The 70,602-nt window shown below is 41.6% G+C and overlaps 5 protein-coding genes across 7 annotated transcripts; 3 read left to right on the top strand and 2 right to left on the bottom strand.

Moving 5' to 3' along the window:
- Window positions 1-28,411: 28,411 nt before the first annotated feature.
- LOC311002513 (uncharacterized protein) lies at window positions 28,412-29,525 on the top strand (the record flags this gene model as incomplete). The annotated part of the gene is made up of 6 exons (XM_083993904.1): window positions 28,412-28,525; window positions 28,731-28,830; window positions 28,928-28,957; window positions 29,084-29,137; window positions 29,287-29,358; window positions 29,491-29,525. 6 exons carry the CDS (start codon window positions 28,412-28,414, stop codon window positions 29,523-29,525), a joined length of 405 nt encoding a protein of 134 aa, XP_083850030.1.
- On the bottom strand, window positions 29,394-36,089 carry kat7b (K(lysine) acetyltransferase 7b). Of its 2 annotated transcripts, none has more exons than XM_083993865.1 (14): window positions 35,894-36,089; window positions 34,844-34,994; window positions 34,489-34,737; window positions 34,283-34,365; window positions 33,726-33,809; window positions 33,347-33,445; window positions 33,137-33,247; window positions 32,700-32,891; window positions 32,117-32,206; window positions 31,800-31,940; window positions 31,613-31,706; window positions 30,859-31,005; window positions 30,594-30,700; window positions 29,394-30,207 (listed from the first exon to the last, which is right to left on the bottom strand). In XM_083993865.1, exons 1-14 carry the CDS (start codon window positions 35,909-35,911, stop codon window positions 30,106-30,108), a joined length of 1,668 nt encoding a protein of 555 aa, XP_083849991.1. In that variant the 5' UTR covers window positions 35,912-36,089; the 3' UTR covers window positions 29,394-30,105. The 2 variants fall into 2 exon arrangements, with proteins under 2 accessions (XP_083849991.1, XP_083849992.1); XM_083993866.1 differs by having other exon boundaries at window positions 34,489-34,728.
- A 776-nt stretch (window positions 36,090-36,865) lies between these two features.
- Window positions 36,866-38,521, top strand: ptges3l (prostaglandin E synthase 3 like). The gene is made up of 7 exons (XM_083994644.1): window positions 36,866-37,100; window positions 37,242-37,355; window positions 37,559-37,625; window positions 37,712-37,810; window positions 37,934-38,023; window positions 38,161-38,223; window positions 38,353-38,521. The coding sequence occupies exons 1-7, from the start codon at window positions 37,066-37,068 to the stop codon at window positions 38,359-38,361; spliced, it is 477 nt and encodes a 158-aa protein (XP_083850770.1). The 5' UTR covers window positions 36,866-37,065; the 3' UTR covers window positions 38,362-38,521.
- Window positions 38,522-39,066: 545 nt separating this feature from the next.
- On the top strand, window positions 39,067-42,527 carry aarsd1 (alanyl-tRNA synthetase domain containing 1). The gene is made up of 12 exons (XM_083994528.1): window positions 39,067-39,181; window positions 39,611-39,739; window positions 39,871-40,030; window positions 40,133-40,190; window positions 40,281-40,437; window positions 40,574-40,690; window positions 41,250-41,380; window positions 41,466-41,532; window positions 41,721-41,812; window positions 41,927-41,981; window positions 42,062-42,156; window positions 42,245-42,527. The coding sequence occupies exons 1-12, from the start codon at window positions 39,143-39,145 to the stop codon at window positions 42,378-42,380; spliced, it is 1,236 nt and encodes a 411-aa protein (XP_083850654.1). The 5' UTR covers window positions 39,067-39,142; the 3' UTR covers window positions 42,381-42,527.
- Window positions 42,528-43,606: 1,079 nt separating this feature from the next.
- Window positions 43,607-69,883, bottom strand: LOC311002927 (myoferlin-like). 2 transcript variants are annotated; one of them, XM_083994524.1, is made up of 54 exons: window positions 69,631-69,883; window positions 68,778-68,833; window positions 68,261-68,352; window positions 63,538-63,646; window positions 63,357-63,450; window positions 63,084-63,250; window positions 62,283-62,411; window positions 62,077-62,139; window positions 61,934-61,984; window positions 61,790-61,820; window positions 61,492-61,607; window positions 61,256-61,382; window positions 60,696-60,799; window positions 60,512-60,580; window positions 60,374-60,417; window positions 59,675-59,757; window positions 59,436-59,474; window positions 58,991-59,115; window positions 58,756-58,869; window positions 58,362-58,539; window positions 58,142-58,266; window positions 57,892-58,001; window positions 57,611-57,803; window positions 56,400-56,555; window positions 56,066-56,197; window positions 55,729-55,892; window positions 54,649-54,763; window positions 53,754-53,856; window positions 53,487-53,629; window positions 53,224-53,394; window positions 52,908-53,001; window positions 52,690-52,767; window positions 52,359-52,540; window positions 50,913-51,071; window positions 50,614-50,715; window positions 50,367-50,528; window positions 50,103-50,268; window positions 49,276-49,352; window positions 48,097-48,108; window positions 47,904-48,002; window positions 47,688-47,816; window positions 47,410-47,565; window positions 47,232-47,323; window positions 46,979-47,149; window positions 46,739-46,887; window positions 45,981-46,120; window positions 45,785-45,873; window positions 45,604-45,699; window positions 45,209-45,350; window positions 45,012-45,111; window positions 44,711-44,904; window positions 44,228-44,337; window positions 43,978-44,125; window positions 43,607-43,864 (listed from the first exon to the last, which is right to left on the bottom strand). In XM_083994524.1, the coding sequence occupies exons 1-54, from the start codon at window positions 69,716-69,718 to the stop codon at window positions 43,826-43,828; spliced, it is 6,177 nt and encodes a 2,058-aa protein (XP_083850650.1). In that variant the 5' UTR covers window positions 69,719-69,883; the 3' UTR covers window positions 43,607-43,825. The 2 variants fall into 2 exon arrangements, with proteins under 2 accessions (XP_083850650.1, XP_083850651.1); XM_083994525.1 differs by lacking the exon at window positions 59,436-59,474.
- Between the last annotated feature and the right edge of the window lie 719 nt (window positions 69,884-70,602).

Here is a 70,602-nt window from a genome sequence, read left to right as displayed (position 1 = left end):
TTGATGGCAGTAGGATTTGTATGTATATACAGTATACTGTATATATATTCAATCAGTTCTGGCTTTCAGGCAGCTCACATACAAAAAAAATAATTCAGCTTGTAAAAAAGTTCAACTTCAAACATTTTAACTGTAGCACTGCAAAAGCTAAAGTGAACAGGTTCCTTGCAAATACAGGGATGCAACTAAGGATCCTCACACTCTACCATGAGACTGTGTTCTTCATCACCATGTTGTGTATTAGCATGCTAACATTTGCCAGCTAGAACAAACGCAAACAAATCTTCTAATTTGAATGAGCAAAACAGTTTTTCCCTTAACTCAGACGCGGGGTTAAGGCCACGGGATAATCACAGTTTGCGTAAGTTTAACAAATACTACCTTGTCACGGGGTCGTCACAGCTACAACAGCCAACATGGGGTTGAACCGGGTTGAACATACAATAATGTCTTTCTTCTTCCACTAGAGGTCTCAATTAAAAATGAGTTTACTGACATGGTGAAATAGCATGGGAGCTGTTGTCTTCACCACCTCTGTCGTCCTTGCAGTCACCTGTCAGTTGTTATGTAAGTTTTTACCAGGCACTGATTTATTCACAAAGGTCCAATCACCCGACCTGGAGGCGCTGTGAGCCGACCTGCCGCCAGTGTTTGTTCAGGCTTGTTTCTCTGATAATTTCAGATCCAGACATTTCGGGGGATTTCTATTGACAAAGCTTTCCTCGTCTCCAAAGTAAATGGACTCAGCTAGTAAGTGGTAGACACAAGACAGCTTGCAGGGGCCGGGAGCCAAGTGACCTCTAATGCTTGCTGAAAGAAACTGACCATTACCTTGATTAACTTTACAGATTGCTCTTGTTTTGAAAACTATTGGAAACATGATGTTTTGTAACGCCCTTACATCAGAAGAGATACGATTTGCAACAATGACTCAGTTCCTAATGAGACATAATTTGTGTGTAAAAGTCCATTCCAATCTTTTCTTAAAGCATGAGTTTCCTAGGGTGCCAAGTGGCGCAGTAGATTGAGCAGGCGACCCATACAGAGGCTACGGTCCTCACAAGAGTCTGCTCCAGTTCGAATCCTGCATCAGGCGGCCCTTTACTGCATGTCATTCCCCTCTCTCTGCCTCCCCATTTCCTGTCTCTCTCAACTTTACTGTCCAATAAAGGCATAAAAAGCCCAAAAATATACTTAAAAAGTAAAAAAAAAAAGTTTCTGATTACAGAAACTTTTGCACAAAATAAATCATAGGTTGTAATAAACTGCACGGCACAATTAGGGCTCAGTCTATGACAGGAGGACAGTGTAGTATATCTCAAGTCCCTAGAGGCAGCCACTAGCATGGCTAAAGAGCATGGTAAAAAAAAATGGTGGGCAGATCTTTACTGTGATCACATGTCAGAGTTACACAGGCCTCTGCATTGCATTATGGCAAAAACTCTGCTTGAATACCACATTTTAGTCTCATCTCTGGTGCTAAGTAGTTGCGGCATTTCTGTGCTGCAGTTCCCCAGTGATCAGTTGTTAATCAAAGGGTGTGGGCAGAACTGTGGTGTTAATGTTGTTTGTGTGTGTGTGTTTTTTTTCTTCTTTTCGACTGAGTACTTCAAATGTGGCAGATGTCGCTGCTCACGCTAACGCTCACAGTTCCTCTCTTTGCCCAAACCAAAGCAGTTTTGAAGAGACTTTCATGAGGTTTCTTTAAATGACTGTTGCATTCATATCAACTGTTGTAATGTGATGGTGAGAACTTCATGCGGAGAGGTTAAAAGGTATACGGTCCGGGGTCGCCCCCGAGCTAATGGGACGGGACGGAAAGAGGGCGTGCACCAGGGGCGGAGAAGGTTGAAAGAGGGTGGGATGGATGGAGGGCGGGGCACCCTGCTGATTCTCAGTCCAAGTGACAGGGTGACAGGTGGAGGGGTTGGCCCTGATGTGTGTGTTTGTGTGTGTGTGTGTGTGTTTGCGCTGGGCCTTGGGGACGGGGGGTTCACCTGTTCCACTCATGCCCTGACAGGTAGGATCCCTCCCCTTCTGCCATGCAGCGACCCCACCCCCCCAGCTTAACCACCGCTACACCCAGTCCCTACGCAGAGCCCAAAAAGTTTCTTTTATCCCATCTCAGGGTTCAATCTGGTCAGCGCAGCCCCCTTATGCTCCCGTCTGTGGGTGGATGTGTGGCAGCTTAAAGATTCCCATCTGCTGTCCTTGACTCGCTGCCAGAGGAGCTGGGAATGGCCGACTCTGCTGCAGGAAGTACAGAGAATTGTTGAGGCTTTGCTTCCTGGTTGAGTTCCATGCTCAGGGTTAGAGAGCATTACATGATATTTATGTTGGAAGCAGCGGGAAGTATTGATACTTACTATTACTGTTGAAACAACAAATTCTTTGTCTTTGCTTTTCACAGACACAGATGTTAATGAAACTGCGTGGGATCATTTCTCCAATGTGTTTGCGTTCAGTGTAACATATGTCCTTTAAGAACTCTGGTGATGTCAATATGATTTTTTTTTTTTAATTAGTTGTCAGAGAGACAACCCTACTCTTCAGCTTTGATTTATTTACATCTCTGGGGTGGAAGTTGTTTTGGGATGTTGATTAAGGTTATGGTGAGGTTTGGCTCTTTATTTCATTTTCTTGAAATGCCACCCAGGTTACGCCCACAGAGGCTGTTTCCTTTTTATGTATCAAGCAAAAAAAAAAAACAAGACCTTTGTTTCTACACCATAAATTCTCCTTACGCAGAAGCGAGCTTATTATTTCTTATGGGGAAAAAAACAAGGAGAGACTTTTTCAGTCATAATTTTAACAAATACAGGCACACAGACACAGACAATCAAACATAATCAGTTTTATCTCAGTATCCTGCTGTAGTCACTCCATCATGTTGTCGTGTGTGTTTCAGTGTGTGTGTGTGTGTGTGTGTGTGTCTGCAGGAGACAGGGAAGTGGTGGCCTGGTGCCAGTAAACACAGAGCTTTTGTTTGTGGGAATCGGCCTCAGGTGCAGTTGACCCCTGACCTGTGAGCCTGCAGGTTGAACAAAGGGCCATTAAGAGGAGCTGGGCATGTCTCCACTCCAGAACGACTGAGACAGAGAGGTTTACAGAAAGTGTGCAAAGGGTCAGGACTTGAGACGGACAGAGACAAATGGACACATGGAATTGAATATTTTAGTTTTTTTTTTAAAATGAATGCATATTGTCTGAATATATAACAAATAATAAATGGGCCGCTTCATAAGCCCATGCAACAAAATATACCCAATGCAAAGTATTTTCTCTGATTTCTAACAATTATCTGTCCCCTGGTCTTTATAGGGACACCCACCCATCAAACCAGCGCTGACAGCCGCTATCCACACTTGTGAATCCAGAGCAGATCACTTTATCATCATCTGATCACTGAAACAAGGTTCCCTTGGAAGTATCCTCTTGTCCCCCTGTCACTCCTATAACAAAGTAGAGACAGGGGCTTGTCCTCTGGGCTATAGCTGGTGACAGGTAGGTCTCCTAGATGCAGCAGCAGCAGCAGCACAATGCCCCCAGTCTCTCACGGCCCCTTAGGGAACAATGGGGTCACTCAGTCAGGAGAGGTTGGGGTGTGTGGGGCACCCTGTATCCTGGCTGCCTTTACACCTGAATCTGACAGGTGGGTGATGGTCAGGAAGTAATTATTGATCCTGGAAACATCTAAGAACAGAAATCTGTCTTATTTGCACTGTTTTGTTTACGTTTAGCATGCTGAGCCAATCTGCAGTGGACTCCCTGTACTGAATGTGCATAAAGCCAGACTTTAGTCCTCAATCGCTTCCATCCTCCTTTCTCCTCCTTTCTGGCTCAACACTGCCACCCAGTGATCTCCCCACTCAGTCATCAGGCTGCAGTTCTGAGGCCTGTGGTTAGGCAGACAGCATGACCTCACTGCAGGGGAAATACATAGGACACCCACCACCCCACCCACACCCCCCAGCTAATAAAAACAAGGGCTTGACATAGTCAGAAAGATCCGCAGGTGACACCTCTCAGTGTCTGACAATGTGATTTATGGTGCAGAGATACTCTGTGTATTGAAGCTGCTGAGATTTTCTTCTTCGGTTTTGTATTCATTCCTAAATACTGAGCGAGGGTTGTGTATCTGTGTCAACTGCGTCTATTGCATCTCTCTCTCTCTCTCTCTCTCTCTCTCTCTCTCTCTCTCTCTCTCTCTCTCTCTCTCTCATATCTATCTATCTATCTATCTATCTATCTATCTATCTATCTATCTATCTATCTATCTATCTATCTATCTATCTATCTATCTATCTATCTATCTATCTATCTATCTATCTATTACTTCTAAATTACTATTATTACTTATAAATATTATATATTATATTACTTCTAAATGACACACACACACACACACACACACACACACACACACACACACACACACACACACACACACACACACACACACACACACACACACACAGATGTGTGCATCATTTAGAAGTAATTTTAAAGGCAGGTAATGACAGTATTAGTGCCAACCTACACCTATAGCTGGAGAATCTGAGTAGGTTAGACGTGATAGTCATCAGGGAGGTATTAACAAACTGGTTCTTTGCCCAAAGTCTTTAAGTTCATGGTCTTCTGCTATTATCGTAAAAGACAGCACTTCATTAGTGGTTCTCCTGAGAAGATAGGTTGTCTGTCAAAATGCAGATGTAATTAGTTTTGAGGGAGGAAACAGGAGCTGAGTAGAGCCACCACACCTCCTGGAGATCAGAGATACTGTAGGTTAAGGTGCTTGAATAATTCAGAGTGGACGGCAATAATGCTGCTACTGCTCCCCCTCCAGCTGCCTATAGGATCTGAAATACATGGCTGTTTTTGTTTGGTTGTTTTTTTGACAGAGTAGGAGTAAGAGTACAATCACAATCACAGAACCTTAACATTACACGTGGCAAATTAAGGGTGGAATTAATATTTTGCTATGTATGGTAAAAGTTTAAGTTTATATTACATTAACTTTCAGACAGAAGTATCAGGGACTCTTATTGAGTTCATCCTGACAACAATTCTCTGAAGGCTGGAGTAAATAAAGGATCAGATGACTATGACTAATATGAATTGTGGTTGAGTCCTCTCAGCTCGTGTGGAGCTTTATAGCAGCTTATTAACTCATTATTCTCTTTCCTGTCCTCCAAAAACCCACTGAATCTCCCAAACAGTAGAATTTTACAGTTAGCAACTAGCTAGTAAACACAGAGGAACATTAAGAGCAGGTAAAAGAGTCAGTGGAGAGGAGCATAGTAGGCCTGGACCAGTGCCAGCTGAGGGGGGGGATTACACCCTGAACAGGTCGCTAATGTATCACAAGGCTGAGATATAGAGACGAACAACTTCACACGCTCACACTCACAAAATTAACCTAATAGACTGTGAGAGGAAGCCGGAGAACCTGGAGGAAACCACGGCAGAGCGTGCAAACTCCACACACAAAGACCTCAGGCCTGGGGTTTGAATCCAGCAGCCCCCTCCACTGTTTTATAAAGACCCTCTTCAGATTAGAAAGGAAATAAAAATAAATGACGAGTACATTGCCAGTGTAAAAGAAAATCATAGGGAAAATACTCTCCAATGTAAATATCAAATCTTTTTAAATTTTAGTTTTATTGCTTCCTATAGGTTTCAGTTAAATTAGTCTTATCGTGTTTATTTTTCTTTTTTTTCTTTTTCTTTTTACTGCATTTTAGTATGAATGTTTACATTTTATCTTTTGCAAAATAGGGATGGGGATCAAGTAAAAGATAAACACTGTATTTAAAGGGACTACGAGAGAGTTTCGGAAAGCAAAGTGTTTTCACACTACATTTCCCATGAGCCTCCGCACACATGGTGAAATTCTTTGACCAGCGCAAGACGGACGAAAGCGAAAGCATTTGCCAAGAATGTTTTCATTGATCAAGGACGAAAGTCGGAGTTTTGAAGACGATCAGATACCTTCATAGTTCTGACCGTGAACCGAAACTAGGAAACGCTGGGTGAGTTGACCACTAAATAATAATATAAAAATAACAATAAAGACAAAACAATATATTTATCGAAAGTTGACCCATTAACAAGTGTGGGTAATGTAGATTCATCCACATTAATATGAGACTCTTTTATAACCAAAAGCAAACTCCTCAGGGCCTCTTTAATACTTATTATATTTTATTACTTGGTGGTTATCAAACATCCTCGCGCAATCAGCCGTCAGCCACAGGCTCATGTCTTTGCACGTGATGGAACACACATCCCAAAACACGCTGGGGTCTCAGTAGTGTGCGATCCTCGGCTCTTCAACACCTTGTAGGGATTACAGGTGTTGGTTTTCTTTCCACTGTGCAAGAGGAGCCAGAGTCCTGCTTCCGTGTGCCTGAGCATTTGTACAAGAGCATGGGAAACTTGATCATGTTAAATAATTCACGGCAGCACTGAAACCCCTTCATCTCCGTCCATTAGTTCCTCTAAGACCTCTGGCCTTACACTACTTTGTAACTTCTTCAACACAAGAGAGCGTGACTCCCCGGTGCCGGCACTTACGCCCGTCGCCGGTCCCTCACAGTGACAGTGACTAATATCAGCTTTTACGCGGACTCCATCTTTGTCTGCCTGACTGCTGATCGGCTGTGTCCCCCATGCACTGGACATATACATGCTGAGATGAGTTTGATTGGATAGGCATAGGAGAGGAGGACAGCAGGATTAATTAGGTGTCAGTTTGTCTCCATTTCCTTAATTAATGTGTGCGTCTCTCTCCTGCCAGCTCCACCAAAGGTTTAAATCTTAGGTGGTGGAGGGGGTCTAGAAGTGACAAGGGAGCCTGCTGGTAAATAATGCACACGTTACACCTCAGAGTGTGACTAATCCAGACCTATTGACACGAGATGGCCGAGGCTTAGCCACAACATTAGCCTCGACACTTATGCTCTGGTGACTCTTGGCCTTGGAGGTTGCACCTTGTAAAGTGGGTTTGCACTTTTTTGTCTGGTTTTATATGTGCGTATGAACTGAGAAAGCATCTCTACATTGCCGTTATCACAGGACCGATCATATATTAAAATTTCTTTTTTTGCATAGGAGGTAAATATGAGAGATGATTTTGCGTAACAAGCTGGCAGCAGAACAAAGAGAAGAAACAGAAGACTAAATGGAAAATAGCCTCAAGCGTTTGCCTTGAACTTAATGACTCGGGTTCGTCCGAGGTGAATATTTGATTACATTGTGTCAATGTGCTGGTTGTGATCCAGTGTGCCACCCTGTCCTCTGCCAGTGCTGATGGCTGGGATCGCCACACCCACCACAATGTCGCCTAGTGATACCTAATTAGTGTTGTCTCTATTTGTCTAAGGTTGTAACCTATATAAACAGAAAATGGCTTTAATGAATATCACCACACAAACCTATCATTTCCACTCTCCTTTTCTTAACCCTGGCAAATGACAGGGTGAAATACAGCTGCAATTGTTTGTGTTGTTGTAATCGAATGAGCACTTAATGGTACAATTAATGTCATAACACTCATCGGATCATTGTTCACTCCACCACCTGCTGGAATGCAGGTTTCCCTTGATAATCGGGGCAATTAGAGATTTCCCTGCTTTACTACCCTTGGCCGTGGAGGAACCCTGTTATTACCATTACACAACTCGACCAGGAAAACTCACCTCAGGGTCTAAAACCAGCTTATCTTAATTGTCATATCAGCTTGCCTCACTTAGGCTTTTTGCCTGCAGTATGCAAGCACTGGAAATGCAGTGCTAATGTAAATTATTGACAAGAGAAAGTGAGATAATTGCAGCCCAGTGGAAGCTACCGGGATTCCAGTGGGCTATCTCGGTGCTAATTGGGATTGGATACACACATGAGGATGCAGCGCACATTAATGACTGCAAGCCAGGCACCCACAAATATGTGAGCATGCAAATACGTGCACATGCGGCTCATGAATGACAGAGAAAATGCCCTGGCACCTCTCCGTTGTCACTTGAGCTCACAAAGGCAAGAGTGACAAGCGAGATCAAACAAAGCAGAGTGTTTAGGTGTGGCAGCAAAGCAGCAGTAGGAGTTACTCTCTTCATCTGTCTTGAGTGAGCGTTTCATCTTTTGCCTCTTGACAGCTGATGGCATCTTTTCCCCTTGTTTATAATGCAGTGGCAGTCGTCACTTATAGACCCCCCCCCCCCCGCCACCCCCTCCTCTGTACTCTCACACGCAATGCTTTTCTTTTTTATCAGGAGGCCCATCCATTGTTTCCAGACTGACAGAGGGAGATTAATACCCCTCGCACACCTTTACCTCACAGTTTGGGCCACCTTGTGTTTGGGAACCACTTCTGAGAAAAAAGCCCGCATGGATTACATGGGAAAAAAAAGAAAAGAAAATACAAGTGGAATATTGTGAGTGATGGAGTATTATTTCAGCATGACCGAAACAGAAAACAAACATGAGATATGTAACAAAAAGCTCAGGTCTGGGTAGCAGCCCAGCCGTACCCCTTTGGATCCAGTGTCTCCACCAAAGCTCTTGTTTTCCAGTACACAGTGATGGAGACAGTAGACACAGTAGGTAAGTGTTTGTGTCGGGCCAGGCCTAAGCCCCTTAGACTCCCTTAGTCCCCTGACGTCTACTCAGGTTCCTCAGGTTCTCAGGGTTGGACCTGCGTCCTGTTCCCTGAGCGCTGGCATGACACCGGCCCTCATTGGCCACAGACACAAACAGTAATTCTGATAGAGTCACACAAACAGGTATAAAAGCGCGCACACGCACGCACACACACACACACGCACACACACACACGTAGTGTAACACCACCTCCCTCTGCATAAAGAGCATCCCAATGGAATGCAGTGGTGTGTGTGTCTGACGCCACGCTAAGCCACCTCAGTCCTGCTGAGGAGTCTACTTTTGCAAGCCCTATCGTCTGCGTCTCGCCATCACATTCATGAGAAAATCACTAGGTGCCTGCAGGGTACATCTCCCAGGTTACAGGTACTGCCTGTTGACACATGCTAAATCCCTCTCTTTCTCCCTGGTCGGTGGTGAACACGCTGGAACGCCCTGTCTAAACCGCAGACATCATATAGGCCACTGAGCACGGCAAGACATGTTGGGTCAGGCGATGGAACCGCTGGCTGCGTCGATGCCGCCTCGTAAACATGCATGAGCGCAGAACTACCTGCACTGCACACCAACAACACATGCACACTGGCATTAAAAAGAAGTGCATGCACGCTGGCTGAATTTAAGAAGCTGCTGCCCCGGGGGGCTCTGTGAGGCCCTACAGCAGGCCACTGTTATGCCTGCTCAAGTTGAGCCGCTGATGGATGGAAGTCTTGGCACATTCCACTGACAGGTGACAGGAACAGCTACTATTTGATCTGCCACTGAGTGCAGAGAGAGCAGGAAGAGCCAGAGAAAATCAAATGGCCTACATACGTACATCCCTGATGGTAACATGTGAGGTGCTAACATGTGGACCAACAGTAGCTACTGATACAACGGCTGTGAACTATTTGTGCTACATTTTAAAAACCAGGAAGTATATTAACCTAAATACTAGTGCAATTCTCATACTTTTATTAAATATTTTAACATTTGACCCTTAATTTTTTTTTAACAACTATAATTAAATCACAGATTAACACAAGTATGTATAGGGTCCATTGCTATATTTAAACCACCTACAGCATACCAATCTGTCATTTGAATAAACAAACCCTACATCAAATTACCTCTGGCAATGCATCATTGGTAACAGGACAAAAAAATAATTTAAGTGCAATATACTGTATAATAACATATACACTTTGATGCTAATAGTTCTGAGGCATTGTTGCATTGCATTTTTATTGTTATAATCATTTAGTAAATTGTATTATAATGTTTTAAATATAATACTGTCTTCAAAATGCAAGTTGGTATAATACAAATAAGGCTACTCTGTTTTGTGTTGTGAAAAATGTTTGCTGACAGCACGGTTACACAGAAGAGCGAAATCTGATCCTACAATCATATTTCCTTGAAAACATTTAGCCAGACGTGTGGGTATGGTTACAGGGAGCTCGGGTTACAGTAGGTCATTCATCCAGAGGCCTTTTAACATTTTACTCACTGTACCTGTGACATCACAAAATTCTCACATTTATTCCCAGTTATGCATGAAACCACAGTGTGTGTATGTTGCAATACGCGCCACTGAACACAATTGCAAATAATTCCACAATGCACTCACTACACCTCAATGTACCATTGTTGCCACTCTAAAGCCATGATATCCTTTAAATGTGGGTGGAAAACGCAGGATTGGTGATTGAAATGCGACGTTAGATGCTATTTGTTTTGCCGCCATGGCGACTAAATCCAGGCGTAGGAAGAAACAAGAACAAGCATGGAAACAGGAACAAGGAGATTGAGATGATCAGTTCAGCATTATTAGATACCACAAGGATGAAGTTGTTATCACTAGTTAACTGATGCACGGCGACGGCGCGGTAGCAGAGACAGAGCTGCATGACGGTACAGTACACCGTCACCGTCCCTGTCAGCACCGGCTCCGTGTGTTTGTTTTCCTCTTTCAGGTGTTTGTCATTCTAGCACAGAGACACAACAAGCCTGTTGTTGAGAATGTTCACACCCCCTATACAAGTGTTGCATTTCAAAGCCTCACTGGCTCCACAGAGGCAGGAGAGTCAAAGTCCAGTGGTGAGGAAGAATGAGAATAAAAGTGAGTATCCTCATCAGGGGAACTACCTATCTGGTTGACTGAAGACTGTTTTAAGAGGTGTCTAATTAATTCTGCTCTCATGTAGCACAAGTCTCTCTGGTGAGTGCGGCTGTTGAATCACGTTCTATCCTTGTAAACAAGGCCATCTTGTATTTCCTGTTCCCTGCCTGGCACGCCATCGTCCTGAAATGACAAACTTGAAAAGCAGAGGAGGTGAAGCCTGTGAGTTTGTGTGCGTGTGAACTTATATATGTGCTTATGTGAAAATGTGTGTTCACATGTACATGTGTGTTTGGGGAGTGGGGTGGATGTCGGCTTGTGGAGGGAAGGTGGTTCAGCCACCGCCCTGACTGACTTCCAGGCTCCCCGGCCGAACCGCAAACCCTGCCTGCCCCCCCTCTCACCCTCTCACCCCCCTCACCCCTCCGCCCCATCTCCACTCACCCCTGCAGAGGCCGACGCCAGATTCAACACAGCATCCACGAAACAAACACAAACTCCCACTGTTCTCCTCTACGTGGCCTGCCGCGGTTGTGCAAGACGTTTGCTAGAAAATCCTTGTTTATATCGCAACCATAATACAGTAGATCTACAAAGAGAAGCTCCTGCCCACGCCAGAACCACTCAAAACATTACTGACCACCTTCTAAACACTGAAATCGAGCCTCATTGCAATGTAAAGGTTTGGGGCTACAGAGGTTTGGCTCGGCCTGGAAAAATACTGTGCATACCTTCAAATGAATAAAATACTTCATTTAAATACATGAACAGGTCGACTTTTTGTGCTCTGTGACCTTTGTTGGTTTGTTTACTAGTTTAGGGCCTGTGCATTTGGCTGTTGGTGTTTCTGTAGGAGTTTAAATGTACAAATGCGTGGTGTTTCACTCTATAGGTCAGGTTGTGAGAGGCTCAGGAGGGCTGGTCCCCTCATGTCCCCGCTCCCTCATGTCCCCCTCCATAAACCTCCAGCACGCCTCCCAGTCTAAGCACTGCCACTCTGTAATTGTGGAGAAACCACAGCACACAGCCCCGTATATAAATACCCTATTCTCCCAGCCTTGTCAAAATAAAGGTTGTGTGGGGAGAAAGAAATAGGGCTTTTTTGGTGGCCCTCTCCCCCACTTTGGAGCTATTTCTGAGCAAACTATACTCACATGCATGGATTTGAGTATGATACATGAAGACAAAATTGAGGAGTTTCCTTCCATGTTACATTTTTTTTTTTAACGCACAGTTTGACATCAAAAGAGCTAAAAATAAGTCTACTGATGTTGTGAAACTTCCGCAGCTGAATGAGAGAGGTTACTACATGTATTGTATGTTGACATTGACGCTGTGGCGTATTTACATGGCACAGTCCTTACAACATACAGGTGAGCTGACGTGGCTGGTGTAAAAAAAAAAAAAAAAAAGAGGGGGGTTGAAATCCTTGGCTAATGCAGTGGAGAGAGAGAGATGCAGACATCTGTAGAGAGCTGCCTGAGCTATGTACAAACAGCCGCCTGTTGACAGCTTGCTTTGATCTGTGTTTTTGGTGCGCGGAGACTTCCTTGTTGTCTTTACAGCCTACTCACCTGTCTGCATCTGCAGCAGGTCTCGTCTCCTCTGAACACACACAAAAATGCTTTAAAAAAGCTTTTGTCACCTGGTGTGTGGCCTCTGACCGGATTGCATAAGAGTAAAATCCAGTCACTTGACTCCACTTAGTAACGATGACCCAGACTCATAAAATGATGATGCTTGTTTAGTCATAGAGAAGAAACCAGCCAGTCACTTACAAACATCACAGATCGCAGTTCACATTTAGTGAAGAACAAGTGGAAATACCTTGTGTTTTGCTCATGGACAGGTAACAGAGTGCATGCAAACAACAGCATTTAAACAACCTAGAGGCCTCCAAGTGGCACATTTGGCAAATAAATGATCATCAAGTAATTAGATACAATACAAATAGATTGTTTTACATGGCGTCCTCCATGTTCACTATGATCTTGAACCTACCAGGTTACATATTTCCTGCTAGTAAACTATTAAGGAAATAATTAGGCTACATCACAAAGTTTTACCAACACTGTCACTCAACCAGAACAACTAATCATGCCACGTTGTGTCAACGTATGGTTACAGAAAGCGTTTCTCCGTCAAATCCATTTGTTGAAAATGCTCCTTTAGAAGCTAAATACATGGTTGCCCATAAAGTTGGAATTATTGTCTTTTTTTGTTTACCTCATCTCATGAAATTATTGTGAGAATGTGGTTTATTCTTGATAGATTGTATATCTTCTCAAAACTTTATTGATCAATCTCTTCCAAACATATCACTGTGAAAATAAAACCACAATCAACCTTTATAGTAGGAATAAAAAGAGGAATGTGTCTGAAAACAAAATTATCCCAACTTTATGGGCAACAGTGTGTATGTTGATAAAAAAAAGACTCCAAGATGAATTCAGCTGTATTTGGTCTAATGTGAACCTCTGCATAAATTAGATTAAGCCTGAGTTGTCCAATATGTTATGTCATTTTAAAATAAACTTCCATAAGATGAAACTTGTTGATTATGAAAATATATCATTGTCACTTTCAGTATAAAATTGTGATTTCCTGTCAAGAGAGTTCAGCTTGGATTTCAGAAAATCCTTCTTGCCCTTAAAAAGTAATATTTTTTTTAATACTGTATAATGGTAGAAAATCGCATATTTTACGCAACTTTTCTGGCTCCTGCCTCCAGGACATTTGCTCTGTGACTGGGAAAACATATGAAACTGAGTCCTGCTCTGCTTTAAACATATCCACAAAACATTAGACTGGCTGTGCATGTCAAAATCATTCAAGAGCTCCTTATACAAGTGTGCCAAGGAAATCTGTCTATTTGGTGACAGCATTTTCATCAAGGACTTAGCCGCCCTTCTCACTCTCAGCTCAGATATAATAACAGCTGATGATCGGTTCTGCATCGATGCTGCTATGTTTTTTAACTTGGATACACAACCCACACTGTCCGGATGTGAAATGCACACACGTATTGTGCAGATGTCCTTATTTACATGCACACACATTGCATCTTTCACACATATTCTTCCCTTGCTCTCTGCCTCATACACGCACACACACAGGCAGGCAGCCATGGGAGGAGGGAATGCGAGGAATGCTCCAAACCCCGGGCTGGTGTTCTGACTCGTCCCAGACTTCATGCCGTCACCACCGGGGTCTGTGGCCAGACCTCCCTGTGCCAGACCCACTGGCTCCAACACCCGCCCAGGCCAGCCGAGCTGCAGCTCGCGACCCATAATTAACCAGCAAGCCGCACTGCAGTGCACATCCCCTCCCCCCCTCCCCATACTAGTACGGCAGGGGCCCCTTGAAAACTCAGAGGAAGAAAATATGGCCTCATACTGCAGCTTTTAGCTGAGGATGCTCTGGAAGACCCTGGAGGAGGAGGTTCATTGATGATCAACTGTATTAACAGTATTATCTGTCAGGTCTAACAGTCACTCACTGTCACAAATTCAACGGTTGCACGTTAGCATTTGATGTTTTACGCATAATTATAGCTGTAAGGCACTCTTGGCAAAGATCAAAGTCACAAGCTGGTTTGCGAAGAATATGCAAACTCGAAGCATAAGAAAAGACAAATATAGTGCCTTTTGATAAGGAAGAGGTAAGTGTGTGTATCTAAGTGTATTAGAAGTAATGCCAGGGTGCCTGTAATTCTCCCAGACTGGCATAATTATGGCTGAGACGTCTGCAGGGACTGTTGATGAGAAAGCAGTGATCATCTTCATTCTTCTAAAGGTTACTCTCTTGTTCAGGCAGGAAAGACCTTTATTCGGGGTGAGGTTTCTTCAGATCAGCCAGAGGGTCTTATACAGGAATCTTATACCAGCCAGGTTTGGTATGCATGAGCATTACTGCTAAGAGGTGACAGAAAATTGAATGTTTTATAACGTTGGTTTCTTTTGAAAGCAGAGCCAAAGTCAGACAACTTCTGATTACCTGCGCACAAAGTGTTGAAAAGTGGCGGCATAACTCCATCAAGTGCTAGACATAAAGTCATGCAACTCCATTCGTGGCTCCTGTTCCCTGTCAGAGAAGCCTCCTTCCCGCTGATGTGGGGTCATGGCTTATAAATTTAACAGGGCTTCCTCGAGGAATACCTCATCCTTTGAAAGAGCAACAGGAAAATTATACGGTGGACAGCCCACTTGGTTTTTCACCCCCTTTTTTGCACTGTAATTTGCTTCTGGAGCGGGTCGGCCTAAAATAACCTTAACCTAATATTCTCAACATAGGCAGACTTTGAGAGATGCTGGAGGTCTACCCTTGGGTGGCAGTGGACCATCCTCAGCCCGTGGCCGCTAAGAGACTGTTTACTTGCTTACCTCTCTTAGATACCTCAAGAGCACGTAGGCGAGGTAGCGGTTTGAGCTCCTGTTCATGAAACGTATCTTACCACAGTTTGTGATATGCATAAAAACGGGTTTATCTGGTCAGCTGATTTTCCTAATTCTGGGAGCAAGACATGTTGGGATGCAGTGGGCGTGATGCGGTTTATCACTGAACTGCTGCGAAAAAATACATATACAGATCCTCTGTGTCTTGGCGAACTGATCCGCAGTCCTGTTTCTGCATATCCCCCCAAGTCTACAGAGCTCAACTAGAAAACCACTAAACCCAATTGATGGGCATCAAAAGAGAAATGCCCATGATCTCACTTGAACCAAAGTTTCCAACAGGCAGGTTTCTCATTAATCTGAGGCTCCACTCTTCTCCGTATCCTCATCGTATTTCCATGATCAGCAACCATGACGCCCCATATGTTTATACAGGCAAGGTTAGAAAAGAATCACCTCAATCTGTAGATACAGTGTCCAGAAATCTGACAGTGATTTATGAATCGTGAGTCATGGAACAGGTTTTGAATCTAGAGCAGAGCAATGAATGAGGAATGTTAGGGATTCAGTGTATGTAAAGGTGCATTATTTACATTTGTCGGTAATTAGCTAATGCGTTTGTGATGATAAATCTCTTCTGATAATGGGACGTATTTGGTTTTAATAAAGCATTAAATACACGTGCGTTTGAATGCCAGGACACACCACCTCTGCCTGCAGCCATGAATGTAAAAACTGCATTTCCTCATTAAAAGCACATGTACTCACATACACACAGACACAAGTACACACAAACTTACCCCACTAACCCCATCCACCCCTCCAACCCCCCCCCCCCCCCCCCCCCCCATCCCCCAATACTCACACACACAGAGCACACCGCAGGCACCACACACACACTGTTTCTCATATGGAATATCGTGGGTGGCGCTGGACCGGTAGAGGGCTCTGTAAATAGCTCGGGAGCAACCCCTCCATTTGAGCGACCCAAATTTCCTTTTCTGAGGTCGGCTGACTGGGCTGGAAGTGCTGTGCAGCAAGCCTCTAGTCGCCACGGAAGACCACAGCGGCCATGCTGACAGCACTTCACAAGGACCACGGCATGGCAGGGGTGACCAGATGGCCCTCCGCACACACACATCACATGGGGACACCGAGGCCTCACACAAACACACACCTCATCCGTGCGTATACTGCATGCACTGGTGCATTAAGCCATGCATCCATGCACCTCCGTGTTTACATACAGGATATACAAATCTGTAAGTATGTACACATGCACTGCAACACACTCCTAATGTCCTAGGAGATCCATAAGACTCAATCTACAGACACCAATGCAACCGGGCTGTGACTTTATCAAAGAGAGACAGAGGATGGGAAAATGTGTGTGGTGCATGTTTGTGTGTTTGGTTTGTGGAAGGTGATTAGCTTTGCTTTACTGCTTGACTTTAAGTGTTTGTGACATTGGTTTGTATTATATATATGTGTGTTTGTGTGTGTGTTGGGAGGGAGGGCAAAACCTCCACGGACAAGAGATGGAAAAACACTGAAATAGAAGAGGTGCTTACCACCACCACCACCACTACCACATATCACTTCAATTTCACGGCTAGGCGTTTACACTGCAGGTAAACTGCGTGCTGTTTAACGGCCGTTTGCTGTTGCCGGGGAACGGATTTCAGGGGTTGGGATTTCTGGCACTTAAACCCTTAACTTTTTTTTTTTGTTCAGGAGATTCTGCACGAGTTGATAGTTTATATAATAATATATAATGTGCTGTTGAAATGAAGTTCTTACATGCGACAAATTAGTTTTCAACCACTGCAGTAATACAAAGTAGTAATTAAATAGAAACATATTAATTTCCTCGTTAACTGAGAAGATTGACACCACTCTCATGATGGCTGCAGTATAATTCTTCTCTTCTAATTCTTGGCAAGCAAGAGAGTCATTTCACAACATGATTTCTTTAAATAGGACCCCCCTACATAAATTCCTCCCCGCTCTAATGTTTTTTTAATCCATTAAATGTTTTCCAGCGATGCCAGGGAAAACCACAACTTCTTTCTGTTGCTGAGCCGAGCAGTTCCGCTGGAGGAGATAAACTTTTGCATCTTGCTCAAAGGCACATGTGAAATAAGTGAATCATCTCCTCTGATCTAAGATTTTCCTGCAGCTGCTTTGTAGATTTGAACCAAGGGAAGGTCCAATTCCACGTGCCTAATATCAGATCCGACTGTGGTAGCTGGAATAGTCAGTAACTAGAGTTATCAGCTGAGGAAATTGGACAAAATATGTCTTAACAGTTTGTCTTTTACATTTCCATTGTTAATCTGAATGTGCAGAATTTAAAAAAAAGCTTTATATGCTCCCATAATACTTATATATATTGTATCATCATTTGAAACCATTACTATGCCATGGCAGTGCCAGTAAACGGCAAAAGACGAAGGAAGAGAGCAAAAACATCAGCTACTACTCCATGTCTCTCCTTCAAAAGCCTTTTGTTTGTAATGGAGGGACTGAATGTTGCCATTCACGTCGGCCATTTCTTACCCGGGACAATATTTTATAAGCCCTTCAGAGAGGACCTTTCGCTTCCTTTTCCTGTGGTTTGGCCCGGGCTTAGCTGTCGGGAGAGGGGAACAGCCAAACCCAAATGTAGATGCACAACTTGGCAGGCTCTCGGCGGAGTGTCCTGACCAGACAAAAGCAGGGAGAGAAATACAGCCATTTATTTATATTCGCTGTGGTTTTGCGTGTTGCGTCCTAGACTTCCAGACCCCGGGTGGATATTCCGTCTGAGGATGAAGACAGATGGATGGCTTTCCATTGACATACTTAAAGCAACCGTCAGGATTAATGTCAGATCCATATGTGTTAATCGAGTGTGAGGTTTTGATGTGTGGTCCGCCCCCATCCCCCATCCCCCAACACCATCTTCTTTTCTTTTCTTAAACAAAATGCTGTAGGTCTATCTTTCAGAGCAGGTTCTGGTTTAGACAGACTATCCTCCTGTAAAGACTTGACATTTCGTATGATGGTCTATAATGACAGCAACAGGGAAAGTATGAAATCTGAGCGTTGTCAGAATCACTAGCTCAGGCTCTTTTTCTGTGGGGGATGACCTCACCACTGTCAGCCAAGGAATGGAACCAATTTAGAAGAGCTCCCCTGAATTGCTTGTGTGTTCAGATTTGTCAAACTCCAGTACATCTGGGCCCACCTCCACTTCAGTTACATGTATACATTACTATTGGGGAGGGTGTGTGTGTATCTGAGTTGTAAGGATTGAGGCGGGGGGGATAAAACAAAACCTGAAATTTCTTCCAACAGAAACTGCGCTTGAGCCTTTCTGACTCACACCTAGGTACTGTTTCAATGTGGGAGAGCCCATAAATTAGTCAACCAAAGCTATTTCTATATAGGCTTCGAATCTGGGAGGGGGAAGGGCTATATATGTTCATACACAAACACACACATACACACGCACACACATACACAGTGGCTGTGGCTAGCTAGACCTCTCTGGTCAGGAGCTGGTGCCAAGAGCAAGCCGAACAGTGGAACACTGGGAGTCTTGTGCCTGATTTTGGAGCCTCTGGCTCTCTCCCGACCTTGCTTCAAAATACACTGCGGCTTCGAGGAACAGCACTCTCAGCAGTAGGGAGGCCAGGCATGGAAAATTTAGACGCAACAAGAAAGACGGAGGGGAAAAAAAGAGGCAGGCGAAATTTATGTGCTCATTCACATTTGCGGCCGTGAGCATTTTCTTAATGCTTTTAACACACTTACTGTATTGTAAAGGGAAGAGTTCTCATAGAAAAATTCAAATCTGAAAGTGAAAGAAAAAAAAAGTGCACCGTAAGAGCAGTTTGTGACTTGAACCAAACAATGTTGCAATCTGATGACAAGTTACACAACCAGGCTTTTTGAAAATGTCATACTGTGTATTTCTGTGTCTCTTGTTGCAAAGAATGTTTTGCCTTGAAATGAATCTGGAAATATCTCAAATAAATGAACGTGCAAACAGAAAATCTGTCTTTCCATTCAGATATGGGTTCAGAAAAGATTTATAGAGGTGCGTCTTTGTTAATGTGTTTGCATTACTCACTTGTTACTGTCTAAGCCTGCTGATCCAGCAATTGTAAGCATGACACAGACTAGTTGCTCTGACATCTCACCTGACACCAGAGGCATAATAACACCTTGTCTTCCTAATAGTGTGTGTTATTGCTGCTGTAACCTGTAATCTCTTCCCTTTCTGACGCTGGTAATGACTCCAAATATCAAACTGGCCTGCAGTGATACAATCCATACAAAACAAATGCAAATACAAATACTATGTCATACAGTGACACAAACACAAACACACACACACACTTGCACAGACACACACAGACAGCATGGACTGAGCTCATCTATCCCAGAAGAGGAAACTTACTCTTTTAGTTTTCTACAGGACACATTTACCTGCAGCTGGGCTGTCTGCTGCTCTGAGAAGTGAAAGGATTCAAACTCAAACAACCCACACACTAATTTGGGATGAATCAAAAAACGATTTGGTGTCTCTTTGCACACTGACTGGCATATCGTCTGTCTCTGCTTTGAAAAATACCCATCTAAAAATCCCCTCTCTCTGTTTTAAGAGATGTTTTACAATGTGTGATCGCTTTGAAAGAACACAGGTGAGAAGGCAGCCACATAAGAACAGACAGGTATGGTTGAAGTACCATCAGAGTCCCATATCAAAGTCAGTGGAAACTTCTTTTTACACCCCATTGGAGGCTTCTGTTCCCCTTTCATCATTTATTTGCTTTACTGGGAAGAAATCACCATCAGTATGTTTAGTGTGTTTTTTTTTCTCCAGACTTATAGCCCATCCGTTTAACAGAGCGTATATCTGAGAGGATGTTTGATCATTTCTGTGTGGCCCCATCCTGTCTGTCTCAGAGGTAATCCCTCTGCTCTGACACACAAATTAGTACACAAGCCCAGTCTTCCTTCAGTGGATACATAAACAATTAAATACCTGACAGACCAGCCCACATTTCCAGGTATTTATTAGGCTGTTTCTAATTCTTTGTGAGTGGTTCTATAGGTATGGGCCTACGTATGTCGTTTCCAGTAAAATATATGACCTTTAAGTTTATGTGGAGGCGACACTTTTGGAAAAGTACTGGTGCTTTCCTCTATCACATGAGGGAATGAGTAATGGCTGCAGATCTAAAATCAAACATGTTTTGTCTGCTACTCACTCACAGTTTACAGCTCAACACACCTCAACACACCTCAGCACACTTCATCGCCAAGTGAGTTATGATGCACGGGCACGCCTGTGCGTGAGGGAGGCAGACAAACCGAGAAGAAAAAAAAAAGAAAACGGGGGGAGGGTGTGAGGGGGAGAGGAGGAAAAGAAAAAAAAAACAACACATGCAAGCTCAGGAAGCTCACACAACAGAAACTATGGGCCCAGAGAAGAGGCATGGGAGTAGGGGTGGAAGGTGGGATGGAGAAGAGGAAGAGGCGGTGGTGAAGCAGGGAGAGATGAAGAGTGAGTAAGTGAGTGAGTGAGAGAGTGAAGAGCTGAAGGAGGCTAGGACAGGATGAAGGGAGGAGGAGGAGGAGGAGGGGGGGGGGGGGGGGGGTTGCTTCCTGTCGCCATTCCCGCCTGCCCACATAGACAGTCCGAGAAAGAGAGAGAGAGAGGGAGAGAATATCTGGGCTGACTGCAGGCCACATGACATTCTCTCTGGGTCCCTTGCTTTTCCTCCGCGCCGAGTGATGTGCTCCCTCCTTCCCTTCCCGTTCCCTCCCCCTCTCCCTCCCTTCCCCTGCCCTTCAAAGCTTCGACATGTCATCTCCCACCACAAAAACAGAGGTGGGAAGACTCGCTGGCGCTACCGCTGCCTCAGGGTGTCTGGCACTAAAGCTGCCTGCAAATACAGCAGGGAGAGGAGGAGGAGGAGGAGGAGGAGTGAAGAGACAGAAAGAAAGACAGAAGGAGGGAGAGAAGGATATAGAGACAGAAAACTCAAAAGAGAGACGGAGAGAGAAGGAGTGAGCAGGACGGTGTGCATTTAACAGAACTCGTAAAGCCCTAGGCATCAAAGTGTGTGTGTGTGTGTGTGTGTGTGAGTGTGGAGAGGAGCTGTTATTAAGGTTGATGAGTCCTGTCTGTTTTTTAAAGTGACACTGCTGCAACCGCACTGTCTGCCGCTTTATGTCTCGCACACTGCAGCAGATGACTGAAGCTTATGAAGAGAGATTGAGGGGAGTACGTTGGGTGTGGGGTGGGGGGGGAACCCTCTCAGATGCAGCGAGGGGTTCGTGCTGTGTGGCCCGCCCCACCAGCAGAACCACAAAAACACAATGCTACATATAAGGATTGAACAAATAGGATGAATTGCGCTAAGCCTAATGTAAGATGTATGAAAACCACAGGCCCCCACCATTCAACGTATCTTCCATGACTCAAATGTAATTTTCTCCAGGAACACTGTAGTATTTTCTGTGACTCTAAATACATACCATGGACAGCCATTCGTCGTGAATAAATGATTCCAGGCCAACTGTTCGGATACCACGAAATTTGCAGATTGATTTAAGGGGCAATTATGCACTTGGCTTTTGAACCTCTGAGGCTTGGGGAATGAATTGGTGATTGGCTCCTCTACAAAGTAAGCACATCTGACCGAATGGGGCCTTGCCATAGGCTGAGAGTGTTGAAGAAGCCACAAGAGCCCAGCAAACAAGAACATCACTAACAGGGCCAATTATGGGCCTCTGGGGACCCGTGGGTTCTGACCTAAGAACCAACAGATGAGCACTGTAGAGAGGCTGGGAAAAGACAACAAACAAATATAGCTGCAAGAAGAGATGTGGGGGCCAAGTAGCCCAGTGGGCCAGAGTTACCATGGAAATATGATGTCATTATGTCAAAGGCAGGTTTCATGCCAGCTGATAAAAAGATTGAGGTATGACTTGATTTCTTGTTTGGCAAATTTGACGCCGGCGCTGGCAACGGATGAACGCTTTTTGCAAATGAAACAAAAGCAACAACACCAGTTTTGTCAGGCTTAGTTTGAAAAACATCTGGGTCAATTTTTGTAAAGACCGGAATTTTGTCGACAGCTATAAGACGGAATACAGATTTTCCTGTCGCAGCATCTCCCAGAGGTCAAAGGATGCAAGATTGCTTGACCCACATCCTGGTTGGGTTGTGAACCCATACACTAAATTTAGGTTCCAAAGATCACTGTTGAGATTTGTTCCACTGCCATTTCCAATTGGTTGTGAAGGACTGAGGCTCTGTAAAAACAAATTCTATGTCATAAGGAGGAGGAAGAATGAGCTTGCTTGCCTGATCTTAGGAAATCTAATGGTGTGTCAACTTGAGGCACAGACATGAAACTTGTAGAAAAGTATCACAGAAGTTCCCTCAGTCAACGTTTTACCACACAGCTCTAGAGGCCGCTGTAGATTCCTTTAACGCAGGAAGAAGTTTAAAGAAGAAACACAAGCAGATCATACTGAGACAGAGGTTTAACCAGTTATCATCATTATTATCAATATTAACAACCCATTATATGGATTTTAAGGAAACATTCAGCACGCTCCCTATAGCTTAGCAAAAAATAAAGAGGCTGGCTTCATCAAAGGTGTGTGTAAAACTGATTAAAAGACATTCTAATAAATCATGGTAAGAGATGAGCTGGGCTACTATGGCATAGCTGCTGGCTGTTAGACATGAAAGTGGTAACTAATCTACTCCACCATTTTAAATAGGCAAAATGCTTTTATACGGAAGCTAAAATAGGTTGCACTCTTAAATGTCTGTTTACATTGTTATGTTAGACGAAGAAAACTAAGACTCATAAAGCTTGAAGCTAAAAACTAAATAGATACTGTACATGTAAATGATGTTGTTTTTGTTTGAAAATTGTTTTTTGCCAGTGGGTTTCTTGCCAAAACCAAGCAACCACCCCTTTGAAACAAAGCAAAACTAACCAAAGAAGCTAACATAACCTGTATGTGACTAGTACACTATGGTCTAATATGAAAAAACAAACCAACACCTTGTTTCAAGCAGTTTGGCAATTCATGAGTTATTAGTCCTAATATTGATGCCAGAATCATTCTCTAACAGGCTTAAGGGCATGTTGTTGCTGTTGTTATCTTATCATAGCTCTGACATAACACCAAAACACAAGCCCATCACTGTGATTTGATTTCGAATTTAGAAAAAGCCCAACTTGCTTCTTCGAACACAACATATCAAGTGAACCCCTGCCACCTGACAGCACCTCCAAAAAAAGTGCGAAAACATCCACACAACCGCCAGTGTCTCTATGTGCGGCCTTTTATTACCTGCCTATATGTTGAGACAGCATTGCTCTTGCGTTTGGTGGTGGGGATCTACAAAGAGACACAATACACATCTCGTGCTCCTCTTGGTCCATGACTGTCGCAGCCAGTCCCATGATGACACCAGCCTGTCTCACACTGCTGGATACAGAACCGCTGTGTGGTACGAGCCAAAAGCCCCCAGTCCGAGCATGCAAAGGCAGACAGTGGTATTTCATTCTCAGAGAGCCTTGAAGAGCCAAATTTATGCCTCTCGAGAGAAACCACACTAAAGTGCCACAGGGCACTAAACAGGAAAAACAACTAAAAGAGCTATAGGGACGCTTTCAGGCTGAGTAACAAACTCCTTAGATAATTTACGGTTACTTGTATGCTAGGTTGCACTGCCTACCATTGTAGAGATGGGATGGGAACATACAATGTCTGATCTATTCTGGTGTGAGATTCTCCAACATGGAAACAATTAGCGTCATCCAGCTGGAGTGAGTGAAAATGGGAAGTGTTTGTGATGCACCTACCTCATCGATTCACTAGAATCTTTTCATTCTAGATGTAAAAAAAGAAAAAAGCAAACTCAATTCCAAATAAGCATAAAACATTTTTTCCTAAACTGACATTGTCGACATTGTGAGTAGATGTCATTACATGAAGTCAGGATTTTCTTGATTTATAAAAACAAGAATTTTTCAACAACAAGATTTTCATCTTCTAATAAGTATAATTTAACACAATGAGAACTTCACTTGTTTTCTGTGTGCAACAACAAATATCCAGATTTCTTTGTGGTGTGCATAAATATTGTATGCTGACACTTGGATGTCTCAGTTTTGAAACTGACAAACAGAACACAACACAAATGAACCACAAAAATCAAAGAGAAAACATAATACGTGTCACATTGCTCTTAAACCAAGACAATACTCACACATTCTTTCACATTTGTACTGTGTCAGCCAAGCATGCAGGCAAAAAAAAGCTAACGAGACAGAGATTCATCATGGGAGCTTCAAAGTGCAGTTTACAGTGACTCCACTCAAGTGAGGTGGTGGCAGCGTTTTGACAGGGAACCAGCAGCTCTGCAGGTTTTTGGTGCCGCAGGTTTATCTGTTGGGGGACACTGCCATCTGCTGGATAAGAAGTCTATTGTAATCTGCCAGGTGATGGAAAGATAATACTCCTTATTAGTTGTTTTAATGGGAGATAAAATGAATAACAATTGTGTTTAAAACTAACATTGCTAACACATTTATGATATTAACTTACTATCCGATACTCCTTAATCAAGTATGACAGCATAAACTTACTGGTTTCATAATAGAATGAAAAATCCCAAAAAATTAACATGTAAATGATAATAGATGGCTGAATAGTGTGCACTGCTCAGATATCTGAATATCGCAAAATACAATAAAAGATACAAATACAAAAAAAGCAGCAGATAAGGATTATATTTTGAGTTTTTCAGATTAACAGTGTTTACAGTGTTGTGAGTTTTACTGTGTTCTGTATCATCATTGTACATTTTTAGGCTCATTACTGTCTTTGTATGTTTTATACCTTTCACTGTGTCCCCTTGTTTTATATGTTTTATGTATATGTTTTATGTATATGTCTTCGTGGCTGCTGCTCTTAATGAAGTTTCTGAAATCTCTCTTCCTACTTCTATTTTTTTTGCACATGAAAACTGAAAATACATAAAGGACGATGATTAAATATTGAATTTTAAACAAACATTCAACTATTACTTCAATTCATATAATTTAAAACTCACTGTCAGTTTCTATAGCATTTCATGATGATGATTGTATGGCACAGTGATGAACATTTGCCACTTTTCCTCCACTTGCCTGACTGACCAGCTCCACTAAATCCCACTTAGTCCTAATGTGAACGGAGTAATTTGTCAGTGTCCGATAGTGTGGAGATAGCAGGTCTATCCATCGGCCTTAAAGCCGCTCTGTCAGGCTGAGGCGATGATATCAGGCCTCCAGACTAAACTCACCACACTGCCTCATCTGATAACACAGCGTCTGTCAACAGGAGCTTAAGGCCCTCAGCTCCAACAATGTGGCTGTCGTCCACTGCTTTTTGTCAGGTGTGTCATGTATTTGTTCCTACATGTAGCTCGTCTGAAGTGAGGTATAAAACAACACGATGTAACTGATTTTATCTGTCTAATATGCAGACGTGATACACTGTTGCGTTGGCAGCACGGTGGTGTTCACTGAAGACCATATGAAAACAGTTACGCACCGAGACTCAAGACTAGAAAAGACGATGGTGGTTTTTATTACTTCAGACCACAAATAAATTAAGCACAGATACTGTCTTTTGTATCTGTCATGTACAATTTCCCTCCACGATGGTGATCTTGGTAATATAATAAACTGCATTTCAGTGGCAATATTGAGTCATTTCCACAGCTGAATTAGTGAACTCACTCGAGTCTGTAAGATGTTTGAACACTAGTAATAAATCTTTTTGAATGTAACATTTGAAGCCTGCATTAAAGGACGACTTCGGTGATTTAGTATTGCTTTTAATTAAAACATAAACTCCAGGGACTAACAAGAGCCAGATTTTACTGTAAAAAAGGGGGGGTTTCAATCGAAACAGCAGAGGTTGAAGTATTCAAGTTACAGACATACTGGAAGCAGCGTTTTTCATTTTTTCCTATAGCTCAACGCAATAAAAATATTTCTTTGGGAATATTTCTCCTGCCTCCTGAATAACCATATATCATCAGTTCTTTGCTGCGTGTCACTTCCCATTGCACCCCCTTATTTCTAGTAAAGACATAACATACACTACTCACAAAAAGTTAGAAATTAATGGAAAATGTAAAAGGTTCATGCTCAAGTGATATGAAATTAAGGCACATGTTGTGATTTTCCAGTGAATCACCTTACTCACCACTGAAACATTGAATAGTTGGACATGTGCATTCAAAAGTTTATAGAAGGTCATATTAAGTTAACCTGTAAAGGTTATAGTGCATTTTAGGTGCATTCTGAAATTTCATCCGAAAGCCAAATATCCCTAACTACATGAGTAGTGTTTCCCATATGTACTCCCATTGAAGAAAGTGAACTTCATGTGTGGAGAGCAACTATTATTGTCTAAATTCAAACCTGTATGAGTCTGATTGTTAATTTCAAAATAAAACACTCAATTAAAACTATTCAGAATAAATTATGGTAGCCCACGGTGCTGTCTATATGGAACAAAACACTCCCATTAAAATCAAGCACAGCTGATCTCTTCAACCTTGCCCGCCCCATGATGCACCTGTAACAGGCTGATGAGGATGACACGTTTCTCGTCTTGTCAGGATCAGAGCTTTCTCCAGAGTGACCCCCACCCCCCCACCCCCCCCCCCCGGGACTGAAATAGTTGTGCACTTGAGATGTCACAGAAGAGGAGGCAGGTAAAGCGAAGGTGGACTGGATCAGAGGTTAACATCAGACTCTACACCCTGCAGTGGATCACCAGCAGTGAGCAGCAGAAATGGCCTCTCCCCATCCTCTCCTCTGCGTCACATGGAAATGCAGTGTTCTGTCATTACGGGGGCTCTTTGTGACTCAACCATTTCATATGCTAATGTTGTGCCTCTGATTCCTTTTGATTCGGCACTTTACGTTGGCCGTGGATTAGACTATGTGCACATGAGGGCTGTTCAGGTGTAATTGCTTTTCAGGCCTAATTCTCCCGGGCTTTTCTTGCTTTTAGAAGCACCTGTGTGTGGATCAAAGCATTTGATGCGTGTGTCAGCTTTGTTTCAAGTGGGTGTCCTTACAGCACACCAATTGTCAAGTAATTGCCTCTCCAGAAATTTCTATAGCCAGAGTGTTGGAAAAAGAGCTCAGCTTTCATTAAAACAGAGCATTTAAATAGCCAAGTAAGTAAAGATCATGAAAAGGTTTAATAACAGTGCAATTATGTCAGGGGATTGAACCTAAATATTGCTAAATAAAGTATCACAAATCTCAACATGGCTAGCTGGTTCTCTATATTTCAGGTTGTGATGTGCAGCACAATTCATACATATTTCATAGCACTTGAAATGTCAACTGTCTATTTGCTGGTATTCTAAACAATGAGCTTGTTTTCCCCTCCATCTTCAGCTTGACTTCTGACCATTAGCGTCACATAGGATCCAGATTCAATTGACTTCAGAGGTCACATCTGTGTCGTCCTGCTCAATAAATCCAGACGTAGCAGGAAGGCACCAAGTCACTTGGCCAACCATAAAAGCTGTACCTTCAAAGCAGATGGTTTTATTTGGAGAGCATCGCCTGCGCGTCCTGCCCTCTTCCTCACTGATATCAAAGAAGCATGTGCACATCACAAGGTCACAAATGAGCAACAGGAGAATATTTTAAGACCAACAGCAATCCAGATGTCTCATAAAAAAATAAAGAACACCTCAAATGTAAATATTTGAGCTTTATTATTACTGCACATGTGAGCCCTCCTTTGAGCTTGCAAATAGATCTTTGGGGAGTGTCCCAGTATCAGACAACTGAGGAAATATAGTTTTCCAACTATAAGTTTGATTCACCATATATATTACAGTAAATTAATAATCTGTGATGGCTGCAAAGTACTTTATGGACAAAAGCCAGGTCCTCTTTAGAAAAAAAACTGAAATATGACAAATCTAGACGTTTTTAATGTAATTGAGCCAAGTGCGTAATCATGTTTGGAGGGGAGGGGTCTAGCAGCAGCGGGGGCACAAAGGTATAAATGCATCATGGATACAGTTAGGACGGGCGAAAATAACCTGAACCACATCCTCTCAACGTCATTTTTAAATGTGTTTTTAAGGTTTTGGAGCTAAAGAGGAACATTTTGATTCAGAACTAAAGCATTTCTCCTCAGTTAAGAGATGGAAAACTGGAAGATCCAGCTGATTGTTGTGACTTTTTGTGCTTTGTTGCAAACCTACCAGGGACTGTTGGCCGGTGTGGAAGAGGAGAGAGGATTATATAGTGACTGGCAGGTGAGCTTCAATAATTAAAAGTGACTTATTCTGAACTGAATATTTTGAGTGATTGAAAAAAAATGAAATTAATGAATTCTGAATCAAATGTGATATGCATGTAATTTGAAGAAATATTAATTATAGATTTAAATGGTAGATTTAATTTCAGATTTTTCTTATTTTTATACATTAAAGATCTAATCTGTAATGAATTTTCTGGCAGGATGAATCCCTGGAAACAGGTCTGACTGAGCCGATGGCCGCTCTAATGAAGAGATCTAAAGCCCTCCGCTTCTATGGACTCATGGGGAAACGCTCCTCAGGTTGCCATCATTAAAATCATAATAATAAATATGGTCCATTTCATTTTTGTATTAGTGTAAAATGAAACTAAATCCTTTTTTTTTTTTTACCCCACAGGTGTAAAGAAACCCTTTCAAGTAAACAGACGTAAGTATTACATTTTTACAGGACAAAGCAACTGAAAGGTCAGGAAATATCAAAATGTTTAAATCAGGGTTATCTTGTAACAATGGTACTGCTGCTTTGTAAATGTGCTCATCCTTTAACTTGTAGGAAATAAAGGAGGGACATTTGTGGGCCTGATGGGCAGGAGCATCTCCAGCGCTGGTGAGCACAAACACAAAGAAATGCAATTTCAAAATATCAATTCAGCTTTATTGATAAAAATATCAAATTGCTAATACACATTTAACAACTATGTTCAAAAGTACAAGGCAAAGATAACCCCATTTGAATGTTTTCTGCTTTTCTTACAGAATCGTTAACCAGAATAAATCCACCTGCAACAACCACTGGCATCGATGTCTCGGAGAAACCACACAAGCAAGGTATGATTGTATCAGTATAAAAACCTGAGGTTGTTTTATTTCTATGTGCATTCTTACAGTGGTATTGTCATAATCTTATCATATTCTCAGCAGATTAAAAGTATCTCAATTTTTTATTCCATTATTTGGCAGGTTCGTCAGAGGAATGGGTCCAAATCCTGTATTGATGGAGCTATAGAGAAAAAAAGTACACAATACTATGATCTATACAATTTAACACCAACCAAAGACGTTACCATACATCACACTCCTCGAAGTACACTCTGCTTACGGCTTCAGTTCATGCTAACAATAATTGTATTAATCCCAAACAAAAATATCTACCATCTTTGAAATGCACATTTCTTTGAAGAAATAAAAATAACAGCCTGTAAATGCTGCCAAATGTAGGTATGTATTTTTTTTTCCATTTTTTTTTTTGCATGAGAAAAGCAAAACATTCATGTTATCCACCACATTGGACCATTGTATCATTTAACATTCAAAGCTTAGTTGATGTAGGCAGGACAAATACATTTTCTACTGTTAACTGTCATTATCAGTCGCCTTGGAACGTATGGTGCTTAAAATATGAAGGAAAATATAAATGTAAAAAAAAATAGACAAAAAAACAAACCTAAGCAGGATTTAAAAAAACAAAGTGACAGAAAGAAAACACTGATCTTTATTGACAGTTCATAGGTCTAGGCTACTTGTGGCTGGTGAGGCTGGAGGTGAGTTTATTCAGTAGCCTGAGGATCTTAGTGCTCATGTCCCTTTGGGAGGGGTCCATTTTAGTGAAGTCGGGTCGATGGTTTTGTTGCTGTTGCCCCGCTTGATCTCTTTCGCCTTCCACTCATCAATCAGGTCCTGAGGGAAGAAAAGGTTATAAACTGTGCTGTCAAATACAGGGATTACCTAAATCATGCACTATTAATCACTTTTCAACAGCAGAGGAAAGACTGGGCCTGAGGCTTGTGGTGAAAGGTTACGTCAACATGATATTAGAGTTAATTAAAAAAATCACTTTATCCAACTCATATCTATCTAGTTTGATAACTTGTTAGACCAGAATGAAATGATTCAGTTGAAGTATCTAGTAATAACTTGTTTATTTAGATGTGAGAATTCTGCAACTAAATGTCTTCAGATGATAAAACTTTAAAGAGAATAAAAATAAAATCAAAATAATAAAAAGAAATGTACAAAATAAATAAATAACCGGAGCTACATGGGCCAGTGGACCAGCATTTTACCTGTCGCTTTAACACCAAGTGCTTTCCCTTCCAGTACTTGAGCATCTGAAGAGACTGAAGGGTGCTCACAATGTCCACCGGGTTGACTGCAGTTTCCTGACTGATCTCTGTGCAACAAGCAAATATTACAAGTGTTAATATTTTTCATTGTGTTGATGTTGAAATTGATCTCACATTAGTAAATGTCTTTCCCATCCTGGCACTAAGCGTCACTTTCTACTGGAATGTTTTGTAGAACAGCAGCGAGTCCTGTGTCCTCTCTCACCTTTGATGGAAATCTCTTTGCCTTGAAAGTTGTACATGTATCTTAGTAACACTTCTTTCCAGTAGCTTCGGTAGCTGATGAGGCCCAAGTCAGACAGGGGTCTCTCCGGTGAGCCCACCTTCTCCTCCACTTTGGACAGTAGGTAGCCTGAACAAAACACAGAACAAGGTTAACAAACATGCAAGCTTTCAAAATGGATCATCTTTAATCTGTATGTCATTGCTGTGCTAACCAAAATATGTACATTTCCATTCAATAAATGGATTAAATACTATATTCTTATTTTAAAAAGGCCCAAAAGACATCAGTATTTGATCAATCAAAAATCTAATTTAATTTAGATAATAGCCTATTACAGCAATGAACAAAAACCAGTGTTGTCAAATACAATCTAATACAAGAGCCCCATAATAAATACTGCATAGTTGAAGCTCCTGTTTGTTGTTGACTGAGCAGGGGGTAAATAAAATATCCATAAAATATCCTCTTTATTTCAGGACACATTTTGAAATCAGTTTCCTATCTGATAAGTCATGCTAACTGCTCTATTTTGCATTGATGGCAGCTCTGTTTCAGAGTCAGAGTCACATAGATGATTGTGTCTTTTACTAGGCTACAGAGATCACATCTTTTTAAATAACAATATTCCTCATAAAGGATCGATTCTACTGTTTCGATATTCAACACTCTTTGTAAACAATTTTGTAGAGGAACCAATAAAAAAAGAGGAAAAAATAAGTAACACTGAACATACTGAAGTCAATGAGCATCTTGCCAAAGCCCTGCCTCATGTACTGTGGCATCGTCAGGATACAGGATACGTTGTAGTTCAGGAAGGAATTCTTCTCCTTGAATTAAAGGAAACAAAGGAAGACATATTTCAGATTCTTCTGCATATGAAAATATATTTTTATGCTGCATTAATGCACCATTTCACTTACCTTGGAAAAGTATCCGACTAAATGGCAGCCAGTGTTATCAGCTTCAGTCATGACGTAGAAGAGAAACGGCTCCACATCGTAATACAGTGTTTTGTGGTCCAGGAAAAGCTTGGCAAGTAAACACAGGTTCTGGCAGTAGATCTGTGGATACAGTGGCATTTAATCACTTTAATTGAGCCTGTAATTTAGCCTCTCATTAGACTGTTTTAAAAGCAAAATGTCACACTTTACAGATAGAATTGCAACCTTATTTCTCACAAATGAAAAAAACAGAAGGAGTAAAGAAAACACACATTTTAAAGTCAGAGTTTCTCTACCTTATTCTTTTTGCCATCAACTTCAAACACAGAAATAGCCCCTTTTCTGTAGACCTCGTCTCCTGGAGGATGCTTCCACACACACTTGGCCTGCAAACACACAGTAGCATTTCCATCAAACAACGCAATGAGTATGGACAGACATGTAAATGCATTTATAACCAAAGGCTATTTTTGCCTGAGTCCAATTAGGTTTCAGAAATAAAACAAATAAAATAAAATAAATAATTTCTTATGGAGGGGCATTTCAAAATAATTTTTTACAATTTACAGATCTCTGTTTTTAGCTTTATTGAGTCATCAGTCAGATGGCCAGACACCAGGCTGTTCAGCATAACCTCACTGGTGTGTCACAGATGTCTTAGGTAACTTAGTTATCTAGTCAGAGGTAGTTTTTGTTTTTAAAAATGCTGTTCTGCAAAAAGGGGGCTGCCGCTTCACCTGGTTGGTTCTTTGCTAAGGTGCTGGAGGCATCAAAAGTGTCCAAACTGAAGAAAGAGATCTCCGCACACTTAGATCTATGATAAAAATGCTGTTCTAAAATGAAGATGCAGTAGCCTTTTCAACAGTGTCTGGCTCTCACCATGTGCCGCCTGAGGATGGTTTGGCTCTTCATGTACTTGAGGCAGAACTCGCAGACGTAGAGGCGACCCAGACGTGCGTACTCCTCAGGATATGGCGAGTGGTACCAAGTGTCCAGCTCGTAGCGGCCAAACAGGATTGTTTTGATCATGTTACTGCCTTCTGTGATCTGACCCTGGATACGCAGCTTCTCCTGCAGGACGGACAGACAGGAGGGAATACACAGCGTTACTGTTAGTCTTTACAACAACGTGCATGATAAGGTGCTAACAAACTCACTGAGGAACAACTAGATATTTGGTGTATATTCATTTATACATAGGTATTTAGTACTTTAGTACAGTTCTATTAATTAACAACTATTTTAATTTGAAAAAACAAAACAAAAAAACGTTAAAGCAACAGTAATACTGATGAAGTCATGAATCTGCCCCTTACCAGGTCTTCAGATGCTCGGGCCTGGGCTTTCCTGAAAAGTTCCAGATCATATTCACTGGTGATGTTCTCCAGAAGAGGTTCTCTGGTGTTGCCGTGTGTCTGCCGATGCTCCTGTGGTTCAGAGGTCGAGACAACATACCGGCTTAGACATGCAGTCCCACTAGTTACGGTTAAATCTGCAGTGTGCATGTTGGAGTAAAAGTCACGTACCATGTGCTTTTCTTTCTGCTCCTTCTGCAGGCCAGAGTTCCGCCCCTTCCTGATCTCAGCCACCTGCTCTTTGTATCTACTCTGTTTCGATGTTGGTGTCTTAGAAGCAAAATATATATACATCAGTTAGTCATTGAAACATGAAGATATGGCCAGTAAGCCATATCTAATTACATCAAGACAGCTAATTAATTATCTATCATTATTATTTATTATTAGTGTGTTAAATAAAGCCATTTGCAATTCTGCAGAAGCAGATATGTAGTAGGAGAAACTGTGGAGTCCTCACTGTGCAGACGAAAATCACATTGATGTCCTGGTGAAAAAAAAAAGAATAAACCTAATGATAATACAAATCTTTGCGTAAAAAAGGAACTACCTGGTGACGAGTTGCATGGCGTGAGTTGCTTTCTTCTTGTACTTTCACCTCTTCTTCTTGTTTCTCTCGACTGACGGCTTTCACCTGAAATGAGGAATAAAATGGATGGATTAGAGTTTATGTGAGGAAAAAACACCTGCCTGCTCCCCGCCTCCGAAAAAGACAAGATGAAGTTTTAACCACCAAAGCTAAGATATGTTTCTAGGTCTAATTTACTTTTTGTTTGATGGCATGCTTGAGCCAATTTGTGGTTGAACTGATTTATACCAAGCAAGGCTTTCCATGTAATATTAAATTATTGATGTTTTGTAAATAATTTTCAGTAAAGGACAATTTAATTGATAAGCCACAACAAAGTTGAATTGAAAAATTCTTAACTCTTAAACTGATTGCTCCAAAAGGCACCATGTAAATAAATGTATAAATATGACAAATATTATAGGGATTGCATAATGACGGGATACAATACATATCCATGGATGAGGAAGGACAAACGTGGTGAACACAGAACCACAACAGAGAAAACAAAATTACAGCTACAGCGTTTAGATGCTCACCTTGCACTCGTCAGCAGAAAGATTGTGGTAGAGAGGGCAACCTGATACAGCAAAATGACGTTCATGTTTCCCTGTGAGGTGACCTGGGCAAATGGAAAAAATAGTTTGTTTTTTCTTATTTATATTGATACACAAATATTATGACAGTAGAGGATGTGATGGACGACAAATGTAAATCAAATTCATTTTCGTAGAATGTGCCTTACCAAGTGAATTACACCCCGGTGTGGGGCATTTCATGTTAAAGTTGTAGGTCTCATGACAGCGGCGGCGCTTGGGTCGATGGGAGAGGTCTTTATCTGAGTCTCTGTTGGTTTGGTCTTTGGCCTGGCTCTCGTCATGAGAGGCATTGGGGCTTGAGATGTCCAGCTCAGATTCAGACGAGGGGGCGTTTCCTGTGGGCGTCAGTGGGGGAGACTCATCATGGTCTGCAGCTCGTTTCAAGTCTGGAGTATCTGAAGCAAAAGTCAAACAGACACAGTGGATATGACAGAGTTGAGATGAAGAAGATGGCAAAAAAAAGAAAGCTTTGTACTGGATGAACAGGAAAAGTTGACCAACCCTGAGAGCTTTGGCTAAGGCGTGTGGAGGCTCTGGTGAGTCGCTGCCTCTTGGGCATGTTTCCATCACTTTCTGAGCTATTGGTCTGTTCTCTTTCAGCAGAGGAGTCTGAGTCTTCGGTGCCATCTGAGCCGCTGCCTGCCATGTGTCTCTGTCAGGGGAAAAACATTACATGATTTTAGCATCTTGCACAAATTACATAATAATCAGCTATGAGGTTAGCTTGCTAACAGCTGTTGTTATTAGACTCAAGAATTCAATTAACCAACATCTGGGACAGAGGAAGTCTCGTTTATAGACAACTATTTCTCTGGTCATGAATGAAGTGTTTGATTGAGAGGTCTCACAGAGCTGACAGCTTGCTGAGAGCTAAATCTGTAGAAATGTTAGGCTAAACAGCTATGACGAGCTGACACATTTTACAACAGCTGGTAAAAGAGCAGCCGACCATAGGTTGGTCAGATAATGTTACAGTTAGTGTCTACCCTGTTTTCTGCTTCAGGTCAGCACCTCCACAGCCTATTATTATTGTTAGCCTAGCCTGTAGCGTTAGCTGTCTCTCACGGCTAACAGGCTGCGGAGCCAAACTCCACTGACAAATCTCAGCGTTTAATGTTCACGGCTCCTCGGTGGGCTTTTCAATCGATGCAATTTACAAACCAATCATAAAATATCCATTATTGTTGCACTGTGATGTGTCCGGCGAACCATATGTTCCTCAATGATAGGTTTTAATGCAATACTGTCCAAGTTAAACCCAAAGGTTTGGTTCAGCTGCTCGATACCGCCCATCAAGGTGTATTCACATTATCTAACGATTCCAACAAAATAATAACACGAATATAAAAATTCTAAGAAAATAAATCACTGCTTGAGTCATTTTTTCCCTTATTGGACTACTCTACTGTAGCTACACCATATTTTTGGGATGTTAAATCATGAGACTATTGAAGGCAACATGGTGGGACTTTCTTCCCATCCGGAGAATGGAACACATCGGTGCTAACTCGGCTAACGTTTCCTTCTCGTGCGACCTACATTTGTTCTTACCTGTCGTCTGCGGGGCATGTTCACAGTAACAGACGATTATTCCTCTGGGTTTTAAAGAAACGAACGTCAAAACGTCCCAGTGGAAAGATGAAAATGTGAAAGCAGAGTGTTAATTGGGGTTTTCTCTTTTTTTTTTTTCAGGCAGAAGTTTGTATGTACACAGGGTTGCCAGGATCTCTCGCGCCACATTCCCCACAGCCGGAGCAGAGAATTATTGCATTTCCGGTGATAAATCAGAGGCGCGTGCGCCTCCGGAACAGCAGGGGGCGACTCTGTGCTACACGAAGCGTGACGACCAGCCTGTGACTGCTCACCCAGGCTAGAGTAACCCAGGCCAGCTGACATAAGATAATCCACTCTTATTATTTCCTAGTGTGCACAACACACATAAATATAAACAACAAGAAATAAAATGTCAGCCAAAGAGATCACTAAAAGATATGTAGGCCTTTTCTTACATATGTAATTCCTAGGATATTCAAATTGAAATATGTTTGCTGGAAATCCAGAGATGTCACCCAACAGAAATTGAATTATTATTATAAGATGATATATTATTATAATTATAAGAAATATTGATTTATTTATCTAATTTATAATTTATGATATTTCTATGGGGCCTAAAAGTGACACAGGAAATCAATAATTAAAATAAATAAATCATTGTGGGAAGGACTATTCAAATATATTACTGTAAGAAAGCATAGGCCTACAACTTTTTATTATTAGCCTATTATTTAACTCTTAGTCTTTGTGTTCCACAACGACAAAAAAAGACAAAAGAAAATAATGAGAATTAAAAAGAACATTGTTTGTAAAAGTCTTTACATTTGTTGGCATGCACTCTTCTGTTCTGTCTCCCTGCCCCCACCCTCACCCTGTTAAGTTGGGGGTGGCTGAAGTTTCGAGGAACCCAGAAAATGCATCTGTTTTCCCGAGAGTTGCACAGACAGACCATAAAGGGCAGGGGAAGGGGCTGTGGCCGGCTCGTCAAACCAGCAGCTGATACCAACTGCTCTATAAATAGCTATCAGGGCCTGGCCACTGCATTAGACACACAGCTTGAACGAATGACCCACATGTCTTTTACTTTTCCACAGTCAAAGTAAGAATAGGCTGGTTTCTGTTTTAGGATTTTGTTGTTGTTTGTTTGATTTTTGACAAGAATCGAAATGAACAAGCCCAAAATTGTCAGACCAGAGGAGAGGTAAGTGCTGCCAGTTCTTCTCTCGACTATTGACCTACACATGTTTTTGCTAATTGTTTTGATTGTGACAGTGTTTCACACTAGAAAAAGAAAAAACTTAAACAAATTATTGTGATGATGATTTCATTTGTGTCTCAACAGTCAGCCAGCACATGCCCGGTGGTATGACAGAAAGAAATATGTCACCGTCAATTTCCACGTGCAAAAACCTAAAGATGTCAAAGTTGATATTCAGCCAGACAAAATGATTTTATGGTGAGTTTACAACAAGTTACAGAAAATGTTCTTCTTTCTTTCTAGAACTTTCTATCTATGCTTTTAGTGTAGCAGCAGCTGTTGAAAATCTTATCAAAAAGCCATTGTTTCAGGAAATGGAAAGATAATGTGGGCAGCTGCTGTGAATTTTGTATAGGCCTATGTTGTGCTAACTTGTTCTTGTGACAACCCTGTCCGATCAGCTGTAAAAACGACACAGATGACGTCTTCTACAATGAGCTCTACTTCTACGACGAAATCCTAATCAATGTAAGCACTGAATTCTTGTCTATGATGGAGTATAGCTCATTTTCTATGCAGTAAACACATAGTCACATATACTATCTTTATAAAAGGACTCCAGGGAAAGAGTCTATGACCGCACCATCAACATGTTGCTGAGGAAGGTGAAGCCTGATTTTGCATGGCCTCGACTCCAGAAGGATCTCGCCAAGGTAAATCTGTCTGTAATCAGTTATAAGATTTTGAGTAGTAAGTATGTGTTTATAACACATTTTTCACAGTCATTCTGGGTGAATGCCATTATGAATTGTGTTGTTTCACCTACTTTTTTGCAGGCCAGCTGGATTACTGTAGACTTTGATAATTGGAGAGACTGGGAGCATGAAGAAGATGACGGAAAGGAAGAATACGATAGATACATGGATGTAAGTGAAGTAGTAATGTGTGTGTGTGTGTGTGTGTGTGTGTGTGTGTGTGTGTGTGTGTGTGTGTGTGTGTGTGTGTGTGTGTGTGTGTGTGTGTGTGTGTGTGTAACTGTAAACATCTGCATTTCTTTTTTTAGATGATCCAAGAAATGGCTGCCACTAATAAGGGAGGGACACCGGATATGGGTGATCTCAGTGATGTAAGTATCTAAAATGTTATATGGAGAGCTGCAGAGATTAATTTATTTCCCGGATTTTCACATGCTGTAATCAAATGTATGTTTTGGTCAGAGGTGACATTAATTACTTTCTTCTTCTTTCCCTTATAGTCTGACTGAGACTTGCAGTGCCTCCTCTCCACTGTTTGTTGAAGCTTGTAATATTTGCTGATGATCTGATACTTTTATTGTCCCAATACTGTAATATTTTCTATAAGATTATTTATTGACTCATTCTTGTCCTCTGTACACTGACATTGTCAGATTTCATTAAAATGCTTTTTATCAACTATGATCTGGCGTTAAGGTGTTTTGGTTTACAGTATGTTCTCAGCTGAGAATTGCAACACATTAGGCCTACTGTTAGTTTCAGTAAGTCCAGAAGATGGCAGTACAATGCAGCAGAAAAAGATGCAAACCACTTTAATTCAATTATTGGTGCATGTGCACTGTCATATAATAATAAATAAACAAAAATGATTCAAATGCTCATGATAATTCAGCATATATGTCTTTCAAATATCAGCTGGTCATATCAGCTGGTCAACCAATTTTTTCGAAGGTGATGATCAGGCTACCCAAGGTTTGAACACCGTGTTTCATGCCAGCTTGTCGTTTTCACAGTATATTTAGTCCAAACAAAAGTTTATTTTAGTGATTTAATATGATATTTTGGAACAAGAAAGCCAAATTCCCAATTTTTTTTTTTTTTAGTAAATATGTTATTTTCTGTCAGGAAAGAAGGAAATAATCAAAGACTCAAAAGTCGTTGTGACTAAGTTTGGACGCTCTTAGTATCCGTACTAAGCTGACAGTTCAGCTGTAGTTGTTGTAGACCGGGGTTCGTCATACTTGTACAAACTCCCGTTATAAGCAAGTTTTCCTGTTAAAGTACTCCACGATGGCTTTTCAGTGTCAACGGGATTGCTATATGAAAGAGGTATGAATCAGTTTTCACACACTTCACGACCACTAAACTGTTTAAAAATGTGCAAAAACCCGGCGAAGTCTCTGCAGAAGAGGTTAGCATGGTTGCTAATGTCTCTATCATGGATGTATTATATTTAGATCCATGGTCTAGCTAACTGTAATAATGTATTACGAAACCGTAGATCTGGCTTTTATCATGTGATGAATGCATTATATGTCTACTTATAATGTTGATTTATAATAAGTGTATCATGTAGCCTACCAGTGATATCGTGAATGCACAGTTTCTTCTGGTCTAAAGAGCACACATGCTGTCGATCTGTGTTCAAAAATCTGGACTTTATTTAAAAAGTGAAACTCATATCGACCAGTTGTCCATCAACCACACTCTTAGTAGAAACTGTAAGTTTTAGTTTCATTCTTTATTTTTCTCCTGTAGTTTGTTACCTCAGTAGTGTCCTGCAGCCCAGGTGAATTAAAGCACGAAGTCAATGGAAAGAAAGAAACTCTCAAGGGCTTCAACGTCAAGCTCCAAGACACCATCTTGTTTCCTGAGGGGGGTGGACAAGTAAGCCCTTCTTCAAAATATCTAGAAAAATTTATGTTGCTTCCTTGCAAGTTGCCTCTACCAGAAATGATGAAAAATCTTGCTATGAAATAACAAACTTTGACCTCCTGTTATGTGATGTCTTCCCTCAGCCAGATGACCACGGGCTGATCGGAGATGTCCCGGTGTTGAGGGTGACCAGACAGGGACCAGACGCTGTCCACTTTGTGAGTTCACCTCTGGAGGTGGGTCAGGAGGTGCAGCTGAAGGTGGACTGGGAGAGGAGGTTTGACCACATGCAGCAACACTCGGGTAAGGACCATTTAATAAATAAGATCAGAATTAAGGGGATACCCTGGATGCAAATGATTGTATTCATAATATTGTTCTGAGCTTTGCTTGTTTCACTCCTAGGTCAACATTTGATCACAGCACTGGCAGATACAATGTTTGGATACAAGACCACATCTTGGTACTCCACCACTGCATAGACTCCTCTCTCTCTCTGAATAAAACCCAAGACTTGTGGGTTTACCTGCATCTGTGGTGTTTTTTTATTCAGGGACCTGGGGCGTCAGAGAAGCACCATTGAGCTGGACACTCCATGTGTGAAGCCTGGTCAGCTCCAGGCCCTGGAGGAGGCCATTAATGAGAAGATCAGAGCTCAAGTCACTGTCACTGTTCAGCTTCTCTCCATAGATGACCCTGCTGTGGAAAAGGTATGTGTACTACTGTAGAAAAGTCCTCATACTCTGTGATCAGTGGCTCAAAAATACTGTATCTCTAACTGAACGTCCTCTATCTATCAATATGACAAGAAATATCAATGTGACACTGTATTTGTGTGTGAACCAGGTGAGGTCTCGAGGGCTGCCAGACGACCACGCCGGGCCCATTCGGATCATTGATATCGAGGGTGTCGATGCCAACATGTGCTGTGGGACCCACGTGTCTAACCTCAGTCACTTACAGGTACAACTTCACAAACAGGGATACACAAACACTTAGATGTGTCACTTTTGCATCGTTTTTAATGTTTCGGAGGTTGTGCAATTGCATAAGTCACTATTCTGCACATGTTCATGCCATATTTGTAATACTGGAGATGTATATTATTCACTTTCTTTATTTAATTTTTTTGAACTTTTTATTTTTCATTTTTCCACAAAACAAAACATTCACTGACATAGGACCCTATGAATTGAAATACAAGTAAATAAAATGCAGTAAAAATACCATAAAGAGAAATCGCACAGAGAATAGATATTTGCACCAAAGGGAGTAACAGCAGTACAATATCAATCCTAGAGATACATGCCAGTCTTATAATAACCCATGTTCCTCCATTAGTCCTCCAAATGGAGAGTAATACAGTTCCACCTTTGTTCAAAAGTGTCCATTTTCAGTTGTAGACCTGCAGTCATTCGCTCCATTGTGTACACCCTTTTCAGTCTCTGTACCCACTGAGTTATGGTCGGTGGTTTTGGATCCTTCCAGTTCACTTTCTTTATTATTACTCTATTGATTTCAGGTAATAAAGCTACTGGGAACTGAGAAAGGAAAGAAAAACAAAACCAACCTGATCTTCCTGGCAGGAAACAGGGTACTGAAGTATGCAGAGAAAAGCTACAGCACCGAGCGCTCACTGGTGTCTCTACTGAAGTAAGTGATCAAATGTCTTCTTCAGTTTGAAGTTAAACTCATCAAATACATTTGAAGTGAAAAAATCCTTGTCATTGTTCAACAGGACCGGCCCCGATGAGCACGTGGAGGCAGTCGACAAGGTGCAGAAGTCTGTGAAGCTTCTTCAGAAAGTAAGAGAGTCTCTTCATCAGTGGTGCATGAGCATTAAATCCTAAAATATTAATGTTGTTGTAATTCCTGTTAGTTGCCAGAAGAGGTCATTAATTATAGAGAGCTCATTTTAAATGGCAATCCCTCTGTCTGACATACACTGTATCATATTTCAGACTTCCTAATATCATAAAAATGTCTTTGTCAGACTAACCTGAGCCTGCTACGGGACATGGCCGTGCTCATCGCTCAGAACTTTAACAACAATCCCCAGAGAGGAAACGTCTTCAGCCTGCACAAGTAAGAAGGATTTTAAAAACTGGTTACATGTTTTTATAAGATTTTTTCAGCTGCAATGTGACATCAGGGTTGATGTAATGATTAATAACATTGTGTTTCTTTTTCTCTCTCTAGAAAAGATGGTGATAATGAGTTCATGAATATTATTGCCAATGAAATAAACACAGAGGTAAGATCATAACCTGACTGTTGAGTTGTTGGTGTTAGCAGTTTAATGTTTTTGTTAAGCCTTGTTTTGTCTGCCTGTAGGAAACCTTAGTTTTCCTCACCGTTGGAGAAGAAAAGGGACCTGGTTTGTTTCTGCTGGCTGGACCCAGTGGACCAGTGACTGAGATGGGACCACAGTAAGAGACACAACCACATATTAATTTAGTGTTGACTGTTAAAAATGTCAACGGAGTTTGGCACTGTATGATTCTTTGTTGTGTCCAGGGTGTTAGAGATGCTCCAGGGGAAGGGGGCCGGCAAGAACGGACGTTTCCAAGGCAAAGCCAACAGCCTGGCACGGAGAGGAGAGGTGGAGGCGCTCCTGCAGCAGCACTGCAAACATCACACCTCAGAGGAATAATAAAATCAACAGTTGCTCTATACACATATTTTATATTTGCTAAGGGGAAACAATCCACTTTGAAGCCAATGACTGTCATAATATTTTCATTGTGTGATAAACACTAAAGAATTTATCAGAAATTGAATCATGAAGATGTATATGACTGAACTTTGGTACAGTACATGTGTTGTACATATCTGATTGTTAAATGATCTGCACTGTTTGTATTCATTTCAAACCTGTTAAACTTAAATTTCTGTGATCAGTATTTTGTTCATGTGTTTGTTTCATTTAGGGATGAAATTCCTGCAGGTGCCTGGTTCAAAGGCACATCACATTTTGCATTTAGACACAGATAGAACAATTCTTAAAATCATCCTGCTCATCATACTGCTGATTTAGACACATAAACCTGTTTTTCCCTGATTCCCGACACCAACACCTGTTTCTTGAATATTGTTTAATATATTAAACATATTATGCAACAGATGAAAGACAGACTGTTGGTAACTAAAATCCCCCATTACTTGTATTTGGTCAGATTACACCGAGTGATAAAGACGGAAGCCCTGGTGCATTGTAATGTTCTGACAGAACTGTCAAAAATACAGAGAAACCACAGCTGTGTGTCACCTCATTTCCATAGTGTGTATAAATATAACAAACATTTGTCACCATTGTGCAATCCAATACAACATAACTAAATACCGTTTAAAACAAGCAATACTTTTTCTTTTCCATAATGTGGTTTTAACAATTAAAACTTGTGATGTCAGATTGCATTACAGTGTACAGGGATTACTCTGTGTGTGAGTGATAAAAGGAGTTGTTTGGAAAAAATAACAGCTGTGCAGTTCTTAGTGTTGCTCACAAGTCTGTCACAGTTTGGTGACGTAGACAAAGTGTTGATGGTAAAATACAGTGATATAGTGCAAAAGTGCAAGCACCCAGTCCCCATTTATAAAAAACTAAATGCAAAAAAAAAAAAAAAAAAAATTAACCTGCCAACTAGACGAGTTGTAGGAAATACAGCCACAATCTCCTCATACTCAGTGACAGTGCTGAGTTCACAGCCAAATGTGTTTTTGCGCCACATTATGATCACACAATAAAACTGACCTTTGACCATCTGAACATAAAATGTCATTACTTAATGCTTTTATCCTATTATATATTTGTGTTAAATTACTCCATAATAGGTGAGTTATGACTAAAAACATGGTCAGAGCGACCTTGGCCTTTGAATTTTGACCTTTAAATTCTAATTGGTTCATCCTTGAATCCAGGTGGATGTTTGTACCACATTTGAGGAAATTCCCTCCGGGCCTTGCTGAGATCTTGGTGAGAAGGGGAGGCGCAGACGGTTGACAGACAACCGGAAAACATAAAGTTGTGTGATCCTGTAGACATTGTTCATCATTTACAGTCCTTTATAGGTCCATTGCTTCTCCCCCAGTGTGAAGTTATGCTAGAGGCTTCACAATCTTCATTGAGATGTAGTTCTGAGAGAGGAAAAATAACATATGTAAGCCTTAGCCCGCAAACATCAAACACACATTTTCACCTGCCAATCTCAGAATAAATGACCAATATGGTTTAACTGGCGTGTCCTTACCGGTAAAGAGTACAACAGGATGGCGAGGAAGAGAATGACTATGGTGAGGAGGATGAGGACGATGAAGAGGCACCTGAACCTTCTCCACACAATGAACTTCATGGTCTTACATGGGTTGGTAAACCAGAAGAAGGACGTTTCTGGGCGTCTGGTGATTATGGAGAATGAATGAAGGTATGGACACTTGTCAGAGATCAATTCTGAATAATGTGCAGGAGCATATTTAACAGTCATGCCACTGAGTCCTTACTTGGGAAAGTCCAGTTTGGGGTTCATGTTGGGTTCGTCTCTGCCTTTTCCTGCAGGTTTCTCATCTACATCGGCTTCACTTACAATCTCCAGTGTCATCTCCACTTTTCCCTACGGACACAGCACAAGCACACATAAAGAGTACAGCTCAATGAGGAGTTAACAACACACCCTCCAGAAGACTCAAAATGCAGCTGAATCTATGCATCAGGCCTCCACATCTAATTTAACTATTGTTTTATTTGAAAGGAGTGAACATGAAATGCAAAGTCAAACTCAGGGGGAAACTTCCTTATTTATGAAAATACAACTGCCATTTCTTTTTACTATTCACAGTTGCTGCTAGCAGAGTCAAAGTAGGAGCAGGAGGAACTTCTTCCTCATCCACCCTCATCGCTCATTCATCTGCTCTGTAGTTCAGGTTTGAACAACTTTAACTAAACTGCATCCACATACTTCTGTGTGCTTCTCTGTTCACACTTACACCCAGGGCTCTCTTCCCGTCCTTTTCAATGGAGCAGGGCCACCAGCCTCTGACCGACTGCTGTGCAAACAGAGACTTGGCGAGCTCCTTCTTGTTTGGGACTCCGACTTCCAGAACATCCATCATGTCCAGGGAGCACTTGTCTGGGTTCTTTGCAGGAGCAACCAGGTCACGCAAATCCAGCTCCACTGTGCCTGGGATCACACACAGTGAAGTGGTCAAGTTATATAATGTCTCAGTAAAACAAACACTTGAATAAAAGTCTGATTTTCTTAGTTCTACTTCAAATGAATGGTCTTACCAAGGTAATCGTCCAATGAGAATTTATCGTTGTCCCATATCTGAACAATCAGCTTGGGGGGAATCCTGAACTCTGATTTGTCGAGACTCCAAAAGTGTTCCTGTGCACATGAAAACATGCGATTCAGACCTGTTTTATTTTTAAATGGGTTTTGTTTTATTATAAGGCAACAGGTCAGTGGTCCAGACGGGCCTTACCTTCTTGGACACCAGGCAAAGCTGCTCAGCAGGCAGGTAGTCAAACTCAAAGACGAACCTCCAGTTGAAGTTACCGTCCCCGTCCAGAGACCGGTAGTGGACGTCAGTCTTCTGCTTGTCCTCCTCCATGCCTGGCATCCAGCTGGCACAGGGAGGAACACGAGTTATTGTTCTCTGTCCTATGTTGTCACACAATAGTGTAAAAACTAAAACTATATAGTTTTACTTCAAATCAATATATGAACAGCTATAGGAGGATTTTAGAAACAATGGTTGATGAAAACAGCATCATAAAGCAACAAATTAAATTCTAAAAGCATAAAAAACATAGATCTGAGACCTTCAAGGCATACATAGTCAAACATAATCCCTAAATATCAAAGTGAATATTATACCCTTTGACGTAGATGTCACTCATGTTTTCTCCAGTGATGCTCGTCTCATCTAAAGTCACATCTGTGGTGTTCCAGACGACGCCTCGCAGGAAATACCTGAAAGTTCAAACACAGGAGGTGTTAGCTCACTGGCATCTGCTGTGACCTGTGACCAAGCACTGGAAAGCTGCACCGCACTCACTTCTTGGCTTTGCGTGGTGTGATGTCAAAGGGGGGTCCAGGGACGCCGATGCTTTTGGGGAAAACATCCACCCACATCTGAAGCTTTCCCTAAGTCCACACACAATGTACAAGGTCACACATAGTGGCTGCTGCATAAGAGGCATAGACGGACATGTACTGTACAGACAGAGTATGTGTGAGTGAAGGTATCTCACCTGAGACAGATTAGGCTGGAAGCTGCTGCAAAGGGTCCTGGTTTCCACGTGTTCAGGGACTAGTCCCTGTTTCCTGAGCACGTGCAGACAGAGTCGTTCTCGGGCCGGACCCAAGTGTTGGTGAACTTCCTTGTTGTTCTCTGGATGACAAAACATTTTGCACCTTAGTTAGAGATATTATACTGAGATTCAATCAATAAAGGTAAAGTAGCTACCTTCTATTATTACAACAAGACAGCAACAGCATGAAGAAATGAAACTTTTAGGGATTGCATTCAGGAAACAACTCATCTTTTTACCAGTATAAACACAAATATGTTCAGTCCACACTGAAGGACAGTAGTCTAATTTAAACTGTCATTTATGAGTACCTGTAGCTTAAAGGGATACTTCACCCAAAATCTCCAAACCCTTCCTTGACCCAATACTTTGATTAAACTAACTTATTTTAGCATTTTCCTCTGATGTTTTACTATTGTTTTATTGACTGTCATTATTGTAAACAAACTTTTAACTGTTTTATCCTTTTCCTCTGGTGTTTTTTCGATTGTTTTTTTATTATCTGTTGTTATTATTGTACTTGTTTTTATTGGAAAGTGTATTGAGACCATGTACCATGGTGATTTTGCACTTTAAATAATAAATTGATTGATTGATTGATTGATGACGGTGAGTAGAAAATTGGTGAATTATCAATTTTGGGTGAAGTATCCCTTTAAGGTATAATAGTAATGATTGAATGAAGCCATTGACATTACCAAACTGAGCCAGTGTGTAGTCTTTGCCGTTGAATGTGAGTGAGTTGCCGTTGTCTTCGGTCCTGGGTTTGGACAGGCCTTTCAGCCGGGCCAGGTTCTCCAGGATCTGAGACGGCTTCAGCTGGTCCCTCCACTGGTTTATACCAGAACTAAGACAGCAAGAGAAATGTGTTGAGAGACTCATTGACACTATGTATTTCTAGACAAATACCCCCCCGCCCCCCCCTTTTCTTTACTCACATGCAGTATGTTTGTGGCAGGCCACAGTACGAGTTATATCTGGACAGGAAGCGGTTCTCCAGGTCGATCACTGTCTCGCCGACCTTCTCATCCCGGCTCAGGAGGTCATAGTCATAGACAGAGATCTTCAGGTCTTTGTCCTGAGGCAGGAAACACGTCATCTCGTACATCCTAAAAGAAACAAAAGAGTGTTTGAGAGGTGAAACGGCCCAATAGATTTCCCCATTTGAGTTCATTACTTTATAAATGTTACCTTCCAAATAAAGGGCTGATGGTGTTGGGTATGTAATGGTCCCTGTCTTCAATTGACTTCTTTCCCAGTGATATCTTTATGTATGGATCACACTGAGACAGAGACAGAAGACAAGTTTAAGTGGCGCGTGCTGACTGGTGTGTTGGAATATGCTGCTTTTATAAAGATTCGTTCTCACTTTGCCGTTATTGTCTTTGGGCTGCAGATCTATGCCCCGGACCACATAGATCCTGACCAGACACTCCTGGGGCCCGCTGAGTGGCAGCTCCCTGAACTGACGGGGGGGAGCAGCAACGCCCGGGTCGTCTGGCAGAGGGTACACCTTGAATGAGCCCTGCAGGTACGAGGGACCCACGCAGCAGATTTAACCGTTTCTCTTTTGTCAGTATGTCTTTCACAGTTTTTGATTGCAGGATATCAAATCAAGTGTCAGTGCTCTGAGTGGTGGCAATTTACCTTGAGCTCTCCAACCACAGAGGGGTCATCGTCGCCATTTTCATTCTTGCCCCGCTGCAGCTTGAAGGTGTTGCAGAAGTCCGTCAGTCCTTTGAATTCTGCGATGTCCTCCAGTTCACTGTCATACACCTAAAAATGGACAGTCGCATTGAGGTCAGCTCCAGATACAGACAAGTGAGAACCTGTGGAAAGTATTGCACAGATAAGCCCACTTACTTTGAGGGTGTCATATCCTTTCTTCAGGTAGGGGCCACATCTCTCCTGGTCTCCAACGGAAGCGTAGAATTTGCTCCACCAATCAATCGTTTCCTTTTCCTAATGATTTCATTCCACAGTGTTATTACCATACTTGTTCTGCTTTTGGTAAAATAATCTTAACTCTCAGTCTTAATTATCATGTTACACTCACCTTCTCTACATGCTTTGTGATGTGAAGTGACACAAAACAGAGAAGAAGTCACTTACATATACACATACATCAGAAACATACAAAAACAAATGTAGTACACACAATAGGCAAAAAAGTGAAACAGTGAATCAACAAGTGACACCAAATCTGTGAAACACGGGCGTAACAATGGGTAGTGCAGCATGGTGGGGAGCTGTAGTGAGGCTGCAGGCCTGTAGGGGGCTCACTACATAACTTTACTTCTGTCCCATAATATGCACCATGGCACTGTGTTGTTCTTCATGGGTATTCAGCTGCAGCCACCGCACAAAAGTGAATGATGAACATGAAGGAAGTAGAATTTCCAAAAGTGGGTCATGGGCGGGTTAGGGTTATGATAATGGGTGTGGTTTATGGGCTGCAGGGCTGCAGCTGGACCTTTTTCCTATTCTTGCCTGCCAAGAGTTACATACAGCCTCAAATTTTGTAGTTTTATTATTAAATTAGATTTCAGTCATCAGAAATTAGAAGAGGGACTCTAGCTTGTTTCACGTTTAAGAAGCTAAGACAACTGGCAAGTGGTTGCAGCTTCATATTTAGCAAACATAACGCTAATAATGCCAAGTTTTGTTTTCAGCAAACAATGAAAACAGGATTTACAGAAACACTGGTGGCAACATCATCTTATTTGTGCAAACGGTGCCTGAAGGCCAAATCTATTCCCATTGCATGTTACGCCCATGCTATGAAAAAAAAAAAATTAAAACGTGCTCATTCAATTAGTGCCAATTAGATTAATTCAATTAATGACAAACAACAATTCCCACACACATTAATGTCATTGTGTCATTATGAGGCATTTCCAAGCTTGTTGTAGTGGATTTAATGATTTCAGCCTTCCACTCTCATTGGCACCCAGCTGTGTTTTAGATTAGAAAGCTGTAACAGGTGATCATACATACAAAGTGGGAGGGAGGAGAAGCCATTTTGTTGACAGCAGCTGACATACTGTACATGAACTGTAAGCCAGAGTAATAACGTTGGTCAAATTTGACTCAAGGGTCAAATTCTGCACTTTTTAGTGAACAGAGGGCAATTTAATGTGTTTTTAGAAAAGGTAATTAACAAAGCCACTTATTAAAATCAACAAAAGCAGGTAAGGTGATTGATTGGTCGCGGCAGAAGGTGGGCGGAGTTTACCTGAGCTTCTAGCAGCGGCCTCGACTCCTCCATGTGGATGGAGACATGTTTGGACGGGCTGGCCATCATCAGAGCCACTGTGGTGAGGAGAGGACGGCGTTAGAGCAAGGACATGGATCTCGCTGCGTTTTAATTGATATTGTATGCCTTACTAAAACTGCACAGATAACATACAAAGCCAAGAAAAATGTACTCCCTAATAATATTCAAAAAATGTTCAAGGAAAGAGAGGGGAGATATGAGCTAAGAGGGAAACTTAACTTAAAACAACCTAGAAGAAATACTACATTAAAAAGCATGTGTAAAACTGTGGAATAGCTTGTCAGAGGATCTCAAACAATGCAAAAACATAACACAATTAAAAAATATATTAAAACATAGTATGATAGAAAGCTATAAACAGGATTGATTAATTGGGTGTTGATTGCAACTGTAATGCTGTTAAATTATTATTATTTTTTTTTTTTTTGGCTACACTTGTTAATTATGTGATAATTATTTCTTTCTATGACTCTGATTGCAACTGTAATACTGTTTAATTATCTATTTATTTTATTTTTGGCTACATTTGTTAATTATTTATATATATAATACTTGTTTCCTTCTTTGACTCTGAAATCATCAAGAGCTCTAATGGATTTAATGGAAAATTGAATTAAAGGGTAGACATCTATAAGCTCGATAGCTTCAGCCTACACCTTTTCGATCTATTTATAAACTAGTTGAACGAATGATGGTATTATGGAAGGTTGACTGACTGTGATTGATGCTCAACTGTAAATACTTTTGTGTAAAAGATCGAATAAACTACTACTACTAAAACTTACTTTTGGAGGACATGGCTCCCTCTGCTGTGAGGACATACGGGTCACATCTGAACTCCTCCAGAGACGTGATGGTGCACTGGCCCACCACGGGCTTCCTGCCAAACGGCCGGTGATCGATCACCTTCAGGACGATGGGAGGTGTGTACATCTCATCCTTAGGGAGGAGCTGGATGGAGAAAATGCCAGGAAATTAAACTGCATCCCCAACACTTATCTAATCTACCACACATACACTCTATTCAGATGATGCCACGCTGCCGTTACCACTTTGATGAAGAGGACAGAGCTGGGGAAGTTGGGGCTCTTCTTCATGTTCTTGATGACGGCCGACTCCACCCTCTGCCCCCCACACTCCACCACCAGGCTGGGTGAAGACACCGAGGCCAGCTGGTACGGCTTCATGTTCCTCAGACCCCACGCCAGAATCTGGATACAGAGATGCACAGGGAGGAGGATTTAGAGATATGATAGTCAGCAGTTCAGAATAACAGGATCTCAGGTTGTGTATTACCTCCACAGCAGTGAGCTGCACCACAGGACGGATCCCCTGTGGAACCATGTAGAGGTTCTCTGCTCTCTTTGGGGGAACCAGAGGAAGATCCGACTGCCCCGACTGCAGAGACAAGACCGAGTTGATCACACAACAAAGGCCTCAAGAACCAGAGGTGTTTTTAAACACTGTACATTTTTATTATTTTTATTTATTTGAGTCTGATGTAAAGGATTTATATCCTGTATCAGATATTTTTCATTAAATTTCATTAAATTTCATTAAAAAGGAGCCTGTTCTCCATTACTTTGATTGCAAACCTTGTCTTGAAGCATCAGTTCAGCAGCCACCAGGGCCTCCCCAGCCTTATGTCCCTTCTGGATGATGGGATGCCACAGAAGTTTAGGTGTCTGGTCTATGCTTGGATTCAGTTTCACCATTGGGACACAAACAGTGCGGCCCAGCAGCTCATCCTTCCCCTACACAGAGAAAAACATGGCACAAACACATCTTAGCTAGAATTTAGAGCACACACAAACCAGTTGTTCATCAATGCAAAAATCCTCAAACTACCTGACTTAATCAACTACATGTACAGGGCCAAAACAGAGACCCCGCATAACTTCCAAGGTTTTTTCATAGACAGAGAAGTGACACACAATCTGAGAGGAAATACTGTATGTTATTTAGACAGAGGAGAGTGAGAACTAGGCTAAAATCCTTTTCTATCTCAGTCACTGGTGTCAAACAGTGGAACAAACTAGATGATGAGGTTAAAAAAAAAATCAAGAAACTTGTTGGCTTTCAAAAAAGAAATACAAAACTCTATTCTAGACAATTATAAATTGATTTAAACCCAGAGAAAGGGGTTTAACGTTATTCTGGACTGGCTGTCTGGAGTCCAGACGGCAGCTCTGCTGTTGTATAACGTATGCTAAGAAGGAAAAATTGCCATTTTTGTCTATGCTAGACGGGTCTTCTTAATTGTTTTACCTACAAGTGTTGTTGCTATGTTAAATCTATGCTTCTACATATGTAAGTTTGAATTATGTTGATGGACTGCCCCCCTAGAAATGTTATTTTTATTCTATTTTATTTTTGCTTTGTTTGTTTGTTTTCTGTCCTCTTGTTGTATTTTGTTTTGTAACCATGAATTACTATCTTGGCAGGTAAAGACACTCTCAGCTGTTCTCTTCTTTTTTGTTTTTGGAACTTTATTCCCCAAGGTCATATTTTTTCAGTTGACACACCTGCCAAAATGGGCAATTTGATTTCTGTTTTTTTTGTCTATTGGATGGTTGGTTGGTCTGTTTCTTTGTTTTGTTTTGTCTTCCTTTTGTGTGTGTGTGTGATATGTCTGTTTGTTTGTTAAAAAAAAAAAAAAACCTCACAAATAAAATATTCAAAAAAAAAAAAGACAGAAAAATTGTGATGAAATTAATGTATTCTGAATGGTAATCGGGGCGAGACCTGATAAGCTTTATGCTTCTCCCGTTTTCCCTTTCGGTCATGTGCTTGTATTGTGTAACTGAAATTGTGTGTGATGAAGTCTGATTCAATTAACATGTCCGAAATAAATAAATAAATAATTTCCTAGATCACGTTACAAGCTATAAGGACTGCAAAGTTAAAAAGACTTCTTTTTTTTAAACACAGCATCAGTTGTAGATCTAGAATATCATGTATTATTGTTAGAATTTGATTTGAAACAACAGGGATTGATTTTTTTCAATAAAAGCTTTCTATGTTTATCTTCCTCAACTCACCACTTGGTCGTTGTCGTAGAACTCAAGCACAACATCAGGGGGGCAGTGAGCGATACTCTGGGGGTCTCCATAAATCTCCACATCATTGAAAATCAGAGTTTGGTCCCAGGTTGGATTCAGAGTTGCTTGCAGCTTCTCTGTTGTTTTACTGAGATGCAGGAAGGAGATGTGTGCATACGGATCTGAGGAGGCAAGAAATTAAGTGGATTAAACGTTTGTTTGTTTTTTGGATCCAGGGTTAGCATACCAACCATACTTGCAATGATGTGTATTTAATCAATGTATTCAACTCTTCACATCCACTGGTGAACTTTATCTAATTATATGGTACCAGAGAAGCTGTCTTTGTCCATAGATGTCAAGTTCCGCGCCTGGTAGACGTACACACGGAGATGGTACAAATACGACCCTATAGAAAGGAGAAAAATATATACTGTTAAGAACAAGATCACATGTGCCATACATACATTTACACATGTCAGCTGAAGAAAGTGTAGTGTATTTTCGAGCATGTTAAGTTGCGTGTTCACTGGTATTTGCGTCACTCACTGTCAAAGGAGCAGGACACCGTGGGCGTGTTGGCACCAAACAGCTTGGTGGCATCGGTCTTGGAGCCTTTCTCCTTCTCGTCAGTATCGACACCCTGCAGAGTAAACCCAGCAGACATCAGTTTCTAGTGTTCATGAGTCACACAGGGCTTAATGAAAACACACCATGCCACTGTGACTGCGTGTAAAGCAAAAGTAAATATTTGAAAGTATTTGGTGATACATTGAGCAAATCGTTTTATCACTTCCTAGGAAGGGTGGATAATTAAACAGTGTTCCTCTATGAACACTGTCTATTCACACCTTTCATTACGTACCAGTGCACCCTCCAGTTGAAAGATGGCCGACGCTCCGAGGCGGTCTTCCGGTCCCATCTTCCTCCTCCAGCGCCTACGACGAAACGTATCCGATGAACGCTCCTTCCTGTGGAACTTCCAGCCAATCAGAGAGGAGAATTCCCACCCCTCGGGGTCGCCGTGATCCCGCCTCTGTGTGTAAAGAGAAATATGCAGCTCAGACTTTTTGTTTCATGAAAGTCTCTTACAAACTTTGACCGGTGTCTTTACTGTCCTATGCTCACCTCTATAGCTGCTCCTGAAGCCGCTGCAGCTCTCTTACGCGGCCGGACCAGCCTTCTCCTCCTGTGGACGTGGTACACCTTCTCTGCAGCCACCCAGGACCGAGGCTTGTCATCTGGAGGGATGGTCACTCCGTACTCCCAGCCTGTGGAGCACAACCACACAGTCACACAGTTAGCCCCTCGTCTCCAATATCTACATACAGTACATGTAAACTATTTTGAAATATAGATTTTTTTTATCTTGAAGCAGTTAGCTCATGTCTTCACCTTGATCATCCACAGCTCTGTTGTCATCCACTGTCCACTCGTCCTCCCAGGTCCAGCCTGGAGGACAGTCGAACTCTCCAGGGTTACGACTCTTCTCTCCATTCTGTACAAGATTAAATCTCTGTTACATGCACCCATTCATGTTCAGTTAGTTCTAGTCATGTTTTTGCCCCACTTATATATTATTATAGCTTCTCTGTTGTTGTTCCATTAGAGTTATTGAGAGCTGTGTGGGTCTGGGTAGCCTTAGAATAGTGTTATGGTCAAGACCACCTCACCCAAGACAAGACCAAGACCAAGGCAGGGTGAGACCAAGTCTAAGACCAACAGCAAACCAATGTGAGACCATTTTCCAGACCATTATTGTATTAAATATCAGTATTGATAATAACCATATGGCTTGATATTTACATTATTCAAAAGAAAAGATGATTTTATATCAAATGTATACCATATTTAATTGAAATCCAAAGTTTGGATTGAACAGAATAACAAAATAACAATTATAATCTTAATATCTTAAAGTTATTGAATTATATCACATAAACCAAAGTGAGCGAGTGACAGAGAGAGACATTTGTGGATAAAAAGGGGACGTCACTGCAGCTGTGGTCTTGACTGGTCTTGAGAAAAAATCCAAAGTCCAGCTCGACCGAGACCGAGCCATCACAGAGTAAAAATGTAGTCGGTTCTGAGACAAGAACAAGACCTTGCAGTGTGGTCTCTAGACCGGTCTTGAATACCACAACACGACTTCATACACATGCATATACTCATTCATACATTTGTGTGAGCTACAGTGACAGTGACACATAGGAAAATTAACTGTGTTGGTGAGTGTGTGTTATTCAAAGCCACCCTGCACATCATTTGAATATGAGCGTGCTGTTCTCACCACGTCTGTGTAGGGCTCAGAAGCAGCTTTCCACTCTCCACCAGGGAAACGAGTCTCATTCTGAAACACCTCGTCCATGAACTCGGTGTGTCCTGCGTCTGCCTCTGTTAGTAGACTGAAACACAAGGTCCATCACATAGATGTAATATCTGTAGGCATGATATAGAAAAGCTTCTTGAAACTTCATCACTACCTCAACTTCTCATGCATGTCGAAGCTTTTTTAACACGACGTTAGTGCAGTGTGACTGAGCTTGCATGCGTGTGTTTACATGTTGGGAGTAACCCAGTTAAACTTTTTATTTATAGTCATTTAGAACGCTCCAGTTGAAAAACAGAAAACCTCTGCTCTCTCATGCCCTGTATTTGTTATGATCCTCCACTTTTTGTTTTCTTTCATTTATTTTGCTTCCTGTAGAAAGCAGATGTACAACAGTTAGTGCTTGAGAAGCCCTTGCTCATGCTCATGTTGACACTGACTTGACTACTGATATGAAAAATCTATCAATTATTATATAGATATACATATATCTACGTAAATTTGTCAAAAGTCAAAGTCAAAATCACTTCATTGCAGGAGAACGTCAGTACAGGTGCAGACATACACAACACCATGACAATCACACATCCCTAACAACAGCAACACAGACACACATGTCATGTCACACATAAACACGAACATCCATAAAATGGTGGGTTAAAAACAACAATGGTTTATAAAAATAATAATTAAATAGGGATTAAAGTGCAGGGAGTGGTTGTTCTTGAGTCAAAAAGTTATTCAATAAAAAACAAAAAACTCCCAGCTCACTAGCACCGGCTGGTACCCTGGTGCCATTAAATCCTTTCCTGTGGCATGAGAGGAATGTAAACAGTAGAGAACAGCTACCACAGACCAAAAAAAGTGTATGTTCAGTGGGGAAAAATAAACATTCAGCCAAAACGACTTGCAGTGTAGTTTCCCTCAAGACAAACCAGCCTCAGTCCTACACCATCGTATCTCATACTTTATGTCTTGGTCAAATATTTAGTATTTTCAGAGGAGGAGGGAAAGCAAATTATCATCTCTAGTTACACTCACGCTTTTTCTGGGTCAATGAACCATTCATCCTCCCACTCCCATCCTCTGGGGGGCATGAAGTACTGCTGCTTCAGCTTCAGCTTGCCTGTGACGTCAGAGAACTTGTGGCGCCCCACCAGTCCTGTGGTCCCCCACTTCCCAAACACTTGGGCCTGGTTCTCATACTGTAAGTGCAAATGACGACATGCTGAGATGTAGTTACCGATTTGACTTCACAGTAGCCACATAGAAGATCAACAATGATCAGGAAGAATCCACTTGATTTGATCTTATCTTGCATTTTCCTGCAAAATTTTAATTCCTGCTCATTTTTAGATTTGTTTTTAGAGGAACGTACCAGCTCAGCAAACACACTGAAGGTTCCCTCAGCAAAGGAGTTGAATTTCTTCTCATGTGCAGACAAACCGAGCCACATGTTGACTCTGATCTGAACCGGCACCTTCAAACCTTTGGTCTTGTCCATGGGGTACTGAGGAGAAAAGGAAAAACAAATCATTCAAAAAGTAAAATATTTACATTAATTATTATAATTTGAAAGAAATACAGTTCAGGCAAGTATCTCTCTGCTAAATTCTTCAAAATGATTTCTTTAAAAACAAAGACAAAAAGTTAATCTGGAAAAATCTAATGCAACTGATCTTGTCGTTACTCTTTCAGCTGTAGATGTGTACCTTCAGAAAGACGGTCTGTGTCTTGCCACAGTGTTGACCACAGGCCTGCTCACTGTATGTGGAGTAAAGGATCTGGTGAGCGGGGATGCGACTGTAGGCCACTCTCTTCTCCCCCCGCAGCATCCAGATGATCACATCAGGCATGCTGTTCTGGGGCTGGACACAGTGAAGATAAGGAGAAGGGAATTAATGAAGCGTTATGGTTGGAAACTCTATCAAGTGATGTTAAACACCTTCATGCACATTACATACGATCCTGTCTGGGCCCGTACGACAAAATGCTGCTATGTCACCTGTTTTGATCTGTTAGTATGTTCCCCTAGTAAAGTGTGCAGCACTACTGTAGCATATCATCTAATAATCATCTAATCATCTAACTAATCATTGTTTTTGTTCAGTCCAGACTATTTGGTTGAGACATATGCACTGTTGAACACTTCTGAACCTTGACCACAATCCACCAACAACTAATCATCAATTAAAGGGATAGTTCACCCAAAATTGAAATTCAGAGTCCTCCGTGGCTTCTCTGAGTTACAGGGGGTCTCGGCGTAGCAGTGCATGTCCATATGACGGTTGCAAATGGATACCAACTGTCTTCGTAACAAAAAGACACACCAAAAAACATCCAAATACCTCCATAGTGCTCGTATGTAATGTTCCTCTTGTATTGAAGCCCCAAAATGCGAAATTATCCCGAAAAAAATTAAATAAGTCTATTTTTCAAGCTTGTTTGTAGCGGAAGCATCTCGAAGCTCCTCTTCCCGGTTCGTCAAATTTGGACGAACCAGGGTCCGTCCACTTCCCAGTTCGTCCAAATTTGACGAACCAGGAAGAGGAGCTTCGAGAAGCTTTCGCTACAAAACAAGCTTGAAAAATAGTCTTATTTTTTTCTTATTTGTTTCGGGACAATTTCGCATTTCGGGGCTTCAATACAAGACAGACATTACATACGAGCAGCATGGAGGTATTTGGATGTTTTTTGGTGTGTCTTTTTGTTACGAAGACAGTTGGTATTCATTTCCAACCGTTATATGGACATGCACTGCTACGCCGAGACCCCCTGTAACTCAGAGAAGCCACGGAGGACTCAGAAACTTCTCCCAGCCCTTAGTCGACATGAGGGTGAGTAGATAATGAGTGGAATTTCAATTTTGGGTGAACTATCCCTTTAATGTCAAAGTGAGAACTTGGCCTTGCTTGGTTTGTACCTCTTCAGTCAGCGTTTTAAGTTTGTCTGCCCAGGCCTCGATGTCAGCCAGCGTGTCTCTGATCTCTGACGCCTCCTCCCTCATGCGTCTGGCTCCTTCCCTGACGGTGGTCAGAGTGTTGTCTCGCAGCTTTTTGATCTGGATGTCCAGCGTCGTCAGGTTGGCGCGGCCCTCCAGCTCTGGTGTTGGGAAACTGGGAGAGAGAGAGCGCACATTTCAAGGCCTCTGTCTGGTTTCATCTGAAGTTTTAATCACATGTGAACAGCATGTCCACTATTTACCTTTCTAAGTCTTCAATCAGATCAGTGAGCAGCTTCAGCCACACGTCCACTAGCTGGTTGTCCGAGACTTTACCCAAGATGCCTGTTTTAAAAGCCTCCAGGTTGGATTGCTGCATCGACAACAAAACAGTGGTGAGCATTGCACCCTCATGGAGGAACATGTGCACACATGCACAGAGCAAAACTGGAAGCTATAAATCATAAACTCAAACCACAGTTTAGAGGATTAGAGAGGATAGAGCAGTGTTACCAGGCGGTGACTAATGTAGTGGATGATGTTGACAGCGTCCATGCGGTGGCTGATGTCCTCCCAGAATGAAGTGACCACCACCACTGGCTTAGTGTTCGCCCAGGGCAGGTAGTAGTAGTGGTTACCTGGAAGGACATTTAACATCGATCACGAGATTAAATACAGTACAGGATGTCTGTATGATGTGAATAGATCAGATCAGAGTAGCATCGTCACTCACCATCAAATACAGCACAACTGTACTGAGTGGTGGAGGCCAGTGGTTTGCAGGTGGTGTCCAGTTTGTTGCCGTAGTTACCGATGCTGACCTCAAACTGGATCGGTTCGCCAGGCTCCTGAATCATGGAGGCGCTGTGGAAAACTGCACATAGACAGTACTTCCTCCTCCTCTGGTACTTCTGATGTCGAGAAGGAAACAAGAGCCAGAGGGAAAAATTGAGTAAGAAAGTACATTTTTTTTAAATCCCATTGTTCTCCCAGGGCAGGCTTTTTAGGGACCATAATTAAATATTTTACAGAAACAAAAGCTGACCAGTCATTTATGTCTGCATGTCTTGACTCTTGGTCAAAACTAACCTGTCAGGTTTCAGTCAGTGGATAAGAAGTAACAATACCTGTGCCACCAGGATGTCATCACTGTGGATACTTTCCACCTTTTTGTCCACTTTTCCCTCCAGCTTAGTGGACAGCTCCACCATGATCCTGCCCCTGTAGGCCACTCCTTCTCCCTGTGCAATGAGAACACATGAAATATTAAAAAAATTAGAGAGCAGGTATGGATAGATGTGAAGAGGAGGTTTAATATTGGCTTATAAGAAACAGGAAAACTAATCATGTCTACATCTCTACCTTGCCAAAATTGAGATCCTCATAGGGGTCAGGCAGCCCAGAGAACTCTCTGGGGCTGCCATACAGGTTGACATAGCAGGGCCCAAAGACGGGCAGGAAGCCCACCTCAGACTTCCCTGTATTAGCTGGAGACACGAGAAAACTGAGTGAACCTCTTCATAAATGGACTCAAGGAAACAAAAGCAAAGCTTTAATGTTAGTACTTCAGTGCAACAGTGTTTGACGTGGTGGTGACAGACAGACTGAGGTGGGGACAGTGAATGCTGTGAAAGCAGGTGAGAGGCATGACGACAACAAAACGGTTTAACGTGTAAATCCTAGTGTTAACGTAAAGCACAGCACATTCATATGTTCAATGTGCACATAGACAGTTAAACAGAGTGCACACAACATGCTTGATGCGTCACATTCATGCAACACAGAGCAAAAAAGATCATTGGTGAACCTTCATATGACGGCATATCCCCATATTCCGCATGTTCCTCTATGCCAGGAGAAAAAGGGACAATTCAAGTACCATTGAAGTTAATGCAAATGAGAGTGGCAATAGTTACTGCAAGATGTATTATTCCATATAGTAATTCATAAATATTTTCGATGATATGTAATGACTATAAACTTCTGTAGAGGGGTTTTCAATTATACAATTTTGTGTTTTCTTTCAACAAAATCAAAAAGTGATACCTTCTATCTCTCCACCAGAGGAGGCTATCTTGGCCAGGTTCAGGTATGTGGTGCCAATAGCATCATTCCCCGTCATACGATCCCTGTGGTTACACAGCAAAACTTTAAAATAAAACTGGAAACATGTGAACATCTGTTAAATAACATGCACATCTCACAATGTTGGTGCACTGCCTCTCACTACCTCTACACAGGAAGCACATGGAACAGTAAAACGATGTCCCCCACTTGACGTTTATTTCAAAATGTTTGAGTTTTCAAGAGGGACTTTATTGGCTCTGGTATCCAACTGTGTTTTCAGCACATTCTGAAGTGTGCACTGTTTTTCTAACCTTTCCTCTCGCACTTATTTCCCTTCAGCCTTCCTGGACCTGAGTTATCGGACTGTTCATTCACTTACAAACACACAATGATGAAAATGAGCTGATAGACGGTGCCAACAGGATCCAAGGGCATGTTATTGAGGGGAAGGGAGGGGCCTGTGCCGCCTGAGTCATATGCTGCTTCATTATTCTCATGTGGTTGGTGATGGGGCATGGACACGGACAAACACACACACTACAGACCGCGCCACAAAAATATTCTCAACCCCAAGTGACTCTGAGAATGAAATAACACTGTCTCTTCACATTCCTTACTTTAGGAACATAAACTGAAAGTAATTTGCTTGGATGGAAATTGCAAACTTGTTTGACTCACCAATCAAAGACTGTAAGTTTGACAGACTCACACATGGAAGGGAACTGCAGAGAATACAAGAAATTGAGTTAAATTAAGAAAGTTGTTATTTAATTTATCAGAAAAATGTTTCTTTTAAATATCCTGATGACTTGTTACCTTGATTTGGAGGTGCAACACTTGATTCCACTCTGGGTTTGCATTTTTTTCTATTATCTGAGTACACAGCTGGAGAGACAAGGAAAACACGCATCAGCTTTTCTTCTGCTAAACAACAAAATTGCTTACATTTTATACTCCAAATTTAAACACTGCTAAAGAGAGACAAATGATCAGGATGAACCTTTTTGCCAGCAAAGCGAGCCTCTAAGAAAGGATCCACCAGGTTCTTCTTGTTTTCATCTCCTCCAAAAATTCCTTTCAGGCTTTGGACGAACGCATCATCCACTGAAATGGGAAAACATTGAGGGAATTAATCAATCATAACTGAGAGTAATATACATTTTCTGGTTACTTGATAATCCACAGTTAACCAATTGTGTGACATCTTGTCATAATTACTGTGACAATTACTGTAATCCTAACCCTAGATAATGCATGCACTAGGTTAAAGTGGTGTTTTGTGAGCTTACACTGACCTTGACCTAAACACTAAAATCTGTTCTGCCAATTTGCCAAAAATGTTGAACTATCCCTTTAAGGCAAAGTGTTGAATGTTTGTACCAAATTTGAGGAAATTGCTTCAATGCAGTACTGAGATATGTTTTTGACAAGAATGGGACATATAAAAAGCCTCTGGGGTCAGACACCAGACATTTTAACAAGCTAAAATGTGGACTTACTGTTTTGTTAATGTGTTATAAATGCTAAATAATTATATTATGAATCTACAGCTCATCTTACTCTGTGGAATGTCCTCAGCTCTGAACACCTTCAGGGACAACGTGGCCCATCGCAGAGTCAGACCAGCTGGCAGCAGCAGGTTACTCTCTATGTCATCCTCATCGTCGTTATAATCTCTCTTCTCCGCCTACGGTGTGGGACATAAAGACATATTGAGACAGGGGGAGGGTTAAAGCCAAAGTATTTACAGTTGAAAAGAGGAGGCATCAGTGAAAGTCTGCAGGCGCTGCACGTACCGGAGGCTCGTCTCCAGTCCCCACCACAAAGAGGCTGACTTTGAGGTAACCTTTAGCCCCCGAGCTGGAGTCATCTGGGTCGTTCAGCAGAAGCCACTTCCTCATTACACAGTGGGCTGCAAGATGACACACACATCACGTAAATGGCCTCCCCAGGACAGACAGCACCATCAGGTAGATGCACAACCAAACAATGAGGGACACCGTCACATTTAGACTGAAACAAGTCAGACAACAGCCTCGTCTGTGCAAATGTAAATGACACACAAATCTAGTCTGTGGTTTGTGACAAACTTACCTGGTTCATCGTACACATAACCGACATCCAGCTGTGTGACAAAATGACACAAGATCAGTCATCAGACTCTTATTACATAAACCACACTGTTTGTATATCAACATATGTTGAATCTTTAATCTCCTCTAAGCTGAGACCAGACACCTTGAATTCCCCCATTAGACTGTCAGCCCTCAGTGAATAGGAATCATACACCTGCAGAGAAAAGCACAACGATGCATAGTTTATATATATTTATACATAATGACAGATCATAGGATTTCAGGACTGATGTGATCCGTGCTTACCCGGAAGCTGAAGTTCTTATCGAACAGATCTGATGGAAGCATGTGCACATTGTAGAAGAACATCTGTAAAAATACAAAAATCATAGTGTTTGAATACTTCTGAAGTGGATATTTATATTTTTGAATGAGATACCCTTACGAATTTTGTTTCATTTTAAACCTGTGTGATATACTGTAGTCTCTCTGTGAGTATGCAGTGATGGTACCTCATCAAAGAAGGGGTTGTTTCCCCTCTTGATCCTCGTCCTGTGCGTCTGTCCACACACGTTGATCTTCACCACTGGTTTGATGTTGTTGCCTGGCAACTGACGGGCCTCGATGATCCGCACACGGATCTGAAAGATGCACAGTGTCCAGACTGTCGATGAACGTACACCCACATTTACAGTATAAAGTATAAGAGCATCTGATTTCCACCAAAAGCATCGGTTTATGTAAAGACACTATAGACATAGTTTATTATTCTTATCCTAAACCACAGGCAGCTATTGGACACCAGAATCTTGTTATTTGAGTGAATTTGAATCAGTGGTGCAGTCAGCAATGTATGCATGCATTTAAGTCCCCAACAGTGAGATGACTGGGTGGAAAGCAACACAAACTCATCATTTCTTCATGAGGATATGCTTCATTTTCTGTAATCTAGAATTACTGCCTGGTGCTTGTGCATATCCGTTATCCAGACAAGTCACAGGAAATATGGTCACAACCTCCTCTTCCTGAGTTACAGCGCTGAATAATGGCCACCACTGTTTCTGCAGAACATTATACTGTCACAGTTCAGCTGACCTTTGACAACTTACATGTGAAATGTTATCACTTAGTTACAGTATATCCTTATAGATGTTTGAGTTAAGTAAAATGAGTGTAAGAATGTGTGAGTTATGGCTAAAATACTGTTTTGTGAGGTCACAGTGATACTGGCCTTTGACTTTGAAATGTTTGAGTCCAATTGAAAGTTCCCTCTGGGTGTTCCTTACATATAGCACCAACATGAACTCACTGACCTGGAAGTCCTGAGGTTTGTTGACCAGTCGGTGGCGGTTTTGTCCCCTGGTCAGGCGCTGGCGGAGGTTAGCAGCCTGACCTGTGGGTGAGAGGCCCCCAGCAGAGCCAGAGCCACTTTGGCCCCCATCTGGTAGAGTCTCATTACCCTCTTCACCACCGCCGCCACCTAATCAGCAGAAAGACAGGATAATCACCACATCACGCCTTCCATCAAACGTAATGCTACCAATAATAAACCTTGAACTGCATCACTGAGAGTTGCATAAACATACCACCATCCACTGCAGCGTCTCCTGCTTGGGGGTCATTGGGGTTTGGTATAGCACCGGCTGGAGGATCGTAGGCGATGGAGAGGTTGATCGTGGCCTGGGAGGAAATGATTGGTCATTTTAGTAATTCAGAGCCTTCCTCTTGCTTATATTTCTGAACTCATATTGATTAAAAGAAACTTACTCCAATATTCTGTCCACTTTCATTGGCCAAAGGCACATTTTTGGAGGGTAGTGATCTCCCTTTACCTGAGGCAAGGTCTCTTAAAGAGATTTTGGTGGAGCCAATGAATCTGAGGAAACACAAACATAAACACGGAAACAGATTGATATCCATTGTCGCATAAACATGTAACCCTCCCTAAGAAGTTGCAGGTTCAACATTATGGTCATTCTGGATGCTGCACACTCTGTTGCATTATACAGGTTGGTGTTTCTATTATTTGATCTACCCATACTGATAAAGAAAATAAGGAGGACAAAATATTTGATTCTCGGGCTGAATTGCTGTTTGTGTAATTAAGTCACAGTCGGAGAGGAAGAGGGATGTATAGGTTGCCACCCAGAGCTAACAAACCCTACCTGCTCTGACAAACAAACACACCTCAAGCACATAGTCATCACCGCACAGGAGCTACCAACCAGCCAGTTTACAGTGTGTTTAGATCACGTGTTACCACCTGCACTGAGAGGTCACATGAAAAAAGCCCTATTCTATTTCTTTCCCCTGGGGGCCTCAACTAGGACGACGGCACCCAAGTATTCAAATAACAATAGAGTAAACCTGAAATACAATTTACTTGGCATAAACTTTTCTGAAATCACTGGAAATGTTCTTCCCACCATCTGCACTATGCACTTTTCCCCGTGAACTTATCAGCCTCCACAAATGAGTCAAACATTTTCTGTGTGGAATGTTGAAGACATTTCCTGATGTAATCATTAACACCCCAGTGATTAAGTAGAAAACGAAATTACATATTTAATCAAATGGTTGTTGAGAGAAGAGAACCAGATACAGATAACCTTGCACAATAGTATTATATATTTTAACATGTCATATTCCTCTGATAACACAAGTGAAGAAAATTAAATTGAAGCTACGAGTGGGAGGATGTCTGGCTATTTTAGATAATAAATAACAATACCGTCCCTTTCTTTCAGTGCAGTGTTATTTGAATACCGTCCTGAAGAGGTTTGCTGTGAACTGTTGTCTGCCTTGGTTTGCAGCCAAGAACTACACAGCCTAAAGTGGAGCGTGTTTATGCTCCAGACACTTATTAGCCAGTACAAGAGCAACAACACAATCATTAGAGCTGAGTAAAAATAAATCTTAAAAAGTCACCACTAAACCATTAGACGCCTGGATAGGTAAAACAAACAGCGTATCTCTGGGTGGATAAGAAAGATACTATTCCATGTCTTGTGTCCAATAAAATGTAGTGCATCACATGAAATGTATCATTCTGTGGGTGGAGTAATATTAATTTGAAACTTTTAGCAGCAGCCCAGATAGAGGGAATTTTTCAGAGTAAGAGTCACACACTCTCTATGGGCCTTAAATCAACTGTAGAGTTGTTCTAAGAGCGATGCTGGTATCTCAAATGCCTCTGATACTGCTAAAAATACTGGATCAGTCATCAGGGAGGACATAGATTGATCTAAGACAACAGAAAAAATGGTCAGAGCATTGAATCAAAAACAATACATATGCTATACTACAGTACACACTACTTCAGAGGACTTCTTCAGCAGCTGCACACCAGTTACCAACATTTGAGGCCAGGGCACAAATAGCTGGACTGAACCTCATCATAAGAGACAGGATGGAGTGTTATTATTTTGGCAGCAATCAGGGCTCTACATCAGGAAGGAGGCTGACACTCGGGATTCTCCGGGGATTCGGTGACTCTATAAACCTGGCATGTAACCTCAGATCGCACAATCACAATGCCTGTGTGCAGTTTTCCCAACGGCATCTTCAAAACAATGTGAACAGGATTTTTGAGTGACCTCAGGTAGGAATTGACTGTGGATGGACTTTGACCTGACCTGTCTCCAAACAGTATAACAACTTAACTATAGTTACATGCAATGCTTTTAATTTAATTGGTTGGGACATGGCTCGGTCAGTGGATTGTCAAATATTTGCCTACACTTTGACATCAGCATTCTAAAACGATAAGCGAGTAAGTAGAGTGATTGCACAGTATCCTGAATATCTACAGTCAGTAGTGGGAAACGTATCCACCAACCACAGCCCATACTGTAGGCTACATATTGTGGACACATTAGAGAGCACGTGTCTGAGCTGTTTTCCCCATTGTTTCCATGTAAACACACAGCGGACCGACCAAAACAGACTCTGTGACCATTGTCAAGCTCTGCTGAGTTGGATGTAGGTACAGATTCTTCCTTTGTCAGGATGTTTAGGCCGTCTAATAGCCGACACAACGACAGACAGTGCTGCTCTTTGTCACCACAATCACACAGTCATAGTTGAACCGTTTGGCTTCTGCAAGTCTCATAGTATGATGTTCTGATTTATCTCAGCACAGGGATTACATTCACCTATCTGTGAAGGGGGACGAGTGAGTGTCCTTGGCTGAGTTTCAGTTCAAAAAGTTAACACCCTGCCCCTTGTCAACATTAGTTTCCTTTCACACATCTGTATGGTTGGATGAATGTGATGATGCTGCTCAGCACACATCTGGGACAAGGATGTGAAAACCTGTGATTCTGTGATTATTATTATTGCTGCTAGTTATATTCATTCAATAGTTTAACACTGGAAGGCTGTAAACTCCAGAAATCTCTTTCTATAAATAACTTCCCTTTGACATTTTTTATCTTCCCTACATTTCAACCTCCCAAATACATTCACGCAGAATCAGTTTTATCATCATTTTAGTGTTGCCATAACTATTTATTGATTTATAAAAGCCTGCAGTCTTGTTGGAGGACCATGCAGTCAATACAGTTATCTGCAAAAAACACGGTTCTCTAACACAGAAGCATGCAAAACAGAGGCAAAAAATGATAAACTCAGGCCACAGATCATGAGTTTCATATGCGTATCAAGTAGGTTAATTTTTAACCATGAACAAGTTTCACTCAGTTTCCCCTCTTCATACTTTTTCCTCGCTGGTGCTGGTGTTATATGCAGATGAACAAAATTCACATTTACATTCACAGATAGATAGAATCACAAAACCACACAGGAGGAAAGCCACACAGGCACAAAGAGAAACTCAGAAAGCTGCTGCCTGCAGGTACGTATCAAGAGAACTCTTTCAACGGTCCTAACCACTGCACCACCAGAAGTTTTGATCTCTATCTCAGAACCTACTTAAGGATCGACACAAGATTTTGTACATTATCAATGAAAATTCAAATGATTTGGTGTTTGCTCTGGTTGCACCATGAGGTTGACATTTAAAAATTGCATTGAAATATTTTATAAAAACAGTATTGGTCACACTGCTGTGACATTTTGTACATGTGACCATGGTTCCCAGAGGATGAAGTGTTCAAATACTTGTGTCTTTTCTTCTTTAATCTTTCTTCCAGGTCAAAATGTGAAAGTAAACTGAATCAGGCAAATCCAAAGAAAGAATGTAAGGAGAATATTTGATATTTTGCCAAGGACTTGTTTACTGAAACTGTCAACTTGTGTAACTCAGAATAAGTTTGGTTACTTTTGTCCTGTGGTTTTCTGATTCCTGATTTGATATCGTCACACACATAGAGCCCTCCCCCAGTTTTGTTGCCACGACAGCAGGGATTACCCACAACAGCAGCTGGAAAACCATTTGAGAAAGAGAGAAGTCCTGCTCTGCTCCCTCTGTGTGGATCTTTAGGGAGTGTGTCAGACGGGCCGGCCCAGTGGAAAACCTTACTCAGTTTAACATGGACTCATGTGCTGGAAAGACTCCTCCCTCCGTTATGACTGTCCCATGCACTGGGGAAACTTTTACTCAGTAAAGCACATGAAAAGGAAAAAAAAAGTATAATTGTTTGATATTTTCTATTATTTCATAAGAAAGAGCTGCTTCCATGTACTTTGTTTTCTCGCCATAGACGAGACTTTGATCGCAGTAATTAGTGATGTTGAGGAAACATTCTTTGTGGTTGGTCTTGATTGGTCCCATATGTGATGCTGGTTTTATTTGGAAGCTGCAGCCTTGAGCTGTTTCAGAGTGACATTCTGTATTTTCTCTTTACGCAGTATTAAAGCAGTAGCCTACGTACGCCCTGTAGTAACTCCCCTGCAACTGGACGGTAACTGCCACAGAGTATTTTTCCTTGTTCCCAGTTACACAGTGCCATGCAAATCCCAGCAAGAGAGAAGACAAACAACAATTCATCCATCCATTGTTGCAATAGGCATCAGCCATCCCACACGGTCCGGCAAGTCTCAGCATGGCAAACAGGGTGTGGGGTGGGAGGAGACTAAAGCCAACTACATAACTCAAACACTGGGTTACTATGAAAATATCCTGATTAGCTTCTCTGTGTATTGCTGTGCAGTGTGCAGTATTTCTAACAATATGTAACCTAAACATCAGACCTGTAGCATGTGCAAAGAACTATGAGATCACAGCTCGCTTAATGACAGGTCAAGTTATAATGTCTGTGTTGTGGGCAGGTTTAATTAATGAAAATCTGGCAGCTACACAACTGTAAGAGATAAAGACATGAACACAACTCCTGTCACTGGCGAACCTCCAAACCCTTAAAAGACTTATTCTCCTAGAGTGTTTTCATCCAGACCAGGAGACGCTCTCGCTGTGATTCAGTGAGGTGAGGCACAGAGCTCCTCTTTCACCACCGTGAGTCCTCGCTTGCACAACGCACAAAGCCAAAGTTAACAAGGGGCTTGATTTCAGGAGCAGCGCTGCACTTACTTGTCTTTCCCAATGGTTTCGTAGTCTTTCACAATCACGTCTATGTAGGAGCTCGAGTCCAGCGCGGTGCCCTTCAGATCAAACTCGAGCACCTACAGGACAGGATGAGACACACAGATCCATCAGATGTGGTAATTCAATCGTTGTGACATCCTGAATAGTCATACCGTGAACATGACAAATACTGATTTACTCACTCAGCCTGTAAAATGCCATAAACAATCAACAACTCTAGAGTAATCCAATCACTCACATAACCTATTGACATGGTAAATACATACAAGACCATGTAGTCATATGATGATTGCAGTGGACTGTTTAAATCATGTGATATCTGCTACTGTGTGTAAAGGGAGCATACCTTGAAATCAATCAAGTCCTGCTGTGTTAAGCAGCTTAGCTAAACGACCTTTGATTAAATATCAAAGCAAATGAGCGAGGCATAGGTATGTGCATGTGTGATTGTATGTGTGATTGTATGTATGTGTGTGTGCGTGCATGCGTCATGGTACATTACCTCATTCCATACAGGATTCAGCTCACTGTCAATATATTTTGTTTTCTTCTTTTCCTCTGGAAGAAAAGTGTCATATTTTCATGGGATTATTTTTCCTCTTGTTGATATTTGATAAACACTTTTTCTTGACAAAAAACAGAACAGTTGCTTAAAACCAGGTCTAAATTCACTGTACCCACTTATTTTCAGAAAATATTAAGGAAAATCATTGCTATGTAATTGCTGCATTGAACATAGATCTAAATGAGGATGTATGGACATGCCTTAGGGCAGAATATGGAAGGGTTATTATGTCATATGTCATCAGTGGGCAGCAGATCTTTGCTTTACATGTTTGCAGGAACAGAGAGAAGCTGCCACACCTGTGTGTGATGATGAGGACACTGGGGTAAACTTAACATCTGAAACCAACTAGTGCTGATTGCCAGGATCATGAACCATTCCCTGTCTGATACATGCACTGTGATATGATTTCATCTCAGAGGCTCAAGGCCAATGCTCTTTTTAGTTTCCAACATGTATTTTCCCTTCAGCACAGCCTTTCTTTCCTTCCTTTCACAGCTCACTGTATCCCAGCCAAACAGGGCACCTTGCCAACTGTCTTTGCACCTGGAATTGCTTTGACATGTTGGGAAAGTCTTCAATGGTGCAAAACAACTAGTGCTGATTAAGCTTTTAACCATGAGAAGACTGCACTGAGACTTTCACACACGATATTACTATGTGCCTTGTATTACAATAAAAAACATCATGCTGGATGTAAGTAGCCATCATCAATTGATTGTAAACTTCCCATTTAGTTCCAAAGACACTTTACAAGATGAGTTGAAACTTTTAAAGGAGAGACGCTTACCTTTAAAAATCACAGATGTGATTGGATCAGGACTCCCAACTTTCTTTTTCGGCAGACCTTTAGCCGACTCAACTACCACACGCAACATGGCAGCAAAGGGGGGGAAATAATAATATCTAGTATAAAACCCTAAAATCAGTTAATTAAAAAATGTAAAAAGTCTCCGCAAGACTGTTGTAGCCTACTCTGTCATCCTCACTGCCCCATCACTGAGGCAGACAGGGCTGGGCCGAGGAAGTGTGTCGATGGTAGACGGAAGGCGGATCACGGGTGTGTAATTATGAGAGGAGGCAACTATTGGTGCTGCTGCTGCTGCTGCTGCTGCTGCCATCCTGTGAGTAACTCAGTGCAGATAGTTACACATAAACTGCGTCTGGCTCCGTCTATTTCCTGGAGGAATGCCTAAACCAACTGAGAACATTATATAGAAATGGTCATATCAGTATCTGAATGTTTCTGTCATCAAAATATCCAAAGAAAAATCCAAATTTCAACTTCCCGGGCTAAACTTTATTTATTTTTGTTAGTATAGTGCAGTGGCTCCATCTAGTGGCTGTACCTGGTAATAACATACATTGCACACTGCACACATTGGGCTCTAGGGTGAGCTACAGACATCTCAATAATACCACTCTATTTTTTTTTTTTTTTTTGCATGCACAAACAAAATTAATACACAACGCATCTGAAATAATTGTCCCCTGGCCACCTAGGAGGACGCTAAAAACACACAGTAACTTAGCACAATAATATCCTCAACATCTCTACCTCATGATGTGCAATTTCAAATTGATCGTGGTTTTTGATGTTTTCATTTAATTTATCTATTCCTACACTAAATATTTAAATATAGGAATTTCATATTCTACTGTTTTTCTTTTAATCTATTTACTGTAATTCCCTTTGAGTGCACCTTACAGCAGTTGATCTTAAAATGTAATTGTCCAGGTGACTGTACAATGACAATAAAGC

Source organism: Trachurus trachurus (genome assembly GCF_905171665.1).
Source record: "Trachurus trachurus genome assembly, chromosome: 19".
In the NCBI taxonomy this organism is placed as follows: Eukaryota; Metazoa; Chordata; class Actinopteri; order Carangiformes; family Carangidae; genus Trachurus; species Trachurus trachurus.
This window is presented reverse-complemented; position numbering and strand designations above follow the sequence as displayed.

Coding starts and splice junctions, on each gene's coding strand:
- kat7b (XM_083993865.1), bottom strand. Junction 31,941..32,116: donor TTGATGGCAAAAAGAATAAG/GTAGAGAAACTC, acceptor CTGTATCCACAG/ATCTACTGCCAGAACCTGTG. Junction 30,701..30,858: donor CAAAGAGATTTCCATCAAAG/GTGAGAGAGGAC, acceptor CTTGTTGCACAG/AGATCAGTCAGGAAACTGCA.
- ptges3l (XM_083994644.1), top strand. CDS start 37,066: ATGAACAAGCCCAAAATTGTCAGACCAGAGGAGAG. Junction 37,101..37,241: donor ATTGTCAGACCAGAGGAGAG/GTAAGTGCTGCC, acceptor GTGTCTCAACAG/TCAGCCAGCACATGCCCGGT. Junction 37,626..37,711: donor ACGACGAAATCCTAATCAAT/GTAAGCACTGAA, acceptor TCTTTATAAAAG/GACTCCAGGGAAAGAGTCTA.
- aarsd1 (XM_083994528.1), top strand. CDS start 39,143: ATGGCTTTTCAGTGTCAACGGGATTGCTATATGAAAGAG. Junction 40,438..40,573: donor ATGACCCTGCTGTGGAAAAG/GTATGTGTACTA, acceptor TGTGTGAACCAG/GTGAGGTCTCGAGGGCTGCC. Junction 41,381..41,465: donor TCACTGGTGTCTCTACTGAA/GTAAGTGATCAA, acceptor ATTGTTCAACAG/GACCGGCCCCGATGAGCACG.
- LOC311002927 (XM_083994524.1), bottom strand. CDS start 69,718: ATGTTGCGTGTGGTAGTTGAGTCGGCTAAAGGTCTGCCGAAAAAGAAA. Junction 61,608..61,789: donor TTATGTGTACGATGAACCAG/GTAAGTTTGTCA, acceptor GTCATCTTGCAG/CCCACTGTGTAATGAGGAAG. Junction 60,800..61,255: donor AGCTGAGGACATTCCACAGA/GTAAGATGAGCT, acceptor TTCCCATTTCAG/TGGATGATGCGTTCGTCCAA.